We start from the raw sequence: 72,089 nt of genomic DNA, 5'->3' as shown, positions 1-72,089 counted from the left end.
ATAAAGGCTAAAGAGTTCGCATTCCAGAAATACAAAAAAACTCAAGACGAGGAACACGGGGAGGAATACCGGAGGAAACTGAAAGAAGCCAAGAGAGAGGCACGTCTGGCGAAAGCGCAAGCAGAAGAACAAATGGCTAGAAGGGTAAGAAGGGGTGACAAAAATTTCTTCAGGTATATTAGTGAAAGGAGAATGACTAAAAAGGGAATTGTGAGACTAAAAGATACTGCAAACCGCTATGTAGATAATGATGAAGAAAAGGCAAATTTGCTAAATAGATACTTTTGTTCTGTTTTTACTGAAGAAAATCCGGGAGAAGGACCACGATGGACTGGCAAAAGTTCATTTGAGAATGGAGTGGATATAGCACTGTTCACGGAAGAGAGTGTGTATCAACAACTAGAAAAACTAAAGGTGGACAAAGCCATGGGACCAGAAGGGATCCACCCCAGGATATTGAGGGAGCTCAGAGAGGTTCTGGCGGGTCCTCTTAAAGATTTGTTTAATAAATCCTTAGAAATGGGAGAGGTTCCGAGGGATTGGAGAACGGCGGAGGTGGTCCCTCTTCACAAAAGTGGTGATAGGGAAGAAGCTGGAAACTACAGGCCAGTAAGCCTCACTTCGATTATTGGAAAAGTAATGGAAGCGATGCTGAAGGAAAGGATAGTGAATTTCCTGGAAGAAAATGAGTTGCAAGATCCGAGACAACATGGTTTTACCAAAGGGAAATCATGCCAAACGAATCTCATTGAATTCTTTGATTGGGTGACCGGAGAATTGAACCGTGCATGTGCTATAGAAGTAATCTACTTAGATTTCAGCAAGGCTTTTGACACGGTTCCCCACAGGAGGCTCTTAAATAAACTGGATGGGCTGAAGATAGGACCCAAAGTGAACTGGATTAGGAACTGGTTGACGGACAGGTGCCAGAGGGTGGTGGTGAATGGAGTTCGCTCAGAGGAGGGAAAGGTGAGTAGTGGAGTGCCTCAGGGATCGGTGCTGGGGCTGATTCTGTTCAATATATTTGTGAGTGACATTGCCGAAGGGTTAGAAGGTAAAGTTTGCCTATTTGCGGATGATACTAAGATTTGTAACACAGTGTACACCCAGGAGGGAGTGGAAAACATGAAAAAGGATCTGAAAAAGCTAGAAAAATGGTCTAAGGTTTGGCAATTAAAATTCAATGCGAAGAAATGCAAAGTGATGCACTTAGGGAGTAGAAATCCAAGAGAGGCGTATGTGTTAGGCGGTGAGAGTCTGCTAGGTACGGATGGGGAGAGGGATCTTGGGGTGATAGTATCTGAGGATCTGAAGGCAATGAAACAGTGTGACAAGGCGGTGGCCGTAGCTAGAAGGTTACTAGGCTGTATAGAGAGAGGTGTGACCAGCAGAAGAAAAGAGGTGTTGATGCCCCTGTACAAGTCGTTGGTGAGGCCCCACCTGGAGTATTGTGTTCAGTTTTGGAGGCCGTATCTTGCTAAGGATGTAAAAAGAATTGAAGCGGTGCAAAGAAAAGCTATGAGGATGGTATGGGATTTGCGTTACAAGACGTACGAGGAGAGACTTGCGGACCTGAACATGTATACCCTGGAGGAAAGGAGGAACAGGGGTGATATGATACAGACGTTCAAATATTTGAAAGGTATTAATCCGCAAACGAACCTTTTCTGGAGATGGGAAGGCGGTAGAACGAGAGGGCATGAAATGAGATTGAAGGGGGGCAGACTCAAGAAGAATGTCAGGAAGTATTTTTTCACGGAGAGGGTGGTGGATGCTTGGAATGTCCTCCCGCGGGAGGTGGTGGAGATGAAAACGGTAACGGAATTCAAACATGCGTGGGATAAACATAAAGGAATCCTGTGCAGAAGAAAGGGATCCTCAGGAGCTTAGCCTAGAATGGGTGGCAGAGCTGGTGGTTGGGAGGCGGAGCTAGTGTGGGCAGACATATACGGTCTGTGCTGGGGCTGGTGGTTGGGAGGGGGGACTAGTGCTGGGCAGACTTATACGGTCTGTGCCGGGGCTGGTGGTTGGGCGGCGGGGATAGTGCTGGGCAGACTTATACGGTCTGTGCCAGAGCCGGTGGTGGGTGGCAGGGATAGTGCTGGGCAGACTTATACGGTCTGTGCCAGAGCTGGTGGTTGGGAGGCGGGGTTGGTGGTTGGGAGATGGGGTTGGTGGTTGGGAGGCGGGGATAGGGCTGGCCAGACTTATACGGTCTGTGCACTGAAGAGGACAGTACAAATAAAAAAAGTAGCACATATGAATTTATCTTCTTGGGCAGACTGGATGGACCGTGCAGGTCTTTTTCTGCCGTCATCTACTATGTTACTATGTATAAATGTATTGACAGATGAAATAATTTGATCCTTTTATGATTGTATTTTTATTTTTATTTATAATAGCTCCTCATATTTAGGAATGTCATATTAATTCTATGGATCACTTTATTATATTAATTTTTATCTTATTTAATATCATGGTTCTGCTGCACGCTCTATTAATTTATAACTTTATATAAATAAATATTAAAGCTGATTAATATAATATATTTATGCTATGGATGTATAGAGATATTATTTTTGAGGTATATTTTTGAGGTATGTTTTTATAGAGTCTTTCTTAATTATTATGTTTTATCTGCCATTATCAATGATGTTCGTCTGTTTAACCAATGATGATGTATTAATAGAATTATTATTATATAGTTATATTATATATTTTTATCAATTGTTTAAAATTTTTCATTAATTGAATTACATTTACTCTATCAACTAATTTAAATTTTTGTTTTTTGATGCGTTTTTATACATGTTTCTATACATATTTTGTCTGGTTTGATTTTAAATTTTATGTATTAAATTTAATTGCAATATAAATATGTTATTTTGTAGACCCCTGATGAAGGCTTTTCTAAAAGCCGAAACACGGACCATGTAGGGTCCAAATAAAGTTTGATTTCGGAGCATCTTACCCTGGTGTTTGGACTGATCTCTTGAAGTTGGTTTCTTTTCCACTTTTTTTTGTGTGTTGTTGTTTTTTTGTGGAAATTGTGAACCCCATTTGTTTTTGCGGTTAGAGAACTAACTGTACCAGAAATGGTATTTAAGGGTGACAACACAGAAGAACCTGGAATATGTAACTTAAGAGCAGCAAAATCACCTGGTTTGGATGGTATACACCTCAGGGTACTGAAAGAACTCAAAACAATTATGTCTCGAAACACTTGGACAGTTAATTGTTAGACAATAATATACGACATTCATTTTAGTCTGGTTTTCGGAGTAATTAAAGCACAGAAACTATGGTAGCTTCTATTGTTGCCCATAGCAACGCTTTGCTGAGCCAAGGGCGAAGAACCATAATGACACAGTTTGATTTGTCATGTGCTTTCGACTTGGTCGATCATGACATTTTGTTGAGCAGGTTGGGTGATATTGGTATATGTGGAAAAGTGTCACAACATTTTTTCTCTTGGCATTAATATCTTGACCTTTGAGTCCTGTTCAAAACTTTTGGGTGTAGAGGTTGATAATCTTTTGACATTTCCTACCTAAGTAAAATCATTAGTTATAAAGTCTTTTTATATGCTGAAGAAGTTGAGACCAATTTGAAAATATTTAGAGATGGAAACATTTCGGATTGCTGGTACAGGTGTTGATATTATCTAGACTCGACTACTGTAATGTCATTTACATTGGCTGCGTAAAACCTTTAATTAAATGTTTGTAGCTTGTTCAGAATACTGCTGCTAGGCTGATGTTTTCTGCTAGAAAATCTGATTTGGCATCTTTGTTACTTAAGAAACTGCACTGGTTGCCTGTACAGGCTAGAGTGCAGTTTAAACTCCGTACTCTAGTTTTTAAAGATTATGTATGGAAATGCTCCGTTATATCTGATCGATTGGGTGGTGTTCCTCTCTAATGTAGTTAATAGTAGAACTCATAATCAAATGGTACTTTGTTTTCCCTCAGTTAATCAAGTTAAACAACAACTTATGTTTGACTCTTCTATATATTATCAAGCAGTGTCAATGTAGAATTTGTTGCCAATACGGATTCGTGTCTTGCAGAATTATCTATTTTTTTAAAGGAACTCAAAACTTATCTATTTAATGAAAATGTATTTAATGTAGTTATAGAATAGTAGTAATGTTTTTTTTTTTAAATTCAAGAATTTTTTTATTCGGCTATCTTAAATCTGTGATCCACATTGAATTATTTTTTGGTGAAATTCAGAATAGAAAAACAGTGTAGCATAGCATAGCAAAGCAAATGAAATTGCAGATTCATTATTGTTAACCTGTAACCTGTCATTAAATAGTCCACGAAGATTGGAAGGCGGCCAACGTATTGACATTTTTTTAAAGGGTTTCAGTGGTGATCCTGGAAACTACAGACCAGTAACCCTAATATCAGTGCTGGACAAAATGGTAAAAGCTACTATAAATTACAAAATTACTGAGCATATAGAAAGCATGGTTTAATGAGACAAGTCAACATGAATTTAGCCAAAAGAAGTCTTGCCTCACAAACTTGTTACATTTTTTTGAAAGCGTGCATTATAAAATAGGATAAAGGTGAGCCAGTTGATGTGAAATATCTAGATTTTCAGAAAGCTTTTGACAAAGTCCTTCATGAACTTCATGGAATAGGAGGCAATGCTCTGTTATGGATTTGGAACTGGTTAAAAGATAATAAACAGAGAGTAAAGTTAAATGGCTAGTTTTCTAAGTATAAAAATGTAAATAGTGGAATGTGCAAGGATCCTTCCTGGGACCAGTCCTTTTTAATATCTTTATAAATGATTTCTGGAAATTGGGATGATGAGTAAAGCAATCAAATTTGTAGATGATACAAACTATTTAAAACTGTTAAATTGCTGGGGGCATGCCCGGTGGTAATCGGGTAGCACCACATTCTGCTCTGTTACTGCCGGATTACCACCGTAGCCCTCACCATCTCCTAAATAGAAGGCGGTAAGGGTTCCAGCAGTAAATGGCCACGCAACAACTTTTTAAATTACCGCATGGACATTTACTGCCCCTTTAAGCAAAAACACTTTTTACTGGTGGTGGTAAAATGTGGTCTCAGTGCACAGCAAATCCATGTGCCGATGACACTGCAGGGCCCCTTTTACTGCTGCTTGGTAAAAGGAGCCCTTGGATTCTACATGTTTTATAAAAACTCACTTTATTTTGACTTATTAACAGTTGTAAAACCCATACATGTGACTCCTGAGTAACATACTTAAGAGATATATCATTAATGAGATACTAGTGTCTGCATATTGTCCACCGGCATTAAAAATAAACCTGAGTGCAGTGGTGTACAGTCTAAAATGAGTAATTCTATTTGAGACAGACTCTCCATCCGTACTACGAAAGATTTCTTCATTTTTCCCCACTCCCTCTCAACACTGCTCAGCACCTACCCATGATTCCCCCTCAATTAATTGAGCTTTAATATTCACTATTTGGGTGAAACAAAGGCTCTGCTTCAGCACAGATGAACCCTGCCAAGCTCCCCCAACAGCAGCAGCTGTATCTGAAGGCAGCTTCAGAAAAGGCCCCCCGAAACTCTTCTGGGTAGCATATGCTTCATATTGATGTGCATATGCATGCGATAAATACATAAATAAATATGCATGCATGCATGCATGCACATAAATATGATCATGCATGACACGTAGACATATAGTGGAGGTTCTCTGGGTCTTTTCTCTACCTGCCTACCAACTTTGCTGTATCCTGATAAGCAAATTAAATGTTTCCAATTTTTCAGATGTTAGTTATGGGGCTGCAAAAATTGACTACTGGGATCGCATTCAGCCCACGTGCTGCGTGTTGGAGCCACTGACCTAGGGATTCATTGAAACATTTATTAGTTTCACCTAGGGTAACTAATTTTGCACACAACTGTAAAGAACTTAAATACAAAACAACTTATGCATCTAGTTTTTCCTACATACGCACACAACTGTGGAACGCATTACCAAAAGCCTTGAAAACGACGTACGACCACCTAAACTTCCGGAAATCACTAAAAACCAATCTGTTTAAAAAGGCATACCCTACCGATCCAACTTAAATGCCTAATCTCTGCAACACAACCAAACTAAAGCACGTAATGAACATAACACAACTCTTTCGTTCTCTGATTCCCTAATGTGGCTTTGCCACATGAACTTGTTCTTACCACAACATCACCCTGTATTTGTTCACACCGGAGCCTGCAAAGGCCTCTCCGGTACTATGTAAGCCACATTGAGCCTACAAATAGCTAGGAAAATGTGGGATACAAATGTAACAAATAAATAAATAAATATATAAATTTAGTGACAGCACTTAGGAAATATGACCTTAGAAAGAAATTAAAGTGAAAGCTTCTAAGAACTAATTTGCATAATGTTGTAAGACATGGTTTCCTCATTTGCATTGTTGCCTTTTCTTTGTATGAGCGCATGACAACAAAAGGTGAAACTATTAAATATGTTTACAATCTGCCCACTTAGGGCATCTGGCTCAGGAGCTTTTAAATTTCTCAATGCCTGCTTCATCATCCAGAAAGCACATTTCCAGTAATCCTAGAATAAATAATCTGCTACTAGCATTTCTTTCACAGCTATTTAATTAAATATCCTTGCTAGAAGTCAGTAATAGGAAGATAACTTCACTAGACATAATGCATTATCAAAATTTTCTCGTATTGTTGCTTAAATCTTTCTTCACAGGTATAAAAAGAAAGCAATGGGGTAGAAATTTAATTGACTTAATTGACTTAATTCTGGTTGTCTACAATGACTGTTTATTGGTCTAAATTTAAATATGCCTTTTGCTTATAAGGGTAATGTTGTCTTTCTGCTGTGCACTTCAGGGCTCTTTTACTAAGGCACACCTAAAAGTGGCCTGTGGTAGTGTAGGCGCGTGTTTTGGATGCGTGCAGGTAAATTTTTCAGTGTGCCTGCAAAAAGGGCATGTTTTGGCTGAAAATGGACGTGCGGCAAAATTAAAACCAGCACGCTACCATTTTCGGCCTGAGACCTTACCGCCACCCATTGACTTGTGCTAACCGGGCAGTAAGCAGACAGTGCATGTAAACTGCTGATTACCACTGGGTAAGTGCCACATGGTGGATAATAGAAACTATTTTCTACTATGTGGTTTAGGCATGCATCAAAAATGGAATTACTGCCCGGAGCACGCGGGAGCCAGGCAATAATTCCAATTTGGTGTACATTGGATGCATGTAGGAACCAACACACCTTAGTAAAAGGGCCTCTTTGTAGTTTGTGTTTGATGGCAAGAGTATTCAGCACAAAAGAAAACAAAAAGGAAGAAGAAAATCCTCATGTGCAACGAAGGCAATAGAACAAAAAAAAGTGAGGACAGCTGAAGGAGGATGTCAAGAAGTCTTTAATATAACAGCTAAAAAAATGACCCTACACGGTCGTGTTTCGGCTCCAAGGCCTACATCAGGGTCTATTAAATCTCTTGGTTACACCATGATGGTAGAATGCATCTAAGACGTCAGTACCACAGAAATTGTCATTATTTTTTTTTTTTAATTAAAGGCTTAGTCTACAGGATGAAGCTGTTTATCCAACATGAGTAAATGGAAAGGCTCACCCTTTAAGGGGAGCCGATTACAACCGGGCTGAAGGCTCAGGAAGAACCTGGGGTGGGGGGGGGGGAGAGGGAGGGTGGAGTGGGAGGGGATAGGAAGGATAAGAGATTGAAGGGTGATGGGTAAAGGGGCGGGTAGGGAGGAGGGGTGAAGAAGGGCTGTGAAGGGAGACACAGCGCCATTTGGATTTCAGCAAGCAGAGGGAGCAGTGTTGAAATTGGTGTGGTATCAGCAAGCTATTGTCCATTATCTGTGTGTGGCAGTTGGGACAGTGAGATAGCGCTTTCTGTATTTGTGCTGTGTGAAGCTGTCAGGTATAGTGTGGGCAGCAAGTTTAAATTAAAAGGGGAGAGGTGGAAAAAAAAAAAAAAAAAAACCATTCATTGTGTCTGAGGGACCATAATAAGGGTAGGAAAGGGTTACAGGGGGGGCGTGCGAGTGATGGGGGTGCTGCTCGGTGGTTTTTGGGAGCGGGCTCAGTGATTGGGGTTATGATATGGAGATTTGGGAGCGTTTTTCGATTTGGGAGCGTTTTTCAATGCTGATGTGCTTAGGGGAAACAAATTACAGGTCTCTGGGTCTCTGCAGTGCTTAAGGGAAAAAAATCTTACCGGCGTTTTTACAGCTCTCTCGGGTCTCTGGGTCTCTGCAGCATTTTTCCTGGACTCTGAGAGCGGCGTGGAGCGTTTCGCGCCCCTTTTCCCGGGGTTTGGCGGCGTTCTTTGTTGCGGCGGCCATTTTGTTTCTCGTGTCTCGTCGGCCATTTCGGGGGGGGAGCAGACCACAGTTTTCGCGCCTATTTGCGCATTGGGCCTGCACCTTGGCACATGTTTTCACATGTTTTCGCGGGGGACTTCAGGTTTTACCATCTTGGGCTGTGAAGGGAGATTTCCTCTGCTGGGGTTCCGTTTCAATGAGCACTTTTACTTTGATAAATGTGTCCCGATGGGCTGCTCTATTTCCTGTGCCTTTTTTGAGCAATTTAGTTCCTTTGTACATTGGGTGGTTGAGCAGGTCACTTCAGTAGGGGCGGTAGTCCATTATTTGGATGATTTCTTGTTAGTGGGTAAGGATGCGGGGGACTGCGCGGTTTTGTTGAGCACTTTCAAGCGAGTGGCGGCTCATTTTGGGATACCGTTGGCTGAGGATAAGACCGTTGGGCCTGTGAATGTGATAATGTTCTTAGGTATAGAGTTGGATGTGCCGGCCCAGTGTTCTCGTTTACCAGCGGAAAAAATTAGACGCTTGCTGGAGGCAGTGCGGGCGATGCAACAAGTTAAAAAAGCTACTCTTAAACAATTTCAGGAGCTTTTAGGTTTGTTATGTTTTGCTACCAGGGTAATGCCAATGGGTCGCATTTTCGCCAGAAAGCTGGCTTTAGCGACAAGGGGGGTACTGAAAGCTCACTATCATATTCGAGTGACACAAAGTATTAGGCAGGATCTAGAGGTCTGGGGTGTATTCTTAGAGCAGTTTAATGGTAGAACTTTTTGGCATGACCTTCCACAGCCCGCAGATGCATTGGAACTGTTTACAGATGCGGCAGGGGGTGAAGGTTTTGGTATATATTTTCAAGGAGCGTGGTGTGCTGAAAAGTGGCCGGAGGCATGGATTCAGGCAGGGATTGTACGGGATATAACCTTTTTGGAGTTATTCCCCATATTGGTGGCTTTACATATTTGGGGGTCGGGTTTGGCAAATAAAGCTATTGTCTTTAATTCAGATAATATGGCAGTAGTAGAGAGTTTGAACAGATTATCTGCCAATACAGTGCCAGTTATTAATTTGATAAGAGCGATAGTGTTGCAGTGTCTGCGTTGGAATATATCCTTAAAGGCGAAGCATATTCCTGGGAAGCAGAATATTATAGCGGATGCTCTTTCTCGTTTTAAGTTTGCAGATTTCAGATCCAAGGCTCCCATGGCAGACAACAGGCCGACAACAGTGCCAGACATCGTTTGGACTTATGGCCCCGTGAAGTGTGGGAGTTAGCTCTTCAGGCATTGTCGCCGGCAACAAGGAAGAAGTATATCTCAGCTTTTCTGTTTTATATGCAGCACATGATGGAGTCTGGTAATGGAGGGTTGTTCACCACGGATGCATTAGTGGGCTTTATATCAGCGGCTCGAAGGGAGGGTCGCAGTAGGGCACAGGTGGCCATTACAATTGCTAGTATTAATTTTTTCTCCAAATTGTTTGGCTGGGAAAATCCCACCAAGGCTTTTATAGTGTCAAGGATGATGAAAGGGTGGCACAGGGTAGTGGGTTCTTCAGTGGATAAGCGTCAGCCTATTTTACATGGTGATCTGGGTGCCTTGTTTGCAGTTATGGATGAGGTGTGTGATTCGCCATTTGAGGTACGGCTATTCCGCTGTGCCTTCGCATTGGCTTTTCATGGGGCCCTTAGGGTGAGTGAGTTGGTGGCCCAGTCTAAGTCTGCGGGGCCTGACAGGGGTTTGTTAATGCGGGATGTGACTATTACACAGACGGGGATTGATTTACTCATACGGAGCTCAAAAACTGACCAGTTGGCTAGAGGTACACACATGTGGATTAGACCACACTCACCGGAAACTACATGTCCTTTATATAATCTGCAGCAGTACCTGCAGATTAGACCAATGGGGGGTGTCTGGCTGCTGCTTCATGCTAATACGTCCCCATTGACTCGATTTCAATTCATCAAAGTATTGCAGTTGTGTGTTACTCGGGCGGGCTTGGAATCTGCGACATTTAGTTCGCACTCATTCAGGATTGGGGCGGCGACTTCGGCTGCTCTGCATGGGGTTCCAGGTGAACAAATTAAACGGTTAGGCCGGTGGGGGTCGAATGCGTACAAAAGATACATTCGGCCTCCACGTTAGTACCCCTGTTAAGGTTAGCCCTGTTAGGGTGGGTGGTTCTTTACTGAGGTTGGCTTTCCTGTTGTTGCCATGGCTGATGATATGTTAATTGCATGTGACTTGCTATATTTGATAATATGTTAATTGCATGTGACTTTGCAGGTGACGTGGTGGAACAGTACCAGATATGGATCTGTGGTCACTCTTTTATGTGCATTGGGCACATAAGAGGGCAGCTGTACGGCCTGATGGGGTGAATTTGGGCTTTCCGAGGGGGAAGGTGGCTGTACGATGGTTGGGTAAGAGAGGGATGCTGTGGGCTCAATTGTTGCCAACCATAGAGTGGGAGTTGATGACTTCCAGTGCGCCACAGTTTCTCATCCTGCATTTAGGGGGCAATGATTTAGCGGGGATGAACAGTGTGCTATTAGTGAAAACAATACAGAATGATTTATTAAAACTGGCATGTTTGCTGCCCCGGACCAGACTCGTCTGGTCGGATATTATTCCACGACGAGTTTGGAGGGGCGAGAGGTCGCATACAGCGATCGATGGCACACGCAAAAAAATTAATAGGTGGATGGGTAAATTTATGGGGTCAGTTAAAGGGCAAGTGATTGTGCATGAGTTCCTTAAAGAATCTTGTGCGGGTTTATATAGATCGGATGGGGTCCACCTGTCTGATGTGGGCCTGGATATATTCAACTTTGATTTACATAATTTTATTGAAGCCATTACGCTGGTGGTAGGTCGCAGCCAGGGTTTGGGGGGAGCCCGCGGCGAACGAGGAGTCGTTGCCGTGGGCTGTGGCATAAGCTATGGAACTTAGGTAACATTAGCGACGAGTACACAGCACCTCAGCGGATAATATGCCAAAGTGAGTTACTATGTATATGTTAATGACCTGTTGAAAGTTACAATACTGAGCGAAATGTTATGCCTGCATGCGGGCAGGATTACAGAACAAGATGGACACGGCTAGTCTCCTGGCTTGGACGGCCAGGGGGCCAATAGCTTTGGTGAAAGTGGTAAATGCATCCTTGTACGGGATGCATTTGATTGCACAGCGTGCTATAGCAGACAGCACTGAAGAGGAACAGGGTGCTTGGACGGCACAGCCTGTAGTAATATAACAGGGTGCTTGGACGGCACAGCCTGTAGTAATATAAGCAAGAAGGGCTGTGTACTCGGAGGGAGATGTTTATCAATGATGTTTATCAATGATGTTTACCAATGATGGTTTATGTGAAGGTTTACGGTAAATAAAATTTTGGGACCTGGCTGCGGCCTAAATAAATCCACATTTGTTAAAGAAATTGGCTTCTGGTGTGGTGTTTGGATAGAAGGGGGTGACTGAGTGAATGCCGAATGCCCGTGTTGATGGAAAGGCTCACCCTTTAAGGGGAGCCGATTACAACCGGGCTGAAGGCTCAGGAAGAACCTGGGGTGGGGGGGGGAGAGGGAGGGTGGAGTGGGAGGGGATAGGAAGGATAAGAGATTGAAGGGTGATGGGTAAAGGGGCGGGTAGGGAGGAGGGGTGAAGAAGGGCTGTGAAGGGAGACACAGCGCCATTTGGATTTCAGCAAGCAGAGGGAGCAGTGTTGACCCGCCCTCCCGCCCATGAGGTACGGGGGAAGGGTCGTTGTCGCAGCAAGGCATAAGCTATGGAACTTAGGTAACATTAGCGACGAGTACACAGCACCTCAGCGGATAATATGCCAAAGTGAGTTACTATGTATATGTTAATGACCTGTTGAAAGTTACAATACTGAGCGAAATGTTATGCCTGCATGCGGGCAGGATTACAGAACAAGATGGACACGGCTAGTCTCCTGGCTTGGACGGCCAGGGGGCCAATAGCTTTGGTGAAAGTGGTAAATGCATCCTTGTACGGGATGCATTTGATTGCACAGCGTGCTATAGCAGACAGCACTGAAGAGGAACAGGGTGCTTGGACGGCACAGCCTGTAGTAATATAACAGGGTGCTTGGACGGCACAGCCTGTAGTAATATAAGCAAGAAGGGCTGTGTACTCGGAGGGAGATGTTTATCAATGATGTTTATCAATGATGTTTACCAATGATGGTTTATGTGAAGGTTTACGGTAAATAAAATTTTGGGACCTGGCTGCGGCCTAAATAAATCCACATTTGTTAAAGAAATTGGCTTCTGGTGTGGTGTTTGGATAGAAGGGGGTGACTGAGTGAATGCCGAATGCCCGTGTTGTTGATAACTGCAATGTTAACCATGAAGGAAAGGGTTCAGTGCAATATTTTTGATAAACATGAATATTTACACTTGATCAATGGGGGCAGTGTGGGAGTGGGGGAGAGATAGTGGCTAGGGATAAAATATAGAACTGCATCAAGGGTGTGGTGTATGTACCAGATCACCACTCTAATTTCCTTCTAATCCACATGTCACAGAATTGAAGCAGGGATATATGAGAACTGAACACTTTAATTTGGTTGGTGGTGTATTCAATGTGAGAGATAAAGAGCTCACGTGTTTCCATTAAGATAACTTACTGAGGAAAACAAGTGGCAGCCCGTTTTTAGATATTTAAGGGAATATAACATCACTATTCAGTTCCAAAAGGAACTCAAGGTTAGATTAAGGGGTACATACAGGTATCTAGCCAGTCCAAACGTAAAAGCAGGTCACACCTCCATCACTGTTAACTCCTTGATAGAAATGAAAATATCCAAAGACAGATAAAGAAGTTTAAAAATATGCCAGTGCATTTCCCTATAGCTTCATCAAGCCTTCAGTTATTATAGTGTCACAATTACCCCCACCTTTGCCACAACTCTAAGCATCTGGTCTGAGAAAGGGATGGAAGCAGTGAATCTCTCCTCTGCTCACAGGGCTGCAAGGGAAAAGGACTGTACATGAGCACAAAAGGAATCTCTCAGTTGATCCAAATGAACAGAATCACTTATTAACAGTGTATGCTAATGTCATTAGCATATTATTGCCACAGGGTGCACTGTATGAAGGAAATACTTTTATAAGAGGTTGCCTAGGTAAATAGGCACCTCTTTTAAAGTTTGTGGATAAGGGTTATACTCCATTGTTTTCTTTTTTGTTGTTGTTGTTTTCAAGAAATTTTACTGACATTTTCAGTATACAAACTTGAAACAAAACAAGTGAAAATGGCAAATGGGCTGCCATCTAAAGTTGTGGAATACAATGTATCAGTAAAGATAGAAAATACTGGAATAAGGCACTTAACAAACAGATGTTAATAGGTCATAAATTATTGTACGACAATTCCAAGTATGCACCCCTTTGTTTTCAACCTACTAGTAACAATAGGCAAAGTGAATCATGACTTTTCTGACAACAAAGCAGACTAAAAGTAACTGATGTTTATCTATGATTAGGAGAGGTTTGCTTGTTTGCTTTCTTGTAAAATCAACAAAGACATTTTCTTAAACAACAAAGGAAGGTCTTCCACTAAATTGATTGAAGAGTGCTCCTATAAGTTACTGAAGAGGAATGCAAATTCCACTCCTGTTTCAAAAGAATTGGACTTTCCTTTCTGCCCATAAACTTTTATGGACAGGAAGCTGGTCTGTTGTTCTCTGGGGTGGAGGGGGGGGGGGGGGGGGGGTGTAGAAGACCACGTAAACTAATGGCACATCAGTAGCAGGTGCTGACCTGGTCCTTCAAACCACTAGAGAAAGAAGGATGGGAATCAGATTTGATATGTTATCTTTTTGTGTTACAACAAAGTGGTTTACATATTATATATAGGTAAAGAAAATCCCTGCAGCCCATTTTGCTAGCCACAAGAAATTGAAAGAATAGAAGAGCCGTTGCATGAGTGGAGTTGCTATGAAGGATGCTATGTCAGCAGGCTGTGAGCCATTGCATTGAGAGAGATTTTTTTTAAGGATTATGAGGAAAGGGAGGGGAGAATGATGAAGGGGAAGAGGATTTAAAAGCATGATCCATCAAAACCTCTCCCCACTGTTTAAGCTTCACACACTCTTGCATCCCCGACTCAATCCCAGCAGACACCTACTCCTACACACAGCTGCACCCACCAGCAAAATGAGATTTCAATTTGAGCACCCACAGTTTTTTTTTTTTTTTTTTTTTTGCACACACAGATCATTTATTTTTATAGCTGTTTTGTCTAATATTTTTTCCTTCCAGCTGCACAGAATAAATACAGGGCAGTAATAGGTATAAAGCTGACCTGAATTATGCAGTCAAGAATGCATAGAGACATTTGTTCTGGACTTCTCAGTGAACCAGAAAATTATCAGTGGAAAGTTAATTTGGAAACCTCTCCCCTCATGAATGAATAGGAAGAAAAAACTTGACTGCTCATTGGAAACCATTATGTACCATTATGTGCTTATGCAAGGTATAAATAATATGAAAATAGTGTTAGATGAAATCTCAAGGTTAGCAATTCAGGATATTGTGATTTGACAGTCAATGAATGGCTTTGTGATGTCATCAGCTACTATGACAGCATCTGATTCCTTGATATTATATCATTGTATTCCCAAACAAATAAGACAGCTATATCATTGTTACTGAAAAATTATGATCAGCTAGGGGTTTTTTTTTAATTATCAGGTGTGAATGGGTGTCTGTTTGCCTTCTCTTGCATATGTGTAAAAAGGAAAGAGTTAACAACTTCTCTCTTGGAATTAACCTACACATTCACCACAGCTTTAAATTTAGTCTTAAAATGTTGATAATATTTTGCCTACTACTACTACTTATCGTTTCTACATTGCTACTATATATACGTAGCGCTGTACACTTGAACATGAAGAGACAGTCTCTGCTCTACAGAGCTTACAATCTAATTAGGACAGACAAACGGAACATCTACCGGAATTGGTGATAGCCTTTACGGTATTATGTAAGCCACATTGAGCCTGCTAATGGGTGGGAAAATGTGGGATATAAATGTTATAAATAAATAAATAAATAAATAAACAAATAAGAGATAAGGGAATTACTAAGGTGGGAATGATAAAATATGGGTACTGAACAAGTGAGTAAGGGTTAGAAGTTAAAAGCAGAATCAAAAAGGTGGGCTTTTAGCCTAGATTTGAAGACGGCCAGAGATGGAGCTTGATGTACTGGCTTAGCAAGTGTATTCCAGGCTTATGGTGCAGCAAGATAAAAGGAGCGGAGTCTGGAGTTAGCGGTGGAGGAGAAGGGTGAAGATAAGAGAGATTTAGCCAGTGAATGAAGTTCCCTGAGAGGAGTGTAGGGAGAGATGAGAGTGGAGAGGTACTGAGGAGCTGCAGAGTGAATTCACTTGTAAGTCAATAAGAAGAGTTTGAACTGTATGCGGAAACGGATAAGAGCCAGAGAAGTGACTTGAGGAGAGGGCTAATATGAGCATAACGACACTGGCAGAATATAAGTCGTGCAGCAGAATTTTGAACAGATTGAAGAGGAGAGAGATATGACTAAGTGGGAGACTTGTGAGAAGCAAGTTGCAATAGTCTAAGTGAGAGGTGATAAGAGTGTAGATAAGGGTTCTGGTAGTGTGCTCAGAAAGGAAAGGGTAAATTTTGGTGATAGCATAGAGAAAGAAACAACGGGTTTTATCAGTCTGCTGAATATGTGCAGAAGAAGGAGCGAGGGGAGTCAAAGATGACCCCAAGGTTATGAGCTGATGAGACAAGGTGGATGAGTGTGTTATTCACAGAAATATAGAACAGAGGAAGAGGAGAGGTTGGTTTAGAGGGAAAGATAAGAAGCTCAGTCTCGGTCATGTTTAGTTTTGATAGGGCAAGACTGGAGGGGGCAGGGTGTAACGAAACTCAGTGCAGAGTGTACTTTATATATGGAGTTTTGAGTACGGTTCTTGTCTTTAAATCCTGTAACATTGTTCATTGGCTGTACTACAAAGTGTATTAACTGTGATTACATTTTGTATTGTGCATATAAAAAAATAAAAAGTTTCAGATGGCGGTGAGACATCCAGGCAGCAATGTCAGACAGTCAGGCTGATACTTTGGCCTGGATTGCTGCTGAGATTTCTGGTGTGAAGAGATAGATCTGGGAGTCTTCAGCGTAAAGATGATACTGAAAACCATGGATGAGATCAGAGTACCAAGGGAAAAAGTGTAGATGGAGAAAAGAAGAGGTCCCAGGACAGATCCCTGAGGTACACCAACTGATAGTGGAATAGAAAATACAATGGGAGAGATAAGAAGAAAACCAGGAAAGAACAGAGCCTTGAAATCCAAGTGAGGACAGTGTATCAAGGGGTAGGCTGTGTTCAACAGTGTCAAAAGCATCAGATAGATCAAGAAGGATGAGGATAGACTAGAGACCTTTGGATCTGGCCAGGAACAGGTCATTGGAGACTTTAGCAAGCGCTGTTTCAGTTGAATGAAGAGGGTGAAAGCCAGATTGAAGTGGATCAAGAATAGTTTGTGATGAAAGAAATTCAAGACAATAGCAATGATCAGCACATTCAAGTTCCTTGGATGGTAATGGGAGGAGGGAGATGGGGCGATAGTTGAATGGACAGGTAGGGTCCAATGAAGGTTTTTTAAGGAGTGGTGTTACTACGGCATGTTTGAAGACATCAGAAAAAGTTGCAGTGGAAAGTGAAAAATTGAGGATATGACAGATAAAAGGGATGATGGTAGAAGAGATAGTGCTCAGTAGATGGGTGGGAATAGTATCAGAGGAACAGGTGGTTAGTTTCGAGGACGAAAGAAGATGTACAGTTTCCTCTTCAGTGATTTCAGAAAAGAAAAGGAGGCAGGGGTTGGAGGGTTAAGAGAATGGACTAAGAGAAGGAGAGGTGGAGGTGACTTGGTTGAGAATTCAAGTTTAATCTTGTGAACCTTATCATAAAAGCACTCAGTCAGTCAAGGGAGAAAGTGAGGGGGAGTTGGAGGCGAAGGCACTTTGAGGAGAGAGTTCAGTGTCGCAAGAGATGTCAAGAGTTTGAGCCAAGAGAATTTGTCAACTGGATGTAGTAGTCCTGTTTCGCAAGTAAAAGAGCAGACTGGAAGGAGGTTAGCAAGAATTTGAAATGTATGAAGTCAGCATGGACATTGAATTTCAGCCAAAGGCATTCGGCAGAGTGGGCACAGGAATGTAGGTAGCGGATTCTAGAGGTCAGCCAAGGCTGGGATTTGGTATGCCTTACAGAACAGGGAATGGGAGGAGCGAGAATATCCAGAGCAAAGGAGAGACAATTGTATTATAGGAAGAGACAGCCTCATTGACAGACTTGGATAATGTAGTGGTTGAGAAGAGATTTGATACACTGGAGGACAGAGTAGGAGGGTCAGTAGCCTGAAGATTCCTAAATGTATTGGTTGAGATTGGACAGGATTGGGGAGGAGGGTGCTTAAGTGTGAAAGTTATCAGATGATGGTCAGAGAGGGGAAGAGCTGAGGCAGAGAAACTGGAGAGTGAGCAGTTTGAGAAGAAGATAAGATCAAGACAGTGGCCATTATGGTGAATGGGGGTAGTGGGGGTAGTGGAGCACAGCTTAAGATTGAAAGAGGATGTTAAAGTGAGAAACTGAGAAGCATAAGAGTCAGAGGGATCATTAACATGAATGTTAAAATCCCCAAGAATGAGGGAAGGAGATGAAGGTTCAAGAAAGAAGGAAAGCCAGGTGTCAGTCAGTGAGAAAGGAAGAAAAGGACTTATCAGGGGGTCGATAAATGACTGCTACTTGGAGAGGTAGAGGAGTGAATAGACTGATGGAGTGGACTTCGAAGGAAGAAAAGCAGTGAGATTGAGGTGGAAGAAGAAGTTGAAATCATCAGGAGGGTGAAAGTAGTAGCCCGACACCACTTCCGTGGCCAACTGAGGGAGGAGTATGGGAGAAAAGAAAAACTCCATGGCATGGGGCCACAACTAAAGCAGAGTCTACAGGGCAAAGCCAAGTTTCAGTTAGGGCAAGCAGATGGAGAGTACAAGAGATAAAGAAGTTGTTTATGTAGGAAAGTTTGTTACAGAGCGGGCATTCCACAGAGCACACAAGAAAGGCAGGGAAGAAGGGGGGAGGAGAGGAACAGAAATTAGATTGGAGACATCACGGTGTGACCTGCACGAATAGGATGAGAGCTGATGTGGAGGACAAGGATTGGGATTGATGTCCCCAGCAGAGAGTAGGAGAAGGAGCAAGAGAGTATGGAGAAGAGTAGGAGAGGCATGATGACTGCAACGAAGGCAAGATGTACTCAGGTATAAAGGAGATGGTTGAATGGAAGGAAGGAGATGTTGACGGTTGAGAGCTGAGAAGAAGAAAGAGGACAAAAGAGATGGTGAGATGATGAAAGCAGAGGGTGGGCAATATGTTCCTGCAGTGTACAGTGGTTTCAGATAGATAAACAGATTAGGAAGGGACAGTACCAGGAAGAGAAAGTGTACTGGATCCATAAACAGTAACTGTGAGAAAATATAAAATGTATAGAGCAAATGCTCTGGCATGCGGCACCTGGAACGAGGCCCTGGGAGGATTAAGGTGGACCTGGGAGTCACCCCAGAGAAGGCTGTGAGGATGTGCAAATGACCTGCAAGTCCTCCTGGAAGGCAGCCAGTGAGAGAGCTGGGCACCTCTCAGCCAAGGAAAGGCTTACCAGGCGTTAGGCCAAAGGCAGCATTCCTCCCCCTGAGGGTCACCTGAGATGTTTCCATGGATAATCAGATTAAAAAAAGAAAAAAAAAGGAAAATAAACTTGCTGCTTAGTGTGAGAAATGCAGTTTAAGTAATCTGTGTGCTCACATGGAGTCAGAAGAGCTTGGAGGTGATGGGTGGCAAGGAGAATGAAAAGTAGTTCTGTACCATGTTATAATCTTAAAATAGAATACATTACTTGTTTATGCTTTCTCATAGAAAGGGAGAGGAGGCACCATATTTGAAGTGATTCTTGGCACCTTGTCATATCATGGATGGAGTGGAGAAACCCCTCAATATCTGAAGAGGCAATCAGATGGGTGTTTCTATAACTTTAAGCAGGCAGCAACTAAGGGTTCTCACTCACTACATGAATCTCTGCTTTTTCCTGCAATGATTAAAAATGATTTAGCATACCAAAGACATCTGCAAAATAGAGCATAACAAAACCATGCTCTGATCCTTATCTAAATAATGATAAATACTGTCTAATACTACCACCACCAATTCCTCCATACTAAAAGATTGCCAAAATCCCACATGGCAACTGTCTAAGATATTTCCCTCTGCCAAATAATTTAACTGTGCAGTCTTTACCTTTCAACTTTCTTATGGCAGAGTCACTATTAATCTATAATTTTCCACCCACGCTGAATCCAATGTGGGTTTCGTCAGAACTGACCTTATAAGTGATTTTTTTTTTTAAACCAGCAAGGAATAATCCTTCTGACACTGACATCTTTATTATTTATTTATTTGTTACATTTGTACCCCACATTTTCCCACCTATTTGCAGGCTCAATGTGGCTTACATAGAACCGTAAAGGCATTCGCCAGTCGGTTGATAACAAATACAAGGTTGTATTGTGGTCAAATGAGGTAGGTGTGTGTCAGGCACCATGAAGGTCATAGGGAATGAAGATTGTATATTGTCCAGTACAATCATTGGTTGTGCTGTGTTGCTGGACGTGGTGATTTACGTTGGATCGGTGGGGTAAGCCTTTTTGAAGAGGTTGGTTTTCAGTGATTTTCTGAAGTTTAGGTGGTCATGGATTGTTTTTACAGCTTTCAGGGGTCCATTCCATAATAGTGCGCTTACGTAGGAGAAGCTGAATGTGTAAGTTTTATTTTATTTTTGTTACATTTGTACCCCGCGCTTTCCCACTCATGGCAGGCTCAATGCAGCTTACATATTATATACAGGTACTTATTTGTACCTGGGGCAATGGAGGGTTAAGTGACTTGCCCAGAATCACAAGGAACTGCCTGTGCCTGAAGTGGGAATCGAACTCAGTTCCTCAGTTCCCCAGGACCAGAGTCCACCACCCTAACCACTAGGCCACTCCTCTCCTCCAAGCCTTTGCAATTTGGGTAATGCAAGTTTAGGTATGATCGTGATGATCCGATTCTGTTTCTGGTTGGTAGATCTATGAGGTCTGTCATGTATCCTGGGACTATGCCGTAGATAATTTTGTGGACAAAGGTGCATATTTTGAAGATAATACGTTCTTTGATTGGGAGCCAGTGCAGCTTTTCTCAAAGGGGTTTAGCACTTTCGAAGCGTAATTTACCAAATATCAGCCTGGCAGCTGTGTTTTGTGCGGTCTGGAGTTTTTTTGCGAGTTGTTCTTTACATCCCACATAGATTGCATTGCAGTAATCTGCATGGCTTAGGACCATTGATTGTATTAGGTTTTGAAAGATTTCCCTTGGGAAGAAAGGTTTTATTCGTTTAAGTTTCCACATTGAGTAGAACAATTTCTTTATTACGGAGTTTATTTGGCTCTCAAGGGTAAGGTTGCAGTCAATTGTGACGCCAAGTATTTTTAGGCTGTCTGAGGTAGGGAGGGTGTGTTCTAGGGTGTTTATGGTTGTGGGTTTGTACTTGTTATGTTGAGATGAGAGGATGAGACAGTGTGTTTTTCAGTGTTCAGTTTCAGTTGGAATGAATTTGCCCAGTAGTTCATGATGTTCAAGCCATCATTGATTTCATTGGTTATTTCTGTCAAGTCATGATTGAAGGGAATGTAGATTGTGACGTCATCTGCATAGATGAACGGGTTGAGGCCTCAGTTGGATAGGGACTTTGCCAGTGGGATCATCATCATGTTGTAGAGTATTGGTGATAATGGTGATCCTTGAGGTACTCCACAGGTAGCTTTCCACGGTGATGATATGTTTGAGTTTGATTTTACTCGGTAAGTTCTGTTGGTTAGAAAACCCTTTATCCAGTTAAGTACGTTTCCATCAGTCCCGAAATGGCCAAGGAGTCTTAGTAGTATATTGTGGTTTACCATGTCGAATGCGCTCGACATGTCGAATTGGAGGAGAAGTATACTTTTACCTGTGGCTATTTCTTGCTTGAATTTGGCCAGGAATGTGACTCAGACAGTTTCGCTACTGTGGAGGGGGCGGAACCCTGACTGTGGGTTGTGTAGTATTGAGAACTTGTTCATATACAGTATTCTGTAAGCTGTTTGGTCACCAAGCTCTCCATCAGTTTAACTACTAATGGTATAGATGCAACTGGGCGGTAATTGGTTAGGTCGTTTGTGTTTTTCTTGGCATCTTTTGGCATTGGGGTGAGTAGGATGTTGCCATATTTCTCAGGGAAGAGACTATGTTGTAGCATGAAGTTTAAGTGGAATGTGAGGTCTGTTATGAAGCGGTCAGAGGCAGATTTGAATAGATGACTGGGACATATGTCCAGTTTGCAGTGGGTGTTGGCAAACCTATGAGTCATTTTTGTGACTGATTCAGTGGTGAGGAGAGAAAATGTTGTCCAGAGACAGTCAGCTGGGCATCCACCAGGGATTTGGTCCAGGTCGTTGAAGAAGTTTTCGATGTCCGTGTTGTGCTGAGGAAGTATGCTGCGTAATTTTATTATCTTTTCGTTAAAGTAGTTAGCAAGTTTGTCTGCGGGTGGGGTGCCTATGTTGGTTGTGGTGATCGGGGTGGTGTCTAGTAGTTTATTTATGAGTTGAAATAATTTCTTCATCTCTTTGTAATGCGGTCCTATTTTAGTTTTGTAATAGGACCTTTTGGCTTGTCTTATGGCGTATTTGTATTTTCTGTGTCCTTGTTTCCATGCGTTCAGTGTATGTTCATCTTTTGTTTTTTTCCATGCTCATTCAAGCTTCCTGGATTGTGTTTTGAGTTTTTTTAATTCATCATTGAACCATGGTATCAAATTTTGTCTTCTTGATATTCTTGTCTTTAAGGGCGCTATTTCGTTTAGTACGCTTCTACATCTGTCCTCCCAATGGTTGAGGTAGTGTGTGGAGTCCGTAGGTGTTTTCCATTCGTTGTCATATATCAGTTGCCAGAATATTTGTGGATCTATTTGCCCTCTCGTGGTGTAGGTTGTGAGTGCTGGTGTATGGTTTAGTCCCTTCTTCCACCAATCTAGGGATAGGTTTAGTTTGTAGTGGTCAGTCCATGGTATTTCTGTCCACTTGATGTCTGTTAATAGGTTATGATCTGTGGACAGTTTGTGTGATAGGAAGTCTAGTGTGTGTCCTTTGGTGTGGATAGCTTGCATGTGAGGTCAATTGAGGTCCCAGGACTGTAGGAAGTCTTTGCATTCACGTGTGTTGGTGGAGTTGGGGTTCTCTAGGTGAAGGTTTATGTCGCCTAGTATTAATGTATTGGAGCTGTTTACACAGGTGTTTGAGATGAAGTCCATGAAAGTGGGCTGGCTTTCGTTCCAGTTTCCGGGCGTTCTGTAAAATAGGACGCAGTTCAGATGATCGATTAGGGATTTGTTATGGATTCTGAATGATGCAATTTCTAGTTGGGGTGTTATGGATTCGGCGATGGTTTCGGTGGTGAATTGGGTTCGGTATATTATTGCTATGCCTCCTCCTCTCTTTTGTGTCCTGGTCCAATGAGTGATTTTGTAGCCTGGAGGGCATAGTTCAAGGATTATGGGATCCTTTTTATCGTGAATCCATGTTTCGTTGAGGAAGATAAGATCGAGGTTTTCTGAGATGATCCAGTCTGATATTGTTGTTGTTTTGTTAACTACGGACCTAGTATTAATGTAGCCCACTTGGATATTTTGGTATGGGGCTGCTAGGTATGGTGATGTGTGGATTTTTAGTCATTGTCATTCATTGGGTGGTGTGTGTTTGTTGTGATCTTTCCTTCCGTTTTGTTGGTATTGTCCTTATTTAGATAGACTTCCTATAATTTGATGGGTGCCAGTTTGGTGAACAGTGGAATTTTGATCAGCCTTTGGTGATGTTGTAGGATGGGTATGATATCATTTTCTGTAAGTGGGATGGATAGTGTTAGGTGGATCAGTGAGAAGGAGTAGATTGTTAGGAGTATTTTGATTGTGTTCATTTTGGTGTCAGTTTGGGATGATGGGTTACTCACAATTAGATGCTCAGGGGTGATGTCCTAGGCGCAGAGCTGTGTTGCTCTGGGCGCAGTTCAGTGGTTGGAGGCAAGGGGGTTCCGTTAACAAGGGCGTTGTTCTGTTGGTTGGGGTAGAGTTGTGGCTGGTTGTCTGGCAGGTGGCAGTCCTGGCAGCTGGTGGATTGTATGCTGGGTTTCTTGAAGTGTATTTGTTGCTTCAGTGGCAAAGGAGGAGTCGAGGTGTTTAGCAAGAGTCGCGTCGTTTAGCAGCTCGGGTCATCATTACTCCTGGAAGCTGGGGACAGTGTAAGTCAGATCTGGGAATCCTCGGGATCTTCTGGGTCAGGTAGGACCTTAGGACTGGAACACGTCTTTGTGTTGATGGCTGCTGCTGCTTGCAGTACAATGCAGCATTCATTGGTCATAGCCCAACGCTGCAATTCTCTATTCCCTGTTCCCTCTTTTCATGAGCCGCTATTCCCTCTTTCCGTGGCGAGTCTACGAGGGGGTTGAACCAAGGAGGTATAATAAATTGGTGTGAAAGTCCAATTTCTAACACTATTTCATGATGTACAAACCAGTGATGACAGACATGGATCCAGAGCACAAGTTATTACACTCGATTTACTTAACAATATTTAAGATTATATTAAATGAAACTAGAGAAATTTGAATCCATTTTCTTTTGTCTTGATTTCCTTCGCTTCTGGCTTCAAATCTATGGTCTACCTCTTTCTCATAGACCAAAACTCTCCCCCAGAGTCTCATCTAGAGCAGTTTTTATTTTCATGCAAAGGCAGCTAATCAATACCATAGCTGGGACCTCAGGTCTCTTTGTTAAGTGAAGTGCTACTCTAAATAAGTCATATGGTTGCTTATTTAAAACATTTATTTCACAAGCCAGACATTCCCTCCTTATCTCCTTAACCATTCTGTGATAGTATGAAGCCTGAATTTTCCATGATCTATGCTGCTCATCCCATCATCTTTCCTTCCATCTTCACTCCAGATGTTATCAAACTTGATCCATCTGCCTCAAGTCAGCTGTATACCATAGTGCCATATGTCATATTCCTGAAATCATTAAATTGTTCCTCTTTAGAGCAATATGCTCAAAAGCTGGTCTGCATCAGAATTCCATTTTTTTTTAACGTAAGATTGATATTCTTCTAATGTTTTACTTCAATGGTGTCAGTACTGCTAAAACTTTTCTGAAGTCATATCCCTAAATGTTCTTGCCAAATTACGGAATCCCCAGACTGATTCTCCATAATGCAACAGATATTATATGTTGATCTGACCATGGAACTGGAATAACAATTTTGTCCCCAAGCCTAAGATGGAACATAAGCACCCATCAATAAATAATAAGATCCAATGCAAGGTAGGTTACCTCAACTACCTAGCTGAATCCCACGTCTTCCTTCTTTTCAGCATACATGACATTTTTATGGCTGAGTCACATTTTTAAAAGGAACATTAGAATATCCCAAAACTATCAGATTTGGGAACTCCACTATTAATGCCATAGTAAATACCAATAACATACATTAAATCCTGCAGTAAATCTCTGGTGCAGGAGAAGTGGCACATATGTTAACCAGTGGCGTAGCTGGACCTGTCTATTTTTTTTTGGGGGGGGGCACAAGCTTAACATGGGGGGAGGGGGACTAGGCATATAGATGTGAGTATTGCTTGGTATACTCTTAAATCATTGGTTCCTAAACCCGGTCATATTAGAGATTTGCATGCAGTGGAGACAGTGAATGCAAATCTCTCTCCTGAATATTTATTGTGGATATCTTGAAAACTTGACAGGCTGGGTGCCTCCAGGACCAGGTTTGGGAACCACTATCTTAAATAATGCCTTAGAGTGCACTTGATTATGGATTTCTAAGTAAACACTCTGGCCAACAGCTGTCCTGCACCAACATAAACCCCCAGAACATTTATGGAAACTTTGGAAACACTGTCATTTTAAAATATAGTCATATTATCCCATAACTTAAACTCTGCCATTATAGTAGACTTGAGTCTGGACAACATCTCAATACACATCACAGTATCCTGCAAAATAATTACTATAATGATACATATCCTTCAACTTGCTTTATAACAAATATAAACATCTTATTAAGCTGTATTAATAAAACAGGTAAATACCTTTGAAGTAGCAGTTTAAATATGTAGCCTAAGAATCTAATATATTAAAAAAAATGGCTGCTGACTGGTTAAATAGTGCTTAAGTGGCTATCCGCTGATATTCAACATGGAATAACCGGTTATTCCCCTCTGAATATTCCCAGTTAGTGGCTAGCAGAGAGCCAGTTATATTGCCTAATATAACCAACTATCCACTGATTTATAAACCAGACTTTGTGGCCATATTTGACTGCATGGAAACCTGGTATATCTTTGGCCAGTTTAAAGAACTGGCTAAGTCTGAATATTGACTTAGCTGGTTACCTTTAAACCAGCCAAAAATAAACCGGATATTCAATGCCTGTCACTGGAAATGGCCCGGTCTGAATGTCAGTCTCACAGACCCTTTCCAGTCCTATGCATATTGTGAAGTACCTCTAATACAAAGCCTACAAAAATCACTGAGGACTTATAGAGATAATCTACTTTACCACAGCACCAGTAACTTACAGAAGTAACACAACAAGGAAAACGCAACACAGTAATTATTACAGTGGGACTTAGAACAGCAATATGCATATTGGGAAACTGAAGAAACTGAATTATTACAGATGAGTAAATAAAAACTTCATGCAAATGGAGAACCTGGTCTTGGTTACAAACACTAGACTATTGCCAGGTACACTAGACTAAACACTAGACTAAAAAATAGACTATTGCCAGGTACAGAATAAAATATGAATACATAGACAAAAATTATATTTAAACCACAAGAAACCACACTCTGTAGGCAGTGCAACACTAGAGAAATAGAAAGAGCACCTTGAAGTCTGAAAAATATAAAGAAAGCAGTGGACATTTGCTGTGAAATTGACATTTTCCCTAATTCTTTCTACCATTGTCATCTGTTTGTTTTGTTTTTTCCAATCGTGTTTGTCCAAGTTTCCAGTTTCTGTTTTTCTCTGTTTTTTCTTATCTTTCTTTACAAGATCTCCAGTCCATCTGACACTTCTTCTCTCGCTTCCTGTCTTCATTTCCTCTCCTATATCCATCTTTGATTTTGATCTTTTCCTTTCAGCTTTTCTTCATTTATTTTTCTGCCTCTCAATCTTACTATTAAGTCTTCAATCGTTTTTTTTTACCACCACATCTACCTACAGCTTTTCATCTCCCTCTCCCCATCCTTCCAGTGTCTGTCCCTCTTTCTCTCTGCATCCTTCTATCCAGCATTTCATCTCTTTCTCACCCTACCCTTCCATCCATCTCCCCTCTTTCTCTCTCTACCCTTCCATCCAGCATCTCCCCTCATTCTCTATCTACCCTTCTATCCAGTGTCTTCCCTCTTTCTCTCCCCATCCTTCCAGTGTCTCTCCCTCATTCTCTCTGCATCTTTCCATTCAGCTTCTCCTCTCTTCCTTTTGCTATCCTTCCATCTATCCCATCTTTCTCTCACTATCCTTCCATCCAGTGCCTTCCTTCTTCCTCTCCCCATCTTTCTAGTGTCTTCCTTCTTTGTCTCCCTCCTTCCATACAGCATCTCTCCTCCTTCTTTCTCCATCCTTCCATCAATGGTCTCCCCCTTTATCCCCATCCTTCTACCTAGTATCTTCACTCTGTCTCCACCCCGTTTCTATCTACTGGATCCAGCATGTCCCCACTTTCTCTTCCCATCATCTCACTCTCCCCCTATCCTCTTCCATCCAGCATCCCTCCTCTTCTATATTTTCCTCCCTTTTCTCCATTCATCATCTTCTGCCTTTCACTCCATGTCCCTAGTATCTTCTGCTTCCTGCGGCATGGGCGTAGTTTGACTGTTTCATTTGGGGGGCAAAGGATAGGGTGAGGCATATTAGCATATTCATTTGCATATATCATACATATTTATTATGGTTATTTCCCAAAAAAGCCAGCTCTTTCTCCCTTCCCTCCTTATTTCCTCCTTACCCAACACTCTCTCTTCCTCTCCAGTAGTATTTCCCCACCCCCTTTCCAATGCCATGCCAGTGTTGACCTTAAAAATGCATAGGCTCTATATTTAGATCCTTCAAGAGGTAGTGAATCATAATTTAGGCTCTAAAACCCTTTCTGATGTTTTGGTGGAACCTCAGTAAGGCCACCACACAATCTCTCCACTGCAAAATACTATACACAAACATGTGCAAAAAACACTCATAACCTTACCAAACCATGACAGCACTAATTCCAAGGTCAGGACGAGCTACAATGTTTTGTGTGGAAAGGCATCACTGTAATTACACCGGGCTCTAAAACACCACTACACTACCTAGTGAAAAAAAACCAAAACAAAAAGGGCTGCAAATACTACACGCTAGCAGAATACTACACCTTGATCACACATGAAAAACAAATGACACAACAGATATGACACAAGGAACTAGAAATCAAAAAATATGAAGGCAAAATACTGAACTGGAAAGTTCCCTCATGAAGTCAGACTCAGCATGCAGAAATACTACAGAAATTGAAACTTACATGCAAAATATCACAGATGCACATTTCTAAATGCTGGCATGTTCCAATTAATAAATTCTGAATAAAATACTTTTTCCTACCTTTGTTGTATGAGCATTTATTTTTTTCTATTCGCTTTGGTCCCAGTGTCTTCTGTTTTATGCAGTGTCTTCTTTCCATTTGATATTTTTTCTCTCACCATGTCCACCATCCTCCTGTGTCCTTATGCATCCTGTCTACCATCTGTAGCCCTGTCCCTATCCTTCCTCCAGTTTCAGCATCTGCTCTCAAAGTGTTCCGATGCAGCCCTTAAAATTCAGCAGTTTTCCCTCCATCCATATCCAGCATTCCTCCTCATTCCCCTCCCTTCCATCCATGTGCATCTACTTCCTCTGTCTTCCCTCCCCTCCATTCATGTCCAGCATTTCTCCTCTCTCCCTTCCCCTCCATCCATGTGCATCTCCATCCTGTCTTCCCTCCCCTCCCTCCATCCATCCATGTCCAGCAACTCTCCATTCTCCCCTGCCCTCTCCTCCATCCATATCTACCAAATTTTTTCTCTCTCTCCTGCCCTCTCTATCCATCCATGTCCAGCAATTCTCCTTTCTACCTTGCCCTCTCCTCCACGTCCAGTGATTTCTCTTCTCTTCTCTGCCCTCCCAACCATGTCCAGCAATTTTCCTCTGCCCCTCCCCTCCCATCCATGTCCAGTGACTTGCCTCAGCCCCCCCCTTTTCAGTCCCCAAGTTCAAGTTCCAACCCCGCCCCACCTGCCTGCCCTCAGCTCCATGATTGCCCTCCTCTCCGTTCCTGCTGCCCTGCATTTAAACCTTTTATTTTAAGTCGCAGCAGCGGTAGTGAAAAAACACAGCACAGCAGGCTTGCCTCCAGCCTTTGTTTTCTCTTTCAGTGTCCCGCCCTCGCGGAAACAGGAAATACATCATCAGAGGAAGGCGAGACTCTGAAAGGGAAGGGAAATGCTGGAGGCAAGCCTGCTGTGCTGTTTTTTTTTTCACTGCCGTCACTTCAACTTAAAATAAAAGGTTTAAATGTAGGGCAGCAGGAATGGAGAGGAGGGCTATCGGGGAGCTGAGGGCGGGCAGGGGGGACCAAAAGCTGCCTGTTGCTGGGTTGCGCTAGCCCTGCGCTTTGGGGGGGCAATGCCCCTCTCATCCCCCCAAACTACGCCCATGTCCTGCGGCCACTACTGCTTCTCCCAATGAGCAGTAGTGGCTGTGGCAAAAACAAAAACCAGCACAGGGCCAGAGCCTCCAGGCATGCGCTGTCAGCTCTGCCTGTCCTCTGCTCTGGAAAAGGAAGTTGATGTCATCGGGGGCAGAGGACCGACAAAGCCGACAGTGCATGCCTGTAGGCTGTGGCTCCGCACTTGCTTTTGTTGTTTTGCTACTACTGCTGCTGATCAGGAGAAGTAGCAGCGGCGGCTGTGAGGTGGTGGCAGCATGGTTGTGTCTCAGTACTTAATAAGATGCATGCATAAATGGCAATTGAAGCCAATTAATTGCAATGAGTGGTTGTTAGTGCCAATTATTGCTACTTAGTGGCTTGTTACTCAACTAAGAGGTGTACACAACTTGGATGCATTCCCAAATTTGAGCACCATATATAGAATCCGGGGGTTAATGTGAAAGTGCCAGCAAGGCACCTAAGTGCTACTTTTCAAGGTTAACTTACATAGGACCTTATTCTATTACTATTATTTGTTACATTTGTACCCCACATTTTCCCACCTATTTGCAGGCTCAATGTGGCTTACATAGTACCGTAATGGCATTCACCAATTCGGTTGATAACAAATACAGGTTGTATTGTGGTCTAATGAAGTAGGTGTGTATCAGGCAACATGACGGTCGAAGGGAATGTAGATTGTATATTGTCCAGTAAGATCATTGGTTATGCTGTGTTGCTGGGTGTGGGGATTTACGGTGGATCAGTGGGGTAAGCCGTTTTGAAGAGGTTGTTTTTTAGTGATTTCCTGAAGTTTAAATGGTGATGGATTGTTTTCACAGCTTTGGGGAGTCCATTCCATAGTTGTGCGCTTATGTAGGAGAAGTAGGATGCGTAAGTTGTTTTGTATTTAAGTCCTTTGCAATTAGGGTAGTGTAGGTTTAGGTATGATCGTGATGATTGGATTCTGTTTCTGGTTGGTAGATCTATAAAGGTTATGCTCCTAAATTTACACTCCAAATTTATGAGTGTAATCTATGCTCCTAAATTTATGCTCCTAATTTAAGGGCTTTTACACACATAGATTTAGCATACATTTAGGAGCATAAATTGCGCTCATAAATTTTGAAGCATAAATTTAGGAGCCTAAATTATGCTCCTAAATTTAGGAGTGTAAATTTAGGAGTGTAAATTTAGGAGCATAACCTTTATAGAATAAAGCCTGTGGTGCATAAATGCAAGGTCAGAACATGGATGAGGCTTTGGTGGGGCTCTCAGCTACCTGCATAATTTACTGAGGGGTCCTGTTACTAAGCTGTGGGAAAAAAGGGCCCTGCGGTAGCAGAAGGGGTCATTTTTCCCACATGCCAAGGCCCTTTTTACCACAGCGTGTAAAAAGCCCTTTAAAAAATGGCCATGTAATAAGGGCTTCTGCGGTAACCTGGCGGTAACCAGGCAGCACATGGCGATGCCCGATTAATGCCGGGTTAGCGCCACACTATAAAATAAAATATTTTTTCTGGCACACCATAAATGGTGCACACTTGAGGCAGAACCAATGCCAGTGGCCGCATTGGGCCAGGAATAGTTCTGGGTTAGCGTGAGGTAAGTCTACGTTGGACTTTTACACATCTGCAGTTATGCCAGGTCTATGGCTGGTGTAACTGTGGATACAGACATGTATGATGCACCAGTATCAGGTTATACTAGTATTCTATAATGGTATCTGAATAGACTCCCAATGCACATTCCCAGGGAAAATAAAGGGAGGTCCCCAGTTTTAGAATTGCCTTCTTAGAGTTATAAGGCAGTCACACCATTGAATATATTGAATATTGACAAGTGTGAGCCTGCAAAAAGGTGGGAAAATGTGGGATACAAATGTAACAAATAAATAAATAATTAGATATAGGTTACACATAAATTGTTGACTCTATATTTTTAGCTAATTTGGAAGATAGTAGCTGTAAAAGTTTATGTGTTGGTTATTCTGTATACTATAATCTTGAAAGCAGAAAGAAATCTAAGGTCAGTGAAAGAGAATTAGAAACCATGATGACTGGAGAATATTTGTTACAACATATTTATTAGCTTATTCTTCTTTTCTTAGTGTGATTTTATGACAAATACAATAAAAACATTTAAACATAAAAATGTTTGAACAGTTACAAATTATAGTGCCCTAGCTGAGTTCTAGACACATTGGACCCAGGACATAATTTCTTGCTGGAAGGGGAAACATCCACATAAGAATAATATATATTTGCTATCAAAATTTTGTGCAAAGACCTATCAAGGCATACATAATTTTAAGAAAAAGTAGAGGGCTGGATGGGCAATAAATTACAGTGATCTGTCTCAACAGTCTGCTGATTATCATTATATGGCTTAAGAATGACATCATTCTCTACCTAAGAAGCTGTAAGCATTCAGATACCAGTCAGCACAAAAGAATTAATTTTTTTCAGCTGTTTGATGTTTGTTTTCTGCATTTGGCTAAGGCAGTTGGATCCTCTGGGATCCTCTGCACATTTTGCAATTTAAAATATACTACTGTCAGCATCTGTAGAACTGTGCAAAATTTATTTGGCACACTGTGACTGAAAAGTAATTTTAGGTTAAGTTAAAGGGTTGCATAATCTTACCTACAGCAAAAACACATATTTTATATCTCAAATCCCTTCATTTCAGTCAAACACTTTTGCATTTGTGAAAAATAATACTAACCCTCTCTACACACTCACTGATGATAGGTTAGCTGAGCTTTTTTTCTGAATAAAGCTACAAAAAATGTTCTGGTTCCTATTTAAGGGCTTCTTTTACTAAGCCGCACTAGCGATTCCCGTGCGGCAAATGAGAAGAAGTCCATAAGAATTGAATGGGCTTCCTCTCATTTGCTGCACCGAGAATTGCTACCATAGTTTATTAAAAAGGGGCCCTAAGATAGATGTTCAGGTAATGGACTGACTGTGCATGAGTGATTCATATATTAAAAGAGTTCAAACAGTCTAATCCAGTTCTCGGGCACAGAATCTAGCAACAAGAAACCCAGGTCATATGGCCAATACACAGTTCAAATATTTAGCATCAATCAAGCAATAAGGACACATAGAAAGTGAGTTGCATTCAGGTATAGTGAGTTTTTTTCCTGCCCTGAATGATTTGCAATATAAGGGGCCCTTTTACAAAGTTGTGGTAAGCACTAATACATGCCTACGGCAACAAAATATGGCGTGCTGAGGCATCCCATGGTAATTTTGGGATGACCATGGGCTATCCACATGCTAAAAAGTAAAATTTATTTTTGGTGCAGGGGACATGTCTGGGGCAGAGAGAGGATGTGTTCTGTGCTAATCGATTAGCACAGACTCTTCCATGCTTCCTCTAAAATACAAATCTCTGTTAATGGCTTAAAACAAATATTATATTTTTGCAGAGGGGAACCAGAAAGGAGTGTCCTCTCTCCCCTCTTCTTTTTGACATAGCTCTAGTGCCCCTAGCTTTAGTGAGTTGCCAATGTGAACAGATTAAAGGTATTTCTATTGTCTCTAGAGCTAAAGGTATCTATTTATGCAAATGATATCCTGGCATTTGTCAGGTCGGATAGTATTCCTCCTCTGTTAATCTTAACTGATACTTTTATGACTGTTAATGGATTCTACATCATGGAGGAGGTGGGGGGGGGGAGAGATTTAATTTATTTCCCTTTAAAATGGCAGGAGTCATGTTTTAAGAATTTGGGAGTATGAATTGGTCCATCATTATAGAAGATCAAGGGCAGAAATGCCATTTATTTGGTGACCCTGGTACATGGATTTATGACCTAATGGTCCCCACTTTACCTATTGTAACAGGGAAGATTGGAGGCCATAAAAATATTTATAGCCCCTAAATTGAATTATATTTTTAATATCTTGCCCCTACTTTGTCTTGATTCAGCATACCAAAATTTGGAATCTCGGTTAAATTATTTTGGAAAACCAAGAGGGACATAATCGAACGCGAACGCCCATTTGTAAAAACGTCCATCTCCGAGAACGGGTCCGTGAAGGGGCAGGCCGAACTGTATTTTCAAAAAAAATGGACGTCCATCTTTTTTTTCGAAAATACATTGGATTAGGGCGTTTTTTGAGCTGGGCGTTTTTGTTTTTTTAGTGATAATCGAAACCGAAGCGTCCCAGCTCAAAAATGACCAAATCCAAGGCATTTGGTCGTGGGAGGGGCCAGCATTCGTAGTGCACTGGTCCCCCTGAGATGCCTCTATGCCAGCCTCAAATATCATACCTAGCTCCATGACAGTAGTATGCAGGTCCCCAGAGCAATTTTACTTTAGTTTGTGCTGCGCGGGACCCATGCAGAGAGGAAAAATCGGAAGAAAAAAAAAACAAGCAAGCAAGTGCAGTCAGGGGCGTCTAAATTACCAGGATAGTAAAAGGGGGAATTGAACCAGCAACCTTTTGATTTCAAGCTCAGTGCTCTAGCCAGTGCACCACTGATTAGACATCCTTCATTGCCATTAAGTCTCTCCAGGTTTCTGTCAGCCAATCACAGCTCATTTAGCTGACATCTGTGTCAGCTAAACAGTGGTGATTGGCTGACAGAAACTTGGAGGGACTTAATGGAAAGGGGAGGATGTTTAATTAGTGGTGCACTGCCTAGAGCACTGAGCTTATAATCAGAAGGTTGCTGGTTCGATTCCCCCTTTTACTATCCTGGTAATTTAGACGCCCCTGACTGCACTTGCTTGGTTTTTTTTTTTCTTCCGATTTTTCCTCTCTGCATGGGTCCTGCACAGCACTAACTAAACTAAAATTACTTCGGGGACCTGCATACTGCTGTCATGGAGCTGGGGATGACATTTGAGGCTGGCTTACAAGTTGGGAAAAAAGTGTTTAACATTCGTTTTTTTTGGTGGGAGGGGGTTAGTGACCACTGGGGGAGTCAGGGGAGGTCATCCCCGGTTCCCTCCGGTGGTCATCTGGTCATTTAGGGCACTTTTTTGGGACCTGTTCGTGAAAAAAACGGGTCCAACAAAAGTGACCTAAATTCTCTCTGAAAACGCCTTTCTTTTTTCCATTATCAGCCGAGCACGCACATCTCTGCTCAGCCGATAACCACGCCTCAGTCCCGCCTTCACCACGCCTCTGACACGCCCCCATCAACTTTATGCGTTCCCGCAACGGAGTGCAGTTGGAAACGCCCAAAATCGGCTTTCGATTATACCAATTTGGGCACCCACAAGAGAAAGACGTCCATCTCCCGATTTAGGTCGGAATTTGGGTGTTTTTCTCTTTCGAAAATAAGCCTCCAAGATATCAAAGACTGCCCTTCACAATCTAAAGGCATCTAAAACTCAGGGAGAGGATAATTTCCTAGATTGTTATACCTATCATTCAGCATTTGTAACTGCAGCTATATGGTTTTTACAGTTGGCAACATATAAGCATCCTTCCCGGTATGCAACTGAGGTTTATCACCTGGTTCTTTTATGAGTGCTCTCAGGCATGTCATTTAACCATAAATCAGAGCCAGCATCTACTATGAAAAGTTATATTTTATGTTTATGTATATGTTTTATTAAAACTTCATATACCACTTAACTTATACAGCACACAGTGGTTTATAATAGCAAACAATATAAAATGAAAAAGGAACTCTAAAAATTATTAACCACCATGACTTGCTGATGGTATGTGCATAGTAATAGGCCATCAGCTTGGAAGTGGGGGATCCATGACAAGCAAGAAGCTTTGGGGGTTTAGCCATCTTTCTGAATCAGCCTAAAGAGAGAAGGTTGAGCTCCAAATATTTCATTGATATTGATACCAGCATTTGCCATCACCATCGGCTGTGGGAGGGGGAGTGGGAATTTGTGGGGAAATGGCATGGTCTGGTATGACTGCAGGCCATGATAACAGAGAGGACCTTCCACAGGGAAACAGTATCTCATCGTAACTATGATAAATAACAAAAGAAGGAAAAAACCTCCATGAATAGAATCAATCCGAGAAAAAAAAAAAGTGGAGTCCACAAAAAAGATTAGGAAACAGAAGTCTTTTATTACCAGCATCAATTCTACAACCCAACCCGACACAGTTGTGTTTTCGCATTAAAATATGCCTGCATCAGGGGTCTTTAGAATGTCTTCACAACTGATGTCATAAAATTCTGGTTCACAATTTTTAGTGCTCTTCCTGTGCTTGTCATTGCCTTGGGTGTTGTCTTATTTTGTTGTGAGCAAACCTGTGATGGGGATATGAATGTATTTTATAGAATCCACAGTGCTCATAAGATAATTGCTACAGGTTAGTCCATTGGAGCCCAAATTTGATTGTACAATAAACCTTTATAAATCCCTTTTTTCAGCCATAGTACTTTAACATTTCTGAATCAAACATAAATAATTTAACCACATTTTCATATCTAGTTTATTACCTTTTCATTGTTTTGAACCAATTTTGTAGTGATTGATAGTTTTCATTTCCACGACCTCCCTTGGAAACATTTGTAAACTACATCAAAAGTATCAAAACAAGAATCTTGCCTTTTAACCTTTCTAATGTTTACAAATGTTTCCAAGGGAGGTTGTGGAAATGAAAACGGTAACAGAATTCAAACACGCGTGGGATAAACATAAAGGAATCCTGTTCAGAAGGAATGGATCCTAAGGAGCTTAGCCGAGAGTGGGTGGCAGAGCCGGTGGCGGGAGGCGGGGATAGTGCTGGGCAGACTTATATGGTCTGTGCCAGAGCCAGTGGTGGGAGGCGGGGATAGTGCTAGGCAGACTTACACGGTCTGTGCCCTGAAAAGGACAGGTACAAATCAAGGTAAGGTATACACAAAAAGTAGCACATATGAGTTTCTTGTTGGGCAGACTGGATGGACCATGCAGGTCTTTTTCTGCCGTCATTTACTATGTTACTATGTAAGCTATAATTCTATAAACTCATCTTATATATTTAACATTTCACAGATGTGGAACAAAATAGTCATCTGGAACAGAGTGAAGCTAGTAGAACAATAAAGCATACAGAAAAGTATACCAAATATATGTTGCAAGGCCAGCATTTTTATCATACTTACTTATAGCTTTTGATACTTTCACTGATGTCCAAAACACTCTCAAGCTTATTTTCGAAAGAAGAAGGGCACCCATCTTCAGGAGATGGGCGCCCAAATTGGTATAATCGAAAGCCGATTTTGGGCGCTTTCAACTGCACTCCGTCGTGGAGATGAACAAAGTTCCCGGGGGCGTGTCAGAAGGGTAGTGAAGGCGGGACAGGGCATGCTTAACACATGGGCGCCCTCGGCCAATAATGGAAAAAAGAAGGGCGGGCGTAGCGAAAATTTGGTCCGCTTTTTTTGGACAAGTTTTTTCCACGAACAAGACCCAAAAAGTGCCCTAACTGGCCAGATGACCACCGGAGGGAATCGGGGATGACCTCCCTTGACTCCCCCAATGGTCACTAACCCCCTTCCACAAAAAAAAAAAAAAACAACTTTAAAAACGTTATTTTCCAGCCTGTATGCCAGTCTCAAATGTCATATCCAGCTCCATGACAGCAGTATGCAGGTCCCTGGAGCAGATTTTAGTGGGTGCAGTGCACTTCAGGCAGGTGGACCCAGGCCCAACCCCCCCCCCTACCTGTTACACTTGTTGTGGTAAATTAGAGCCCTCCAACCCCCCCCCAAAACCCACTGTATCCCACATCTAGGTGCCCCCCTTCACCCATAAGTGCTATGGTAATGGTGTAGAGTGGTGGGGAGTGGGTTTTGGGTAGGATTTGGGGGGCTCAGCACCCAAGGGAAGGGAGCTATGCACCTGGGAAGTATTATAATGTTTTTTTTAATTTGTAAAAGTGCCCCCTAGGGTGCCCGGTTGGTGTCCTGGCATGTAAGGGGGACCAGTGCACTACGAATCCTGGCCCCTCCCACGACCCAATGCCTTGGATTTGTTCATTTTTAAGATGGCCGCCTTCGGTTTCCATTATCGCGGAAAACCGAGGCTGCCCATCTCAAATCTGCCCAAACCCTAGGCATTTGGCCGGTCCCAACCGTATTATCAAAAGAAAAGATGGCCGCCCAATTTTTTCGATAATACGGTTGAGACCACCCTTCTCGTATCCGTTCCCGGAGATGGGTGCCTTTAGAGATGGGTGGCCCCTTTCGATTATGCCTTTTTCTGTGTGCCAAAAAGAATTAAGACTGCATGATAGAGGCTGAAAATAATGTACAAATAACTTTCCTCAAAAAACTATCTTATCAGCTATTTTCCAAATCTGAGTATCTTATATTTTCTGTGCCAATATAATGTATACATTGATTACCTCTCGCCTGGACTACTGCAACTTACTCCTCACCGGCCTCCCACTTAGCCATCTATCCCCCCTTCAGTCTGTTCAGAACTCTGCTGCACGTCTCATATTCCGCCAGAACCGATATACTCATATCACCCCTCTCCTCAGGTCACTTCACTGGCTTCCGATCAGATACCGCATTCAATTCAAGCTTCTCCTTCTTACCTACAAATGCACTCAGTCTGCTGCCCCTCACTACCTCTCTACCCTCATCTCCCCTTACGTTCCCGCCCGTAACCTCCGTTCACAGGATAAATCCCTCCTCTCAGTACCCTTCTCCACCACCGCCAACTCCAGGCTCCGCTCATTCTGCCTCGCCTCACCCTATGCTTGGAACAACCTTCCTGAACCCTTACGCCAAGCCCCCTCCCTGCCCATCTTCAAGTCTTTGCTTAAAGCCCACCTCTTCAATGCTGCGTTCGGCACCTAACTCTTACCGTTCAGTAAATCCAGACTGCCCCAATTTGACTGCCCCGATCGGACCGACTGTTCACTTGTCCTTTAGATTGTAAGCTCTTTGAGCAGGGACTGTCTCTCTTTGTTAAATTGTACAGCGCTGCGTAACCCTAGTAGCGCTCTAGAAATGTTAAGTAGTAGTAGTAGTAGTAGTGTCAGGTAGAGATAATATTTTTGTACTTGTGTATCAGCACTCCATAATTATTTTTTCTATGCTAAACAATAAAGTTATACAATTAGGGCTAGAATGTCTATTAAAGAGTGGGAATCCCCAATGTTATTTTAGAGGGAACAACGAATGGTCCTGCCTAATCTAATCTAAATGAGGGAAGGTATTAGAGCCTTGGCTTTCGGGCCTAGGGCTAATGACAGGCAGGTGGGAACTTTCTTTTGTCCATGGCAGCTAGGTCTGAAATTACAAATGGAGTGTTCAAGACCAGCTATGCCTAACAGAGGAAGAGGAGATTAGCAATAAGTATAGATATAAAGAGATCGGAAAGTTCTGATGTCCAGTTCTTGAAATTTCAGCTAGAAATCTGGAGGGATTTCAGCTGATTTCTAGTGTTCCTGAATAGCTGGTAGAGTCCAGTTGATGTGTATCATTAAACTGCCTTGGAAATTCCATTATGAATGGTAAAGGAATGAACTCCTATACATCTTGTGCAGCAAGAATTCAGGCGGGCCTCACGGCCTGTCGGGAACCCACTCACACACAGTCCAAGCGTGCAGGCCTCAGGGCTGAACAGGAACCGAGTCATACACTGAGAAGGGGAGAAAAAACAATGAGGGGGTCCCCAAAGGGACAGGAGCACCAGCAATGCACTCAGCGCTAGCTAAGAACGCAAGGGAAAGGAGACTGACAGACGTTCCTATAGGAAACACAAGGCTGTGCCACCAGCAGTCAAGGATAAAAGAAGCCACACATGAGAACACTCTAGGCTGTACCATACAGTACACAAGGGAAAGGAAAGTCACCCAATGCTAACCTCACAACATACAGGGATTAAGGGAACTGCTATACAGGAATACACAAGGCTGTGCCACACAGCACGCAAGGACAAGGGAATGGTAAGCAAACAGAGAACGTTGCCAAAACACACACATAGATCAAATAAGGAGCAGCGCTCACCAGAAACAGGAGACAGACATAGCAAAGAAGGAATAAAAGCAGGCAAAAGGAAAAGACTGCTTCAAAACACCCTGCCAGAAGCAGGGCTACACTGCAGACAAAGGGTTAACATAGAGGAAAGGGCAACTAAAACAAACAAACAAACAAACTGGAACAATACAAGGGACAAGCTTACCACAAACAATACAACACCAACCAAGCAGAGAGGAGACCCAGGTGCAGTGTAGTGAGGCAATCAAGCACAGGCTGGGAAAACCCAGCACTCACACAGAATCTACAAGCTAGGAGGAGAGAAAGCAAATCTCCAATGTAAACACAGTGCATAAGCACAAACAGAGAGAGAGGAAAGCTGGCTTCAGCTGACTGCAAACAAATGCAATCAAATGCTAAAGCAAGGGTTGCAGGGAAAGGTAGGCTTAAGTAGATCAGACTTCTGATGTCTGCAGCATCAGACATCAGCTCAGCCCCTGACAAGCCAATCAGGAGCGAATCCCAAACATTCCCCTGCCTATCTAGCAGAATCATAACAGCCATAGTGGAGAGATTAAATTAATTCTTTGCTTCGGCCTTCATCAAGGAAGATTTGGGAGAGATACTTGTGCCAGAAATGATATTCAAAGCTGACAAGTCAGAGAAACTGAATGAACTCTCTATAAACCTGGAGGATGTAATGCGGCAATTTGACAAATTGAAGAGTAACAAATCTCCCGGACCGGATGTTAGTAATATGTAATTTACCTTTAAAATTGAGCATGGTACTGGAAGATTGGAGGGTGGCCAATGTGACGCTGATTTTTTAAAAAGGTTCCAGAGGAGATCCGGGAAATTATAGACCAGTGAGCCTGACGTCAGTGCTAGGCAAAATGGTAGAGACTATTATAAAGAACAAAATTACAGAGCATATTCAAAAGAATGGATTAATGAGACAAAGCCAACATGGATTTAGTGAAGGGAAATCGTGCCTTAAGAATCTATTACATTTCTTTGAAGGGGTGAACAAACATGTGGATAAAGGTGAGCCAGTTGATATGGTGTATCTGGATTTTCAAAAGGCATTTGACAAAGTACCTACTGAAAGACTCCAGAGGAAATTGGAGAGTCATGGGATAGGAGGTAGTGTCCTATTGTGGATTAAAAACTCGCTCGAGGATGCCCATGTGTTAGGCACGTCCCAGTCCTGCCTCCGACACGACCCCAGGAACTTTGGTCATCCCCGTGATGGGAAGCAGTTGGGGATGCCCAAAATCGGCTTTCGATTATGCCGATTTGGTCGACCCTGAGAGAGGGACGCCCATCTCCCAATTTGTGTCGAAAGATGGGCGCCCTTCCCTTTCAAAAATAAGCCTGATAGTGTCCTAAATAGAATTTACCCCAATGGGAGCAATTCTTTAATCTAAGTGCTCACATTAATGTTTAGAATACTAGTATGTACACATGTAGGCATCATCTCCTGGATTCTATATAGCGTGCCTAGAGTTACACATAATTGCACATGTAAATCTAGTTGTATTCTATAACTACATACATGCATAGATTAATTGTTTTAACAAGCTGTTAAGGTGGTTAGCTTAGCAGAGTTTTAAAAGGGGTTAGACGGTTTCCTAAAGGACAAGTCCATAAACCATTACTAAATGGACTTGGGAAAAATCCACAATTCCAGGGATAACATGTATAGAATGTTTGTATGTTTGGGAAGCTTGCCAGGTGCCCTTGGCCTGGATTGGCCGCTGTCGTGGACAGGATGCTGGGCTCGATGGACCTTTGGTCTTTTCCCAGTGTGGCGTTACTTATGTACTTATTAACAGATCTTAGCAAGCAATAACGAGCACTAATTGGAAAAAAATTAGAATTTACGTACGTACATTGCTAAGCATATTCTATAATGTACTGTGCCTAAATTCTAATGCGCATAGGCAAAAAGGAGTGTGCTTAAAGGTGTGGAAAAGAGCATTTCATGGGCATTCCAAAATCTATGTATGTTGTTTTAAAATATGGGCCAGTGCATGTTAATCTATGCACAGGGATTTACACCAGCTTTTCGATGGTGTAAATGGACGTACATAGATTTAGACGCATGCATTACCCTTAAGAATATTCTAAATACCACATGTACACACGGTATTTAGAATACACTTAGGCGTAATTGCCTAACACACATTAATTTTAGGTGCTATATATAGAATTGGCCCTATAGACCCATCTTCAATCTTAGCATAGTTTCTAAAATAATGGAAAAACTTGTGCTGTCATATGTTACTGATCTGTCAAATTTCCACCCTAGACAAACTGGATTGCAGGATAATCACAATACTGAAACTGGGGTGACACGTCTTCTCAGCGAACTTCATTCTATATTAGATGAAGGGAATGTTGCTCTACTTGTCTCTTTCGATATTTCAGCAGCGTTCAACTTGGTTGATAACTTTCCGCTTCTTATGCGTTTACAAGCTGTTGGTATTAAGGATACTGTATTTGTTTGGTTCACAGCTTTTCTGTCAGAAAGATCTTTTTATGTTTCAGTCTGTTCATCCCTCTCTAAGGAATTTTCACTCCACTGTGGGGTCCCTCGGGGTTCTGCCCTCTCTGTATTGCTTCTTAACATTTTCTTTGCCCTTTGGCGACCTTTCTTCAAGATCACAATATTTGTTTTCTTTTCTATGCAGACAATATATTGATAATTTACACTACCTCCTCCTCTTCTCCTGGCCTATGTCCACTACACGCTGCCCTCCTAGCACTTTCAGGGGTCCTTTTAATAAGGTGCATTGAAAAATGGCCTGCGGTAGTATAGGTGCATGTTTTGGCTGCATGCAGAATTATTTTTCAGCGTACCTGTAAAAAATGCCTTTTTTGGGGGGGGGGGGGGGGGGGGGGGGGGGGCGAAAATGGACGTGCGGCAAAATGAAAATTTCCGCACGTACATTTTGGGTCTGAGACCTTACCACCAGCCATTGACTTAGCGGTAAGGTCTTATGCATTAACCAGGCGGTAATGGTCAATGCACATCCAAATGCCAATTACTGTCTGTGCACCTGAAAATAAAAATATTTTCTGACGCGCGTCAAAAATAAAATTACCACCCAGGACACACAGTAGCTGGACAGTAACTCAGAATTGGCGTGCATAGGTGCTTATGTGGCTTAGTAAAAGGGCCCCTCAAATTGGCTCTTTTCACACAAGCTTGTGCTAAACCCATTTTAAATTACTGCTTATTGGGTGACAGGGTTTCACCCTCAGCTTTCTATTCCTCTTATATTTTTTGATTTTCCTGTGTCTCCTGTTTCTGCTTTACAGTATTTGAGGGTAATAATTGATTCACATCTTTCATTTGAAATCTGGGTATCCCAGATGGTAAAAGAGGTTTCTTTTGGCTACGCTGGCTTCAGTCCATTTGTAAGTATTTAGATTTTGCTTCTTTGTACACACTCATTCATGTTTTCATCATTTTTTGTTTAGAGCACTGTAATACTGTTTATGCAAGTATTGTTCAAACCTATCTTTGGCGACTGGAAACCTTGCAAAATTCTGCTTCTAATGAAAGCCAAGCAATTTGTTCATGTTACTGCTCTGTTCTTATATTTGCACTGGCTCCCTCTGTTCTACCGATCTAGGTTTAAAATCCTTGTCCTTGCCCATAAGGCCCTCCATGATGACTCCCTATCTTTCCTCAGTTATTATCCCTTATACCCCTGTCCGGTCCGTTCCCTTCACTACATTGTTGTCTACTATTTAGTCCTCCCGTCCCCCAAACAGGCCCACTGTGAATCCACCAGATTCTCTGAATTCTTCTTTCTCGCCCCCAATCTTTGGAACAATCTCACACCAGACACCATATCTAACCTTTTTCTAAGTTCAAGTTACTCCTGAAAAAGCTATTTGTTTAAACTTGCTTTCAATTTGCCCTTGGAGTGATAACTTTCTTGCCATATGGTCTGTGTGAATGGATTCTTTCCTGTTTTTATGGAGTTCTTTTCTGATTTTCCTTGACTCTTTTAATTATTGTTTTATGTAAAATGCTTTGACCTTGTTTTAAGTAAAGCCGGTATATCAAGTTTCTGGAATAAACATAAACAATTACTTGTATATATGCCAGCATGCCACCTAAGCACTATTCTGCAAACACCTGCTTAACATACTTACAGTGCATATATCAAAGGGGGGCATATACAGGAGAGAAACATGGGTTGGCATAGGTGGGGCTCCCATTTATCTGGGTAACTTACAGAATACTGCAAGTTCCTTGAATAGTAAACTGTTGAAAATCTCTGCTAGGTTATATCCCATTGCCATTCATAGAAAAGAGATTTGCTTTTTTGATTTTATACCTGGTTTAAATTGTAGTAAGAGTTGGCGTGTACAACTACTGCGTTTACAAGAAAAATTGGATTTTAAAATTGCTTGATTTTTCTTTTGCCTCATTGTTCTAGCCCCTCCAGTGTAACTTTAGTAACGGTACTTACCTGAGCCATTGTTAACCAAGTATCTCCCCCCCCCCCCCCCCCCAAGTGGTAACCTCTGTACAGAAAAGCTAGGCCTGTTTTGAATCTATTTTTCACACATGTGATATGCTCTACTACAGGCAACTGAGCTCCAATACTGCCTAGTGAATTCTGGCTTTTTTTTATATTTCAACTGTTTGGCTGTGGTTTTGTTTTCAAATTTCAGTTCTCTTTACTTACAAACTGCTTAGTTATTTATTGTATGCTGTACATTTATACTTTGTTTACCTGTGCTTTCAGATTTCTGATCTCTATAGATAACTGTACTACTTAGTTAGTCACTTCTGCTAAAGGAGGAGTAGCATAATGGTTAATGCAGCAGGCTTTGATCATGACAACCTAGATTCAATTCCCACTGTAGCTCCTTGTGAACTTGGACAAGCCACTTAACCCTCCATTGCCCCAGATACAAAAACTTAGTGAGCCATCTCTGGACAGAGAAAGTTCCTGCATATATCTACTAGTGCTATAGAAATGATTAATATTAGTAGTAGTTCTATTTTATGTCTTGCTCTTCTAGAGAGAATGGACATTTCAACTGTCTCTTGCTTTCCTGCACTACTATTTGAGGGTGAATTGCTAAATTCTTGGCTAGTAAACTATTGAAAATTTCTGCTTGTTTTTTTTTCCCTTTGCCATTCATAGATAAGAGATTTGTTTTTAGATTGTAGAACTGGTTTAAATCATAATAAGAGTTGGTCTGCAAAACTGTTGGGTTTATAAGAAAAACAAGATTTTAAAAGTGCTTGATTTTTTGCCTCATTCTGCAAGCCCATCCAATATAACTTTAATAATGGCACTTCAAACATATATCTTATTAATATTTCATATTAAAAATGTGTTTGTGCAGATTTTCTCACTTATAAACCACCCTGCCCTCTAAGGGGAGGTGGTAGGGTGAAAAGCAGTGATGAAAATCAAAAACACGTGAGATGAACTCAGACCGTCCCATATTTAGCCAGCGGCTGTCAGCGTTTCTTTAAACACTGACCATCAACAGCTAAATTAGCCCTGGATATTCTGTGCCAGGCCATGTGAGGGCACCGATACTGAATACCCAGGGCTAATTTTTTGTGGGCTGGTTGGTGAAGCTTATGTAGGTCCTGTCCGATATTCAGCCGGGGCCCGCATAAGAATTTATGCAGGCCCTGGCTGAATATCAGCTGGGATCCACATAAAATTAAAAATTGGCTTTTCCCTCTGGTCCCCCCTCCTGCCCTCTCCACGAGCTCCATAGGCCCCCTCCTATCCCCTGGAGTGCTGCATAGCCCCTCCTCAAAAACTTACCCCCCTCCCCCACAGGTCATCATCCCCTTTCCATCCCCACCCCTCACCTATTGGTTAGGATAGTACACCCCCCCCCCCCCCCCAGGGCCTACCTGACTTCCTGGTGGTCCAGGGGGCAATGGTAGCAGGCACAAACCCCTCTTGCTCCTGCCCTAAGCAGCAGCTTCTTGAAATGGCTGCTGCAACCTCTCAGATTGGAGAGAAAGGCCGATTTTTAATTTTTTGCGGGTCTCGGCCAATATTCAGTGCCATGGCCTGCATAGCAAAGAGGGTTAAATTAGAACAGCATTTCAATATTGTTGGTAACCGCATAACTCTGAGCTCCTCCCTAACACTGTCCCCAGTACCGCCCATGAGCTGCCCACTTTTTCTGGGGCTGTTCAGAGGAGATTTTCAGTGGCACTATTTAGTGCCACTGAATATTGGGGGTTAGACGGCAACATTCAAATCGGTTTGAATTTCGGCTGGAGAGGATCTTTGTATAGAAAACGGATGAAATCAAGCAACACATCAATGACCTTCACACTTTAAACAGGGCATAGAGGGGTGTAGCTTGCATGGAGTCGCAGGTACACCTCTGGCTGCTGTCGTTTACTACTACTATATTACTTAGGTGTTAACAGTTGGACCAGCTCTATAGCTGGCCTAAGTGTGAGTGCCCGAATGTTAGGCACATCTATGTTGGGTTATGTTAGCATTCTATAACGGAACCTAGCTGCCTAGGGGGCCCTTCTACTAAAGGGTTGCCACACAGCAACACGCTTACCATGCGGCAACCCGGAGCTACAGTTGGCCCAACATGGCCGCCACTGGTAGTCCCAATTCAATCACACGCCATTTCCAGTGTGACGGAAAATTATTTATTTTATTTATAGTGTGGTGCTAACCCAGCAGTAAATGGGCATGTGCTGCCCGGTTACCACCGGGTTAGCGTGGAAGCTCATACTGCCACCTCAATGGTTTGTGATAAGTGCTCCTCCTGCATGGCCAAGCGGTAAGAATATTCTTATTGAATGGCCATGTCTTGTTTAGGGGCTTTTTACCCACTGTGATAAAATAAGGCTCTGGCGCATGGCAAAATCAGCCCCCAGCACTATCACTGAGCCCTTTTTCCTGCAGCTTGGTAAAAGGACCCCTAGGGTCCTTTACAGTATAGGCTTCTACCATATGTCCTTGGGTGCTTACATGGAGGTGCCCTGATATAAAATTGCCTTCTTTGGGATATAATTCTAGAACAGTGTGCTATATTGCACCTGTTCAATAAATGAAAGTAGGTGTCTACTTTTCCTTATAGAATATATAATAACATATCCCACTATAATTTAGGTATGGACACTTAGACTAGCCATAGAGTTAGCATAAGTGCTTGTGCTTAAATACCAAAGATATATGTATAAATTATAATGTTCTATAAGCTTCAAGCATAAATGTGGCTATACCTAGACTCTGCCCATGTATACTCCTACCTGTAAAATACACATTACATATAATTTGTGTGTATTTACAGAATCGCACCTAGGCAGAATTTTTGTGCTTACCCATATATGGTGGAGTAGCCTAGTGGTTAGATCATTAGGCTCAATGTGTAGGGGAGCCTGGCTGAAATCTCACTGCTGATTTTTGTGATCTTGAACAAGTCATTCAACCCTCCATTGCCTCAAGTACAAAATTAGATTGTGAACCCTCCAGGGACAGGGAAATTACCTAGTGTACCTGAATGTAACAGGCTTATTTTCGAAAGAGAAGGACACCCATTTTTCGACACATATCGGAAGATGGTCGTTCTTCTCACAGGGTCGCCCAAATCAGCATAATTGAAAGCTGATTCTGGGTGTCCCCAACTGCTTTCTGTCGTGGGGATGACCAAAGTTCATGGGGGCATGTCGGAGGTGTAGCGAAGGTGGGACTTGGGTGTGCCTAACACATGGGTGTCCTTGACCCATAATGAAAAAAAAAGGGTGTCCCTGACTAGCATTTGGATAACTTTATCTGGTCCTGTTTTTCTTACGACCAAGGCACAAAAAGGTGCCCGAACTGACCAGATGACCACCGGAGAGAATCAGGAATCACCTCCCCTTACTCCCCAGTGGTCACTAACCCCCTCCCACCCTCAGAAAATAGCTTTAAAAATATTTTGTGCCAGCCTCAAATGTCATACTCAGGTCCATCGCAGCAGTATGCAGGTCCCTGGAGCAGTTTTAGTGGGTGCAGTGCACTTCAAGCAGGCAGACCCAGGCCCATCCTCCCCACCTGTTACACTTGTGGTGGTAAATGTGAGTCCTCCAAAACCCACCAGAAACCCACTGTACACACATCTAGGTGCCCCCCTTCACCCGTAAGGGATATGGTAGTGGTGTACAGTTGTGGGTTTGGGGGGCTCAGCACACACGGTAAGGGAGCTATGTACCTGGGAGCAATTTATGAAGTCCACTGCAGTGCCCCCTAGGGTGCCCGGTTGGTGTCCTGGCATGTCAGGGGGACCAGTGCACTATGAATGCTGGCTCCTCCCATGACCAAAGGGCTTGCATTTGGTCGTTTCTGAGATGGACGTCCTTGGTTTCCATTATCACCAAAAATCAGAAATGACCAAGTCTTGGGACAACCATCTGTAGGGACGACCTAAATGTCAAGATTTAGGTGTCCCCGACCGTATTATCAAAACGAAAGATGGACGCCCATCTTCTTTCAATAATACAGGTTTCCCCCGCCCCTTCACCAGGACATTTTACGAGGACGTCCTCAGCAAAACTTGGGCATCCCTTTTGATTATGCCCCTCTAACTCACCTTGAGCTGCTACTGAAAAAGTTATGAGCAAATCCAAATATACGTGCCCATATATATATTTATTTATTTATTACATTTGTATCCCGCATTTTCCCACCTATTGGTAGGTCCAGTGTGGCTTATATGGAACAATAGGGGCGGTTACAGTGTATTGAGTGAGATTAACAGTTTGATAGAGACAACGAGAGTCTGTAGAGGTCTCGCAGAAGTATTGAGCCTGGTTAAGATATTAGAAGATTCACTGTGGTTTACACAATTCAATTGTTAGAGAGAGACAAGAGAGTTGAATAATAATCCCATTATTCGAATCATTTTCACATGTAAATATTAGCAACTATTTATTAGCCACTGTTCTCTCTAAGCTGAATGTGAGTCATCCAACCGCAAGGCTGCCAGCGGGAGGTGCACATTTTCAATAGCGAGAGATAGTCAAGTTCTGCAGTATTCTACAGGACCTGCCTGTACCTATCTTTTTTTTTTTTATTTTATTTATGATTGTTCTAACATTACATTTATGCAATAAACATAAATCACACAAATCACATAATAATATTACAGGAAAATGTACAATTAAAGGTAAAAAAGAAAAAAAAGAACATTTTAGTCCACAATTGGTGATCCAAGAACAGGAAAATAACATTAACCTCAAATAATATCAAAGTAAACTACTTCTTCCTCAAGTAGACAGAGCCTAGAATATCGCTAGCCAGTATAACGCTATACAATCCAAAATTGGTGCAGTATTATTCTTTTGTTATAATAAATGATTTTAACTTCTCTGGGTCAAAATAAACATAATTTATTAAATTCAAGGAAATATAACATTTACATGGGAACCTTAACATAAAGGTCCCACCTATGCGCAAAACTCTCTCTTTTAATAACAAAAATTGTTTTCTCTTCCTTTGAGTTTCTCGAGCAAAATCTGGGAATACTTGAATTTTTGAGCCAAAGAATGGTGAATTAATGTGGCGGAAGAAGAGTTTGAAAATATTGTTGTGGTCTAATTGCAGAGCAAAAGTAACCAATAACGTAGTTCTTTCTGTTATAGTCTCTAATGAGGATTCTAAAAGTTCTGTTATATTCAGATCATCTTGGGGGTTAACAGGTAATGATTTCCCTTGTGCTCCAGAAATATACATTGCTTTAGTAATCGGAAGGTACATCTCAGGGGGTATACCTAATACTTCATTGAGGTATTTCTTGAGCATGTCAATTGCTGGAACCAATGGGCTTTTAGGAAAATTAAGGAAACGTAAATTGTTAGCCCTCATTTGATTTTCTAAATATTCTGTTTTGCCTTGTTGGAAACTACTATCTCTCATTAGAACATTTATTGAAGAATTAATTGTTTTTACTTCTTTATTTATTTATTGCATTTGTATCCCACATTTTTCCACCTATTTGCGGGCTCAATGTGGCTTACAATACATTGTGAATGATCGAAATACAATTGGTCACAGTACGATTATGGGGTACGTTGTGGAGAGTTATGGGAAGACAAAGTCAAAGTCAAGTATCATCTGGGAATAGAACAATGGAATGTAGCAATGGGGAAATGATAGGGCGATAGAACAATAGCAGGAGAACATTAGGGTATAACAATTTTATCTGTGGGTGGAGTTTTAAGTGTAGTGAAAGTAAGGGGAAGAGAATTCAGAAGAGAGTGTATTGTGCTTTTCTATTAACGTGTATGGATTCATGTGTTTTGGTCTTTGCAGTAAACCTTCTCAAAGAGATGAGTCTTCAATAGTCTGCGGAAGTCGGTTAATTCGTAGATCGTTTTCAAGTTGCGTGGTAGTGTATTCCAGAATTGCGTGCTCATATAAGAGAAGGTTGATGCATGCAGTACTTTGTATTTTATGCCTTTGCAATTGGGGAAGTGGAGATTGAGGAAAGTTCGGGATGATCTTTTAGCGTTTCTAGGTGGCAGGTCTATTAAGTCAGACATGTATGTGGGGGCTTCACCATGAATGATTTTGTGAACTAATGTACATACTTTAAAGGTGATGCGTTCCTTGAGTGGGAGCCAGTGTAGTTTCTCACGTAAGGGTTTTGCACTTTTCTGGGCTGTTTGAAGTTTCCTCAGTATTTGTTCTTTGCAGCCTGCATATAGTGAGTTGCAGTAGTCCAGATGACTGAGTACGAGTGATTGCACTAGGCTGCGGAAGACAGATCTCGGAAAGAATGGTCTTATTCTTTTCAGTTTCCACATGGAGTAGAACATCTTTTTGGTAGTGTTGTTCGCATGAGTCTCAAATGTGATATGGCGGTCTATAGTGACTCCAAGGATTTTCAAAGTTTCTGAGATTGGTAGATTTAGTTTGGGTGTGTTAATAGCAGTAAATTTATTCGTGTTGTATTGGGAGGTAAGTATGAGGCATTGAGTTTTATCTGCGTTCAGTTTCAATCGGAATGCATCTGCCCAGGTGTTCATGATGTGTAGACTTTGGTTAATCTCCATTTTTATAGTTTGTTCTGCATTTTTCAACTGCAAATCAGATTGTAAACTCTTTATATCCACCACTGCACCAGACAAAGTACCTGAAATTTGCTGCAAGCTGATATTCAATCTTTGGATTGCTTCCCACAAAGATTCCATCGTGACGGTAGCTGGTTTCATAACTCCAAGATTCAAGGGTGATTTGCCAGGGTTTCTTCCAGACAAAACTATTGTCAGAGCTGGTAAATGCACTGGCGTCGATGCGGCTGCGAGGTCTCCACACCCAGCCACTGGGGACCGACTTCCGGATTCAGCGCGCTGTTCACTCGCGCCCGTCGCCTCTCATCCTGGTCTTGGAGGTGCCGTCAATTAGGGAGGGCTTAGAGATACTCCCTCAGCGCTTAGGTCTGATCGTTCACCCGGACCACCTGAAGCGAGCGTTCCGGTTCCCGGCGGTTGGAGTCCCGATTCCTCCAACGTCAGCTGCCTCAAGAGAGGGGGTTCAACCCTGCCTGTGGAGGTAGGCACTCCAGGTTTACCCTTTTTCTTTCCCATAACGGGTCTGAGAGCACTCAGTTGAAGAAGCTTTCAGTGGGTTTCAGGAGCTCTTTCCCGCACGTCTACTCAGGCAGCCATCTTGGATCTGCTGCCTGTACCTATCAATTGAAAATGCACTATTGAAGTAGTACCTTCCACTGGCAGCAATGTGGTTGTAGGACGTCCGTTCAGCTTAGAGGGAACAGTGGAATCACCCTCTATATTTGTCTCCTGTCTGATTGCAATAGCAAGAGTTTCAAGAGCAATATTGAATATCAGGGAGGAAAGAGGGCATCCCCATATGGTGATTTTCTGTAATTTAATTATATCAGAAAGGAGATTATTAGCATATGTTCTTGCTTTAGGCTTAGTATATAAGAGATTTATCATCAGAATTTATTCTGGACTCCAATCCAAATCATTCCCTGGTATGAAAAGTTAGATCCATTTGACACAGTGCCTTGAAGCATTTCTGTTGTTTGCAGTATTAGGTTATTACAAAATAATCTGGTACCATCTACGTCATTCTTCCAAACTTGAAACCTAACAGATCACTGTGAACAATGATATCTGGGACGTTATTAATTCTAGATCTCATTTAAAGCTGAGCAAAGGTTTTCCAGTTACCACATAGTAATTGCCGAAATCAACATGCAGCAACTGTCTCACCATTTTCCCATGCAGGTAACACAGAAGAAATGTCATTATCGTACATTAGCTGAATGGCAGATAACAGGATGCAGCTAGAAGCACCTCTTGAATTACAAATAACTGATCCATGTTATCTGTCACATTAACTGTTAACATGAGGTAATTACTTCCATGTTATGAGAGTCATTTTATAACTGAGCATCTGGTTTAAGAGGGCAAGTAGGCACCCATTCAGGCATTATTTTATAAAAACAATCCACCTGATATTCAAAGTGATTTAACTGGGCAGGTGAGGTTAAATCGCTTCTGACTGCCTAAGTGGTGACATTCAGTGGCACTTAACAAGACAGTGCTGCTGAATATCAAACTGACCGCTCCTGCATTTTCCAGTTAGGACCGGGCGGTCTTTGGGTGGAGCTTGGGTAGACTGTGGAAGGAGTTGGGACCTAACAGATTAGCAGCCATATTTAGGCCACTAACAACTAAACAACTAAAGTTAAGACAGCAAAAAGCCTATCCTAATTTTGGTCGCAAAACTGACCGGGCACCAGTCTGAATATTGCTTCTCCAAATCACCCCTCCGTCCCCGTGATCCCGATCTCCCTCCATCTAACCCCTCACATAATTAAGATCCAAACTGAGGCCCCGCCCCGGGGGCTACTTGTAAATACCTGATGGTTTAGTGGGGTCCTATGGGCAGAAGCGAAGCCCTCTCACCCCTGCCTGTCAAGATAGCTGTTATAAAATGGCTGCAACAACCTCTAGTGGAAGCTCATGGTATTAAAAACACTCAGCACTGTGGGCTGAATATTGAGCCCAGTAGATGTGCCTGTGTCTTTGTAAAATCTTAGTTTACGTAGCAGAAATTGTGCCCACCTTGGAGGCGCGGACAGTAACATCTGCTTTCAAGCTGATGTAAACGTCTGACCTAAATTAATCACACAGGTGCATAGATTAGTGATGAATCTAGGAAAGAGGAACCCGAGCTATAGCTACGTAAAGCAAGGTTCCACGCTAGGAGTCACCAACCAAGAACGGGATCTCGGCATCGTTGATAATACATTGAAATCCTCTGCTCAGTGTGCTACGCTGGCTAAGAAACCAAATAGAATGTTAGGTATTATTAGGAAAGGAATGGAAAACAAAAGTGAGGACGTTATAATGCTTTTGTATTGGTCCATGGTGCGACCGCACCTCAAATATTGTGTTCAATTCTGGTCATCGTATTTCAAAAAAGATGTGGAGGGGCATAATCGAACGGGGAGCCCAAGTTTTCCTAAGGGGGTCCTCGCAGGATGTCCCCGCGAAGGGGCGGGGAAACCCATATTATCGAAACAAGATGGGTGTTCATCATTCGTTTCAATAATACGGTCGGGGATGCCCAAATCTCAACATTTAGGTCAACCTTAGAGGTGGTCGCCATAAATGTTGAGATGGTCGACCTTAGAGATGGTTGTCCCCGGTTTTCGGTCATAATGGAAACCAAGGAAGCCTATCTCAAAAATGACCAAATCCAAATCATTTGGTCATGGGAGGAGCCAGCATTCATAGTGCACTGGTCCCCCTCACATGCCAGGACACCAACCGGGCACCCTAGGGGGCACTGCAGTGGACTAACTGATGCACTAACTGAATGGAAAAAGCCCTTCTCTTACCGATCCCTTAGTGATTCAGAAAGGAACGGGCATGCATGAAGGAAATTGCATTCAAATGAGCTGCTCGCTGTTAGCTCATTTGCACACGATTTCCTTCCTAAGGAGGGTAAGCCAGTGCAGAGCAACCAAGCATTATGTGTGGCTGCTCTGCGCATGCTAAAGACGGCTTCGTACACGCAAATAAGCTGCGTGTATAATAGCCGTCTACAACCTTAAATAAATTGCCGTCTACAACCTTTAAAAAAGTGCAAGTCCAGGTGAAAACATCCAAGTGCTTGTCAGGGGTGTCTTGTCTTTTTTTTTTTTAGTATGGGTGAAGGATGTCCAAGTGTTAGGTGTCTCCTTTGCTATGCCTTTACCCTGCGACAGATAGTTGAAGATATCCAAAATATCCATGCCTCCAACACCCCCTTTATTTATTTATTTGGATCACAAGTAGCAGCAGTGGGATTTGAACTGGCCACCTCTGGATTGCAAGACCAGTGCTTTAACCACTAGGCCACTCCTCCACTCCACTTCCTGGGGAGGGGGGGGGCAGTTCAGGATGTCCAAAATGTTTGAAAGGATGTCCACGCCTTTGCTATGCCTCCACTAACACCCCCCCCCCCCCCCCAAGGACCTGCATACTGCAGCGATGGACCTGAGTATGATATTTGAGGCTGGCAAAAAAGTTTTTAAAGTTATTTTTTTTCAGGGTGGGAGGGGGTTAGTCACCACTGGGGGAGTCAGGGGAGGTCATCCCCGATTCCCTCCAGTGGTCATCTGGTCAATTCAGGCACCTTTTTGAGGCTTGGTCATAAGAAAAAATGGACCAAGTAAAGTTGGCCAAGTGCTCATCAGGTCTGTCCCAGTATGGCAATACTTATGTACTTATCATTTACATTCGTTTCAGCTAACTATTCTGGTGCTTCATTTCTATACATTCTACTGGCAAAGTTTATTATGGTGTAAACCTGTCAGTATTTTATGAGGCCATTCATACACATGTGACTACATATGCATGAAATTAAATTTATAAAATTAGTCCTAACTGTAGTCTCCACTCATTCCACACCATTCCCTGTCCCCTTTCGTGTTAGCTATTTAACCTGGGAATTAGCATGTGCTTTTAATGTAGACTCATGCTGTTGGCATATGATAATCTCCATGTTCAATAACAAATATAGCTTATCAGACAAGCCCCTCTGTGCACCAATATTTAGGCATACATTTTGCAGTCTACATTAATTAATGATTTGGGTTGAAAGTTCTTAACATATGAGGGGTCTTTACTGGCGTTTCCAAAATTCTGATCCGTAAAGGAACTGTCTACGTACCAGAACACAAAAACTTCTGATAGAGTTGATGTAATCTTGGAGATAGAATATCAGAAAAAAGTCAGGTAAATCTGTTCCAGTGACTTCCTAAGCAGCCTAGATTTAATTACTTTTTTAATTTCCAGCACAGTGACATTTTCATCCAGTACTGTAAAGTTTTGATCTGGTTGATGCAGTAATTTAAAAACTGATTGAAATCTTGATTAGAAGAAACAAATCTCAGAAGAATGTGACTCTGTGTGGCTGTCAAAGAATTGCTGTAGTGTTTCTCAATCTATATAAATTCTGCTACCTTCATTACTGGTTATTGATTGTTTTTTCTCTATATTCTTTTCTTCCTTTTAGATATTGTACCAAAAGATGTCATCTTGCCTTTTGAGAAGAGATGGAAAAACTAGCTTCCTGACTTAATATGGGAATTATATTTGTATTTCAATTACTAGTTTCCACTTCTAAGACCAAATTCTATAAATAGCGTTGAAAAATTAGCACAAAAATTACGCTTAGAGTCAAATTCTATAAATGGCGCCTTAAAAATTGAGGCAGAAAAACCATGCAGTTAGTGTGATTCTATAAACTAAGCCTAAAGTTAGGTATAGTTTATAGAATATGCTCATGCACCATTCTTGTGACTAAAATTTTGGCACACTCATTTAGGTCACCTAAATACCTGTGCCTAAGTTAGGTACAGATTGGGTATATTCCATAATAGTGCACATAGTTTTTTGAAACACTCACAACCTGCCCATTCTACGTGCACGGCCACACCCCCTTTTTGACTGTGCTCATTAAAATTTACGTGCACTGCGTTAGAGAATATGCCTAGGAAGTTTTGCATGTACATTCCTATTAAAGCCAATTAGTGCCACTAATTGGTTAAGTACCAATTATCAATGCTGATTGGCTTGCTAATCAATTAAGTTGTACATGCAATTTGGCCTTGTGTCCAAATTAGTGTGCACAGGTTAAGGTGCTATATATATATATATATATATATATATATATATATATATATATATATAATTTGAGGGGTAAGTGCTATTCTATAAGCAGTACTGAAAGTTAGGAACCATTTATAGAATACACTTAGCACTGGGCTCAGCACCTAACTGTAAAGATGAGGATTTACACTAAGTAAACCCTGGTGTAAATCTTCACATCTAAATTAGGCATGGATCTCCCTTACTCTATAATAGCATGTATAATTTTTACGAATGCCACTGTTCCATCCATAACCCTCCTTTGACTGTGCCCCCTTTTTTGGAGCCGAGCGTACAATTTATGTGTGGATCCCCATGACTAAAAATGCATATGCAAATTTGAATTAATGCCAATTAGTGTAAATTATTGATTATTAGCACCCAATTATTGGCGCTAATTGTCTTGTTAATCAATTAAATTGCATGCGCAAATTGGGTGCATTTTAAGCACCATTTATAGAATTTCAAGGCTGATGTTCTGTTGTTCCAGCCTTCTAATTTCTATATCCATGTGAGAGAGCTCTTGGTGTCTCTTCTTATATAAACCAAGGGAGAAGACAAAAATTTCCTCCTTTATACAGAAGCACCTTTAACCATATGCGCCGACTCCGTGGGTGCTGTGGGTGCTTGAGCACCCCCAATATTTTTAAACCTGCCCTTGTTGCCTTCCTGCTGCCCAGCCAGCTCTTAAAACTAATTTTACCTGAGTGAACGGCAGTGAAACAAGAAGAGTACAGCTGGCTCCGTGTTCAGCTTGTCCTTCCCTCTCAGCTCAGCTGTGGTCCCGCCCTCATTTCCTGTTTACGCAAGGGCAGGACGCTGAGAAGGAAGGAGAAGCTGAAGAGGGAGCCAGCTGTACTCTTCTTGTTTCACTGCCATTCACTCAGGTAAAATTAGTTTTAACTAGTCAAGGCTTTTTGATTTCATATTTTTAATTACTTTTTGAATGTTTCTTTGTGTCCAAAGGGTATGTACAAAGGTTTATTTGCTTTCCACAGGGGTGGATTTTTCAACAAGGGAAAAGATTTCTCTTCAAGGACCAAGGTGTGTAGTCCCTGCCCTGTAATCTTCACTATCAGTAGACACTTGATTCTTCCATAAAGCATGGACTTGCTGTATGTTAAAGTTTCGGTGAAACATCAATGTGCCATGACACCCTTGTTAGGAGCCACTATGTTATAAGGATGCTTTTGTAGCAGTGCCAGGAAAGTTTGTGAGGACTGAGAAGAGATTTGAATGTAGCTCCTGCCTTTTCAGTAGCTGTTCAAGGCTGTTACATTCAGGGCCTTTGGGGGTTTGCCTGGTGCTGGTGGGCTTAAAATCTGTTTGTACTTGAGGCAATGGAGGGTTAAGTGACTTGCCCAAGGTCACAAGGCACAGCAGTGGGATTTAAACACTGGTTCTCTATGTAATCCCCTAGGAAATCCCTCTACTACAGGACAAAGTTCTAGAGATTTCCTGTGCTTCTCTATAATGACTATGATGTTGAGGGGTGAATCCTGCAGGCAGACTTGCCTAGCCTGGCCCAAAATGGTGGGGTGTGGGAGACAAGTAGAGAGCAAGAACTTACTAGGGTCTTTGTTGCCTGTTCCACACAGATATCTGATGTGCTGAGTGGGAATCCCATACATGGAGTTGAGATGGTACTAACAGTCTTTAAAAATTACTTCTGCTGTGGAGCAGGGGCACTGTAGAAGAAACTTGTCTCCCAATATGCAAAATGAGAAGAGTAGTAGTGTGATACCCAGTGGGAAAAGGTCACCCCGGAGAGCCTTCCTCTTTGAGCTGGAGGCTGGTTCTAAGAGGGTCCAAATAGGGAAGAATTGATGGAGGGGACCCTATACAAACTGGCTACAGCTAGTCCACCTGGTCTAGGTTTGGGCAGATTCATACTGTTGAAGAATATGGAAATGATTCTGTTCACACTGAAACTTAGTGGACAAATAATTTCTTTTTGGAACTCTAAATATTGGACTTTTTTTTTCTTTTTTGTGTGTTTGGAATCACTCAAGTTTATACCTATTTCATAATTATTTTACCTGGTTCAATAAAAGCTAATGAAGTTCACTCCAGTGTCTGTGGATTGTCCCCCCCCCCCCCCCCCCCCCCCCCCCCCCCCCGTTGATATAGACCCGATGAGAGAGTGAGAATAGCCTTGTAGCCTACCAGGGCTAGAAGATGCAGAGAAATCCTTGAGCCAGATCTATTCCGGTCTGCATAGACAGGGGACTGGAGAGAAGATTAACCTGTCAGAAAGACAATAACCCTGCGTGCAGTGCAAAAGCAATAATGGAGTGGTCCAGTCAAAGCCAGACTTGAATCCAATGGAAAATCAGTGGCAAGACTTAAAGACTGCAGTCCACAGACGATCCCCAGCCACCCTGAAAGAGCTTGAGCCATACTATTTACTTATTTATTTGTTGCATTTGTACCCCACATTTTCCCACCTATTTGCAGGTTCAATGTGGCTTACATAGTACAGTCAAAGGCGTTTGCCCAGTCGGTGGATAGCACATACAAAGTTGTATAGTGATCGTATGAGGTATAAGTGGAGGGTCGTAATGGATGAAGATTGCGTGTTGTCCTGTTCGATCATAGTCATGCTGTGTTGGTAGGTGTAGAGGGTTACGTGGGGTCTTTGGGGTAGGCCTTTTTGAAGAGTTTGGTTTTTAGTGATTTCCTGAAGTTCAAGTAGTCATGGATTGTTTTCACAGCTTTTGGGAGCCCATTCCATAGTTGTGCACTTATGTAGGAGAAGCCGACTGCGTAATTTCAGAAGAATGGGCACAAACTGTGTAGAGCTGGTAGATACTTTTCCCAACTGCTTCATATCTGTTATTGCTGCAAAAATGGCCACCGCCAAGTATTGTGTCAAAGGGTGTGAAGGCTCAGGGGGAACAAGAAGTTTTATTGTTTTCTTATCAATTTGAAATTATTTATAGCATTATTCTTTACAAAAAAGTGCAGGCTATGTCACATAAATCAGTTAAAACAAGCTGATAGTTTAATGCATTTTGAATTGAATATATCTTTTTAGACAACAGTAAAATATTTACAAGGGTGTGAAGACTTTTGCACGGCCCTGTATCCTCCACCCCTCTAACTGTCCTGACCTGAGGAAAGAGGTTTTGGCCTTTGAAAGCTAATTGAAAAATGTATTTAGTCCACTAAAATGATATTACCATATTTTCCATTTTTTCTTTTATTTGTATTTGTTAACCTATAGTATAGTGATTGAAATTTGCATCTCTTTATATTTGCACAGTACAGGGGGACTGAGGGGTGGGACTGTTCAGGGAAGTCCTGGTGCAGGTTGCAGGCAGCCTAGTGGCGCTGCCACTGCCCAGGTGAAGACTGCAGTAGACAGAATTTTAAGGTATTGGGGGGGGGGGGGACTCACTGCCCGTAAAAAAAAAAAATTCAGCACCCCCAATCATTTTGAAAAGTTGGCTCCTATGCCTTCAACAGCATCCCTACTATGTAGCTGAAGAATAGTTTTCACTCTTATTGTTTGAAAAAGAAAATGGTTACAAGCATGTTGATTGACCTAGTTAAAAACTGGGTTAGCGAGAAGTCCAGCACTGAATTTCCAAACACAGGTTGTTGATGCAGTTTCAAAATGAGTGAGCTTTAGACAGGAAAACAATGGCAGAATCTGAAATAATGATGTTATGAATAAAAGTATGTTCAGTGCAGGGTCCTAGGTGTTCAGCTATGCACTGAATATCTGAGCTTAATTTAACTTAAAAACTGCTTACCACTATGGGCTCAATATTGGGCCCTATATTCTTTTCCTAAAAGGAAGGAAGCAGAAGTTTGTAGGCAACATGGATCGTTTACTAATAATCCTCAAATTCTATATATTGCGCCCAATTTTCGGCACCAAAATCCAAGTGTATTTTAGAACAACGTGCGTAACTTAATCGGCTTAACAAGCTAATCAGCGTTGATAACAGCTCTTAACCAGCAATAATGAGCACTAATTGACAATAATTAGAATTTATATGCATAACTCACTAAGGGGTCCTTTTACCAAGCTGCGGGGGAAAAAGGGTCCTGTGCTAGTGGCGGGGGCCATTCTACCGCAGCAGGTGAAATAGCCCCCAGACCATAGGTGCCGGTTTAAAAGGCTTGGGGATGCTAAGCCTCACCTGCTGCAGCAGGATGGATCAGCTATGGAGTCCCACTGCTCTGTGTAACCAGTTGTAGAAATTGGTTTATGGTTTAATTTGTTTACCTTACTGCTGGGGGAGCAGGAGGGGTTGGCTGGAGGTGTCCTGGGTTGCCAGGGAGATATTTAATGAGGGTGACTTCCTGATCTGCACATGAGCAGCTCATACCAAAGAGACTTGCACTGACACCTAAGGACAAATAGCAGCAGAATCGGATACTGGGCCAGCATGATCAGAAAAAGTAATCAGACAACAAAGGTAGAAAAGATCATTTTATTTTCATTATAGTGTTTGGAATATGTCCACTTTGAGAATCAGGTGCTCAACATTAAAAGTTTATACTTATTTACTTATTTATGGCATTTTATCCCACATTAAACATGAATTAGGGTGTTTTGTGGCTCTACATGAGAATTGTGATGATATGATCCCTTGTTTCATATTGTTGAAGTTCTGCATTTTCCGTATGAGTGGTATATTGGTGCATTAGGTTCTGCCCAGTGTAATATTTATGGTACAGTAAGGTTCTGAGTGTGTTTTTGCACAAAGATTTGCAGTGTTTTGCAGTTGAGCGATTGTGGTTAGAATATGCTTTGAGCAACCACTTTATTCTTTGACATATGATACATATCTAATATCTAAATTTAAATATGATACATATCTAATATCTAAATTTAATAAAAGGTATTAATTGTGACTTTTATTTTTATTTATTTATTTTTTCTGCGTGTTATCAGACAATTATGGATTTAAGCTCCACCCCTGGCCCCACCCCTAACCTGCCTCTAACCCCGCCCCCTTTACCCTCCCCAAACAGTTGGGCCACCGACCGCCTATGCCCCAGACACACATGGTCATGCAGTAAGAGAACTCTTACCACATGGCCATGCGGGGTGGACCCCTTACTCTCACTACTACTACTATAAATCACTTCTATAGCGCTACCAGTCGTACGCAGCGCTTTACAATTGAACATGAAGAAGACAGTCCCTGCTCAAAAGAGCTTACAATCTAAATCAGGACAAACAGACAGGACCAAAAAGGAGAAGGGAAGGACAGACAGAAGGACACATAAGGATAAGATAAAAGTTACAAGTCAGGAGTCGAAAGCACCATCAAACAGGTAGGCCTTTAGCCCGGATTTGAAGGCAGCCATTATCACCCATTGAGATGACAATAAGGCAGTGGCATTCCTAGGGTGGCTGATACCCTGGGTGGATCACCGATGCGCCCCCCCCCCCCCCGGGTGCAGCGCAACCCCCCACCCCCAGCGAAAGGACACCCAGCGTGACCCCACCCCCGGCGAAAGGACACCCCCCCCCCCGGGTGCATTTTTACCTGCTGGGAGGGGTGCCGCGCGCCTGTCTGCTTCGCTCGTTCCATGCTCCCTCTGTCCCGGAACAGTAATTAACTTGTTCCGGGGAAGAGGGAGCACGGAATGAGCGGAGCAGACAGGCACGCAGCACCCCCCCCCCCCCAGCGGCGTGCACCCGGAGCGGACCGCCCCCACCCCCCCCCCTTGGTACACCACTGCAATAAGGGCACCTGCGCTAACCCAGCAATAACTAGGTAGCGCACGTTGATGCCTGATTACTGCTGAGTTATCGCTGTGCAAGCCATTTCTGGAGATTTTCTTTTTCCCCCAGAAATGGCGTGCACTCGGGGTAGGACGTCCGCCGTCAGTCACATTGGGCTAGCGATAGTTCCGGAAGAGCGAGTGGTAAGCCCACGTTGGGCTTACCGCCACTCTGTAAAAAGGTCCCTAAGTTTGATAGAGTTTGTATTCTGTAATGAACTGCACCTAAATCCTAATGCATGCAGCCAAAAAGGGGCATGGCTATGGGCAGAGAAATGGGCATTTCATGGGCGTTCCAAACTTTACACGCACTGTTATAGAATATGCTCTTGTGTGCCTAAATCTATGCACCAGTATTTATACCACATTTCCCTTGGTGTAAATGGATGTGCATAGTTTTATGCATTGTGATGTCAACTAAGCGTATTCTGTATACCACGCCTAAATACAGGCACCGCTTACAGAATATGCTTAGGCTTAAATTTATTCCACGCTGATTTTTAAGGTGTCATATATAGAATCTAGCCCCATAGGTGTAAACTTTCTGACACTACATTGTGATATGCAATCTAGTATCAGACCAAGAGGCTGATTGAAATTACCACCCAAAATATTTGTGATATTCTCGGGACCCAAAAATTCTGGTGAATCCACAGAGGGATATCCAGTTATTAAAAATCTCTAGATCAGTGGTTCCCAATGTGTGGTCCAAGGCCATCACAGAGGTCTGAAGAGCACAGGAAAGAAAAAAAAAGCTATTAATAAGGCTGAAATCCACGTGGACCCTGCAAAGTAGCAGCAGCGGCACTGACATCATCAGTGGTAGCCTCAGGGCTTTTTTTGAGGGGGTACTTGAGGGTACGTTTTTCCTTTTACTTGCGTAGAAATACATGCGACAGAAAGTTCCTGCTTGGTAGAGCATTCAATGCAACATCCTTGCTCTTTACAATCTGATTGTAATTCAGCTGTTTCATCTGTTCCAACTATTACTACTACTAAAGTTGATAAACCCCTGATGCAGGCCGGTGTGGCCGAAACACGATTCGTGTCGGGTTTTTATTGATTTTAATAAAGACATTGCTTGGGAAGACATCACATGAGAGAGGACTCTTTTTTGGATCCACTGTGTGTACCTGGGGTACTGAGTACCAGCATCTTTTCTATTGTCTGTTAAAATTGACCCATGAACCCCGAGTTTTAATGAAAGAGCTCAGGCTCTACACAACAATTCTGCCTTGTCATAGATTCTGTGACTGGTTGCAGGGGGCCTGGCTATTGTGGAGGTGGGTCCCTCAGTGATCACCCCACCCCCGAAGAGTGTCCTTGTATTTGAGTACCAGCACCTTTTTTTGCTAGAAAAAACGCACTGGGTAGCCTTCCAGAGATCAGGAACAGCAGTAGTGGACAAAGGATCAGAGGTACTCTGTGAGGGCTGGCAGCAGGAATGGCAGTGACAGCAGGATTAATCTTACTACTACTACTTATCATTTCTATAGCGCTACTAGATGTACGCAGCGCTGTAATCTTCTTGGTGAGCACTCAGTAATTGAAGACTAAGAGATGCAGTAGCTTTTTAAACCCTAACCGCCCAATATACAAAGCAATTTAAATGGCCCAGAGAAGTTCCTGTTCTTTTAAATCAGTTGTCTGTGGCTAACCACAAATATTCAATGTCACTTAACTGGTTATTGCTGCTGAATATTTGTAGTTAGCACCTGTGTCGTGTGTCGATAGCAGTTAACCTGTGGACATTCCAGGGGCACAGCTGGCACTTATGCAGTTAAGTGTCGATTATGGAAATAAAAAGAGCAGATCATTAATAGGTACACAAAAGCTTTTATTCGTTGAGTAGTGAACTTATTGTATCACCCAACACAGGCTGTGTTTCACCCAAAAGGGCTGCATTAGGGGCCACAAGATAATAAATAAACAAAATATAAATATAAAAGCAAACATAATACAAAATCAAAAATAAAATACAACTTAAACTTAAACGTAACTGCTTAAATTTTAGCGGCCAAGTTACAACTGGATATTCACTGCCAGAGAATGGACATGGCCTGGCAGTGAATATGCATGAACACAGCCAGCAGTGGATAATAAAAAAATGACTGCCCCCGGTTCAATATCTAGCCCTAAGTTCTCAACCACCTGCAGGGATTGATGATCGAGGGCAGTCTTTCCCTTAACGCACCTTCTCATCACCTTCAATGCGGCCTGTGCTGACAGCAATGCCAAACACCATCCCATCTATTCCATGGTGACTTTGCTAGGTATTGGGCTGCTCGTCTGCCACCTCACGGGAAAAAGAGGTTGGGGATATGCAAAGGCAAACAATGTTTGGCTCATTTGACCTTTTTAAAATGATTTTCAGACTTTCCAGTTAGTTTCATACATTAATTTTTCAAAGCACATTAAGGGGCCCTTTTATCAAGCTTACAGCAGCTTAAAATGGCATACCGCAGGAAGCCTTAGGCGGAGACTGGGCATGTCTATGCTAATCAGCTACATTACTGCACGCTAACTGATCAGCGCAGGATTAGGATGTGAGTCTTTACTGCCTACAGAAAATTTGCCATTTTCCAGCTGCATCAAAAAGTGACTTTAGGGTCCCTTAGACTTTTTAAAGTTCACATGAAGGGCAATTCTATAAAGGAGTGCCTATATTTAATCACCTAGAAGGCACCTGTCTGGAACCTATTCCATAAAGGAAAGTAGGAAGAAATACAAATACAAAAGCATATGCAAGGTATAGCATGGTGCCCATATACTTTTCAGACCTCCTACACTCCAGCCATCTCAGAGATGCCTAGAACAAATATAGATAGATACATGGATTAATAATGCACTATGGTTCACAAAATCATCTACGGAGTAGCACCAGACTTGATTGACCTACCAACCAGAAACACATCCGAATCAACACGGTCATACCTAAACCTGCACTACACAAGCTGCAAAAGACTAAAATGCAAATCAACTTATGCATCCAGTTTTTCCTACATCAGCACACAACTATGGAACGCACTACCAAAAGCCTTGAAAGCTACGTACGACCACTTACACTTCAGAAAAACACTAAAAGGCATACCCTTCCGATCCAACATAAATGCCTGATCTCTGCGACACAGCAACACTAAAGTTTGTAATGGTCATTAAACAACTATTCCATTGTACGATTCCTTTATGTGGTCCTACCACATGAACCTTATCTTACCACAATAAAACCTTGTATTTGTTTACTCCGGAGGCTGCAACAACTCTCCGGCACTATGCAAGCCATATTGAGCCTGCAAATAGGTGGGAAAATGTGGGGGTACAAATGTAACAAATAAATAAATAATAAATAAATACATTGGAAATCCAGGGTGAAATTATAAAATAAAATCATAGAAGTTTATGATATCTAAAATTACTGAATTTTAAAATATAGGGGCCCTTTTACTACTCTGCACTACAAAGTGGCCTGTGCTATGATTGACGTGTGAGTGTTCTGTATGCTGAGGCCACTTTTAGTGCTGCTGTAAAATGGCCACATTTCCTATTTCCCCTATTAATGGATATGCACTAATTTCCCAATTAATGCATTGCATACACACATGATCAAGGAGGTTTTTTAGCCTATGATAAATATCAAATCCCCTTAAAACCGAGTGATTGGCGAATGGGATTGATTTAGTACCGAAAGTGTTATCTATAGACCTTGGTACTTTGATGCTTTTTTCCTCCAACAAAATTACATATCTCTTCTTACTAGATAGTGGAGATGCAATTTAAGTAATATATTTATAGAGATTTATACAGTACATAATAAAATACGAGACAGATATAGAAAAAAAAAGTAAGTTACATTTAAATCACAGAAGAAAGATATAACTGAATAGTGTTATTCATGCTTCTGCTCATTTTTTTGCCCCCCCCCCCCCCCTTCCTGTCAGTGCATAAGCCAATCACTACTCACATACTGACAGGAAGGGGGACAATTTGGCAATGAACTGCAGATTACTTTGCATTGATAATGCAGCAGTAATTTGCATGCTTATTGTTTACTGCCTGGCTGTGGTTTATGCTGGAGCTAATTTCATGTGGGAAACCATGCTTTCTGCATCAGCCCCTCAGTTCCTGCAATATACATTTTGTCTCATGTAGCATTTTAGCCTCTTCATTCACCTCTACTGTCACATCTCCTTGGATGTGGCATTAAGAGGATGAGTCTGGTAAGGAAACTCCATTGTGTCTTCAGTTATTTGCATACAGCAAGATAAACATATAGCAGATATCGTTCATCTAGTTATTCTAGATTATTCTACCCTGCAGCCTGCAGCTGTTTCAATGTCAAAGTAATTCCAAATAGCAGATAAATATTGTTTAGCATATTAGGCTTCAGATGTTCTTGATTTTATTTTTATTTATATACATTTTAAATATGCAGGCATCATAAATGAGCTTCAGATATTCTTGATGTATCAGCAGTAATCATTCAAAAATGGAATTTAGGTGCTTGTTATAGAGATCTTTCTAATGCAGGGCATACATAATCAGCATATGAGAGAAACTAAAGTCAGAACAATGACTTAGGGTCCCTTTTACTAAGGTGTTTTATAAAATGTAGTTATTTTGGACACTTGATGTACAGCAAGTGATCCATGAGGCGACTATGCGGTTTACAATTTCTATTACAGGTACTTTGCACTGTCCCTAATGAGCTCACAATCTAAGGGGCCCTTTTACTAAGCCGTGTGTGTCTACACGTGCCCAACGTGTGCCAAAATGGAGTTACCGCCGAACTACCACATGGCTCTTGCGGTAATTTCATTTTTGGCGTATATCTGGTACGCACATCTGAAAAATATTTTTTATTTTGGGGCGCACGTAACGGATGGGCACCAAGTGGCATTTGATGCGCGTAGGTCATTCCTGCCTGGATTCTTTACTACTAGGTCAATGGCTGGTGGTAAGGTCTCAGACCCAAAATGGACACGCGGCAATTTTCATTTTTCCACACATCCATTTTCTGCAAATATTTTTAAAAGGCCTTTTTTACAGGCGTGCTAAAAAATGTATCGATGTGCACCCAAAACCCACGCCTACAATACCGCAAGCCATTTTTCAGCGCCTTTGTAAAATGACCCCTAAGTTATATATATTGTACCTGGGACAATAGAGGGCTAAGAGGTCCTTTTACAAAGGCGCCCTGAAAAATGCCTTGCGGTAGTGTAGATGCAGGTTTTGGCCGTGCGCCAATCTATTTTTCAGCGCCTATAAAAAAAGGCCTTTTTTTATTTTTGCCAAAAATGACCGTGTGTTAAAATGAAAATTGCCGCCTTTCCATTTTGGGTCTGAGACTTTACTGTCAGCCATTGACCTAGTGGTAAAGACTCATGTGGTAACCGGGCAGTAATGACCTATGCACGTCAATTCCACTTGGCATGCGTCCGTTCCGCACATCTGAAAATAAAAAAAATATTTTTCAGACATGCGCCAAAAATGAAATTACCGCAAGAGCCATGTGGTACCCATACGGTAACTCCATTTTGGTGCGCATTGGGCGTGCGTAGATGCTTACGCAGCTTAGTAAAAGAGTCCCTAAGTGACTTGTCCAGGGTCACAAAGAGCTGCAAAGGGAACTGAACCTGGTTCCTCAGGATCTCACCCCACTGCTGACTATAAGGCAGCAGCAGCAGCAGAAATCGACCCCTGTTCCCCAGGTTTGAAACCTACTGCACTAACCATTAGGCCACTTCTCCACGTGGCTTAGTTTAGCACTTCCTAATGTGGGATTTTCCAGTGCACTAAGCCCATTTTGTTAACACATTCCATCTATAAAATACAGTACTTTTCATTTGCTTTATTTGAAGGTCATGTACTAATGTTTTCAACTGCAAATAATTAACGCAGGAGCACTTATCACCTCCTATTTAGGAGGCATTAAGGGCTCCTGTGTTAACCCTGAATTATTCAGTTAGGAGGGAATTCAGTAAATGGTGCTGAAACTTAAGTGCCGAAAAATTCAGCAGTAAGCACTATTATAGAGCATGCCTTATTTATTGGGATTTATTAACCGCCTTTATTAAGAGATTCACCCAAGGTGATGTACAGTAGGTACAGTTTAACGTCAAACTTACAATTTTGTTAACAGCATAACAATAGTAAAATGAACAAGTATAAACATAAATACAATAAGGGGCCCTTTTACTAAACCGTGTAGCCACCTACGCGTCCAACACGTGCCAACTTGGAGCTACCACCTGGCTACCGCGTGGCCCTGGCGGTAATTCCATTTTTTACATGTGTCTGATACATCCGTTGGAAAATATTTATCTTCCAACATGCAGCGCTAACCAGGCAGTAATTGGCAGTGTACGCACGCTTACGATTACCACCCAGTTAATGTGTGAGACCTTATCGCCAAGTCAATGGGTGGTGGTAAGGTTTCAGACCCAAAATGGATGCGCGCCCATTTTAATTTTGCCGCACGTTCATTTTTGGCCAAAAAAGGCCTCTTTTACAGGTGAGCTGAAAAATGGATCTGCACATGTCCAAAACATGCGCCTACACTAGCGCAAGCCATTTTTCAGCGCACCTTAGTAAAAGGACCCTTCAATGAGGTAAACTTAAAAACAGCAAACTGAAACCTAGTTATAAGACTACCATGAAACAGGATTTTAAAATATGCACATTTAATAGCACTGAAATTCAAATAACTGAGATATAATATGATCTAAGCATAATAGTGATAGAATATCTAATAAATACAATTAGAACATTCAGATAACATTGCTATGATACTAATGCTTGTAGAATTACATTTAGCGTGGATCCTGCGCCTTACTTTTGGGCGTTAGATTTTATGCCTGCTAAAACCTCGTGTTAATGTTGGTGCCCAAGAGGTCCTTTTACTAAGGTGTGCTGAAAATGGGCTGTGATAGTGTAGGTGCATGTTATGGGCGCACCTACACTATCTCACCTGTAAAAAAAGGCCTTTTTAAAAATTTTGCCAAAAATGGACAAGCGGCAAAATAAAAATTGGCACGCTTCCATTTTGGGTCTGAGACCTTACCGCCAGCCATTGACTTAGCAATAAGGTCTCTCACGTTAACCTTGCAGTAATCGTCTAGGCGTGTCAGTCAGAGTTACCGCCTGATTTTCTGGCTTGCATAGTGGATGAGCGTAAAAATGAAATTACCACATAGGCCATGCGGTAGCCAGGTGGTAATTCTGAATTGATGTGCGTTGGGTGCATGTAAGTGCCTACGTGGCTTGGGCCTCCAAGTTAGGCGCAGTTAGGCAGTATTCTGTAGCTTTGCGGGCAACTTTTCGGAATGCCCTTGACATGCCCATGGCCACGCCCCCCTTTTCAGATATGCACCATGGGAGTTAGGCACCGTGCCTTACAGAATAGCATGCATCCAGATATGCGTGCCAAACCCCTTCTCAAAATAAATTTTCCAAAATTACCACATGGTTAACATGCGCAAAAGGAGAAAATTACCACAAGATACTTTAGCACATCCTGTGGTAAGCCTTATGCATCATACTGAGCCTTTGTTAGGGCTTAGCCCACCTTAGTAGAAGGGTCCCTTCAGGAACAGCTCAAGGGACTGTGCTACCCTGAGCCAAGTTTGCCATCAGCGCCATCTCCTGCCTATAATCTGGTATCTTTCCTTTCACTCTCTCCCACCATCCACCTGCAATCCATTATTTCCTCCTCTCTCAAGTCCCCCCCCCCCCCCTCCTCCTATCCACTGGTGATAAAGGGTGACAAAATCCCAGTTTGGTATCTCCCTTTCTCTCTTTCTTCCCACCTATCTTTGGATACCAAACTGTGGGACCCTTTTACAGAGTGGTGATAAGCCCAATGTGGGCTTACCGCTCACTATTCTGGCACTACCGCTGGCCCAATGCAGCTGCTGGTGGTAGTTCTGGGTCGAGTGTGCACCATTTCTGCCCAGAAATGGTTAGCATGGCGGTAACCTGACAGTAATTGGGCATTGCTGCCCGGTTACTGCCAGGTTACCACAGGAGCCCTTACCGCCACCTCAATGAGTTTTATTACTGCATGGCCATTTTGTTGTTTAAGCTTTTTATCTGCTTTAGTAAAAAGGGCCCTGATGCACGGGAAAAATGCCCCCCCCCCCCCCCCCCGCTACCGCAGGGCCCTTTTTCCCGCAGCTTGGTAGAAGAACCCCTGTGGGCAGAGAGAGGGAAGGAAGAGAATAGGGAGGGAGAGATGTTAGACAGGGATGTTGACACCCTTTATCTCTGGCCTCATCTAATCCATAGGATCAGCCAAACCTGGGCCCCTTAAATAGCTGAAGGGCTGCCCCCACCCCATTTCAGATCAGTCATCTCATAAAATGATGTTCCAGTGAAGTACCTTTCCAATAATTTGCTTGATGCGTTCTTTGTAGGAATATGTTCAATTAATGATGACTCCAAGCTCAACTGGATTTGAAAAGTGGGGTAATAGGGGCTTAGCCCATGTATTAATGAGCCAATGGTAACCTCTTAGAGATGAATATTACAGGAAAGATGTGCTCCTAAAAGGAATTACTGCTAAGACTTGTTATTTTACCACTATCTTTTGGAATTTTAGCATAGGTTCTATTTTATTAGGGATAGGTAACAATTAAAAATTGTAATCAAAATTAACCATGGTATTAAAATTTTTAATCACAGATTTAATCACACCTTTGGGCTAGATGGCTTGGTATGAGTAAATTTCCACTGCAGAGTGTATGAACATTTTTTAAACCTGCTGAATCTAATCAGAAGTTGCATGCACACACTTCTTTCTCACAGCATATTTCTCTCCTTCCCCACCGCCCACCCCTTTACAGGTACCTACCTTTCCCCTCTCCTGTTGCATCCTTCCCTTCTACAAACACCCGTCTGTGTGTCAGGGGTAGCAGGTTTAGCAGCAGAAGGGAAGTGTCTTCCCTTCTGCTGCTAAACCTGTTATCCCTGACCAGTGACGTAGCTATGTGAGGCCACGGGGGCCAGGGCCCCCGTAGATTTGGCCCTGGACCCCCTTGCCGATGACCCTCTCGACCCCCCTCCCGCTGCCAACCCTCCCCCGCCGCCGCTGTCGCCTACCTTTGCTGGCGGGGGACCCCAACCCCTCCCCCCCAGTCAAGGTCCTTTTCTTCCTGCGCAAGGCTTCGTTCTGTTTCTGTGAGTCTGACGTCCTGCACATACAAACACCCACATCTACATACACCCAAGTCTGTGTGTCAGGGATAGCAGGTTTAGCTGCAGAATGAAGCCTTGCGCCGGAAGAAGAGGACCTCGGCTGGTGGGGGTTGGGTTCTCCCGCCAGCAAAGGTAGGCGACGGCGGCAGCAGGGGAGGGTTGGCGGCAGGAGGGGGGTCGAGAGGGTCGTCGGCACAAAGGAGCAAAGTTGTTGGTGGTGGTGGTGACGGTGGTGGCGGGGGGGGGGCTAAAATGTGCCCCCTCACCTTGGGCTCTGGACCCCCCTCCCGCCCAAGTCTGGCTACGCCCCTGCCCCTGACACAGACACCAGTTTCTCTCCTCTCCTGTTCTGCTGCTGATGATGATGATCTGCCCCCTTCCCGCATTTAGTGTAACATTTATCTGGCTCTTTATAGGGTCTCCAGCAGTGATTCCCACATGCTACTTGCAACTGCCGCTGACGTCTTCCCTCTACTATGTTATGCCAAGGTGAACTATGATAGGCAGAGGAGAGAAATATAATCCTAGATGAAAATTTTAAAACATTAATTGAATTAATAATGCACAAATGCCCACCCCTATGCAATGTGACCTTAGGTTAACAGTAAAATCAATATATACTGATTTTAATCAACATTTGCTTATTTCTGATCTGAAGAAGAAGGGTTGCCTTTAAAAGCTAATCAAAAAATGTATTTAGTCCAATAAAAAAAAAATATCATCTTATTTTCTTTTCTCTGTTTTTATTTCTATTTATTACCTTTAAAAGTGGGCTAACACGGCTACCACATCACTTTACTTATAAATTTTACTGACATGTATGCGCTAAACAGCTAGTGGAAATGTGTGTATGTACTTTCCCTTTAAAAATTGGTGTGTACATTTTTGCATATTGTCTGCAGTGGATAAATGGGTTTGTTATAGGGGGTCAAATCTATAAAGTGCACTGAAATTAGGCACCAGGATGCAGAGAGCTGAGCGAGAATTATATAATGGCTTCTGGGCTCCCAGATTTCATTATAGAATATTAGTGTAAGTCGGTATCTAGGCTACAATATTTTGGTGAGTCCACTTACGCCATGTCAACAGCAGGCCTAAATGTAACACTTTTCTGTATAAATGGCAGTATTATTTCATCTATGCTCATAAAATCATGTCATGGCCATGCCCCACCCAAGTGCATCCCTTGTGAGTGCCCCCTTGCATTTATGTGCTAAGTTGTGCCGAAAATGAAACATGCCTAGTGGAGTTCTATAAAGAGTATGCATCTTTTATAGAATTGTACTTAGCACTAAGCTGCACCTAACTGTACATGGCTGCAATTAAGACTGCTATTAGCAAGCTTAAGTACTGATGCCTAAGTTAGGCACACTTAGGCGTGATTCTGTATAAATGCGCTTAAAATCTGGGAATGCCCCTAAACATGACCCCAAATTGTTACGCATGATAGGATTTAGGTCCCGTCCATTATAGAATCAGATATGCATGTAAATCCTAATTATTGCCAATTAATGCTGATAATTGATTGTTAATTGCCAATTATCAGCGCTAATTGGCTTGTTGTTCAATTAAGTTGTGCATTCAGTTTGGCCAAATTAGCACACACAACTTTAAGCACCATATATAGAATTCGGGGGTATGTGAATTGTCTGTTCACATTGTAGAACACCACTAAGCATGCACATGGCACTTAACTACGTGAATGTTACATTCAAATGCATAAATGCTAGTATTCTATACTCTTAAGAGTCGATGTTCAAAGTGATATAACTGGCCAGAAATGGCCAACTACT

General features: G+C 42.3%; 1 long non-coding RNA gene across 1 annotated transcript; it reads right to left on the bottom strand.

Moving 5' to 3' along the window:
- Positions 1-32,734: 32,734 nt before the first annotated feature.
- Positions 32,735-46,832, bottom strand: LOC115462322. The gene is made up of 3 exons (XR_003940815.1): positions 46,714-46,832; positions 33,970-33,973; positions 32,735-32,748 (listed from the first exon to the last, which is right to left on the bottom strand). It is a non-coding gene; the product is annotated as an uncharacterized LOC115462322 (long non-coding RNA).
- Positions 46,833-72,089: the final 25,257 nt, after the last annotated feature.

The sequence above is a fragment of the Microcaecilia unicolor genome, chromosome 2 (genome assembly GCF_901765095.1).
Source record: "Microcaecilia unicolor chromosome 2, aMicUni1.1, whole genome shotgun sequence".
In the NCBI taxonomy this organism is placed as follows: Eukaryota; Metazoa; Chordata; class Amphibia; order Gymnophiona; family Siphonopidae; genus Microcaecilia; species Microcaecilia unicolor.
The sequence above is the reverse complement of the archived record's forward strand: the minus strand, read 5'-3'. Positions and strand labels throughout refer to the sequence as shown.